This window comes from Megalops cyprinoides, chromosome 6 (genome assembly GCF_013368585.1).
Source record: "Megalops cyprinoides isolate fMegCyp1 chromosome 6, fMegCyp1.pri, whole genome shotgun sequence".
Classification (NCBI taxonomy): Eukaryota; Metazoa; Chordata; class Actinopteri; order Elopiformes; family Megalopidae; genus Megalops; species Megalops cyprinoides.
This window is the reverse complement of record NC_050588.1, coordinates 5,149,854-5,221,942: the sequence shown is the minus strand read 5'-3', so window position 1 is coordinate 5,221,942 and position 72,089 is coordinate 5,149,854. Positions and strand designations below refer to the sequence as shown.

The following is a 72,089-nucleotide window of genomic DNA, read 5'->3' as shown; positions in this document are numbered from 1 at the left end:
ATCTACGGCAAAAGGACGAACGGCCACAAATTTACAAAAATATCCGCTCGCCGCTCCTCGTCTGACTCGCGTCTTTTTCTCTCGCTATTCCCTGCTTCTCTCCTTCTGCACAGCAGCAGCACACATACACAGTTACTCATTTGGACTCCCCAACAACTCGCGAGTCCCCCTATAGGCAGATCGTCAAAAAATAATGATACTGTGTATTTTTGTACTTTTTGATGTACTTATTCACTAGACTCGATCATCGATTTTTTCAGGAGTGCTCCGGGACGGTTATGTTCAGTGCTTTGCCTTCCTCTGTTATTTTTTCCCCCGATTTTAAAAAGGAAATTAAAATCGTCCTGTGCCACCCGATCGTCGCTCGGTGCTGTTGCCCCTGTGTTGAGTTCGTTTACACAGTTTGTCCATTTTGGCGTTTTGATACTTTTCAATTCTTCTAAATAAAATTCCACTGAATAAACGGCGCTGTGGTTACCAATATATCATGGCTACAGTGTTATTAGGTCGGTGGGAAGACCCGAACGTGTGCGTTCTTGAAACGAGGAAACGAGAATGTCAAGGTTTAAATTAAGACAGGCCTAGCTGAATAGCACATTGGCACAACAGCAGTTTGTTACCGACGGGAATATCCTCTGTAATCCTGGGAATGCAGCAGCATAGCAAAACAAGACACAAGGTCTACACCATCCTACTCAGCTCATGATAAGTCATCTAAAAAATATCTCAGAGGAATTTACCCGATTGACTGAAAGGAGAGGTTTGTCATTCCTATACAACACTGACTTAAAGTACCTTTAGACTGAGTTGTAAGACTTTGAGTAGAACCTTAGAGTTCTATAGAGTAGCACAAAAGAAGGCTTTAAGAGAGTAGATATCAAAACCAAATCTTTCTTTTAGCCCAGGGATATTAAGGTTTTGCTCTCAAAAGACACTGACAAATTTGTTTGTAGCAGAGAATTACCGAATCAAATGAAGCTGGTTAGGTATTTGTAGTTGACGTCTAGTAGCTCTAGCGTCAATGCTGGGGACTGCCAATGTGATTTTCCACGCTGTGCAATTTCTCTCATTCCCCCTCTACACTGATGGAGTGGTGTTGAGCAAAGCCATGCTGGGACAAAGCTGAGGTTTTGTTTTGTTTTTTCCATCTTGTAGCTACCTGTTCCCCGCCATGAAAAATATGAGTAGAGGGATTTGTAAGCAGGATGGAAAAAATATATATAAATTTGCAGTGGTGTCAAGCTTTCAATTTGCTTAAGAACATTGAAAATGAGTGTTAGTAATTCCTCAGAGTTTTCAGTGGCTTCTGTGTTAAATGTAAAGCTAAGGTATCTATCAATAGCAAAAGCTTTCACACACCTACGTTGCCAGAGAGGGAAAGAATTAACATGTGTCAAAAACAAACATGTTATAGGTCATTTTAAACAAGCTTTCTATTGCTTCATTGATAACCTCAGCTTGGAATATTGACAAAAATTTCATATGTCACTATTCTTGGTCTGGGTCAGCTTGGAGGCCAGGCAGACACCAATAATGTGGATCCAAGGTGACATGATTAATTCCCGGTTAGACTCAACAACCACCACAACAACAAAATGGCGAAAGACCAAGAACCTGACCCCTAGCATGCCAGCCTGGTTCCAACTCTGCAGTGGGAAAGTGATGCCGGTTCCTAGTGCCCTGACCCGTGGCGTAGGAATCCGAAGCAACCAGTTCCACAACAGCGGGGGCAGCCTCACGCTCTGCTGGCTGTGAAAGGTCATGCAGAGAGCAGTCAGGTGCGTCGCTCCTGTGCCCGGTTCGAGCCGTTTATTTTTAGACGGTCATGTAAACTTGAAACCAGATTCCTTCACGCTCCCTGTTGAAACAAGTTGCAAATGTGCAGAGTCACAGGGAGCACACACAAAAATACTGCCACCCCCACCCCAATGACTACACCAGCTGATTTCATAGACAAGAGTATTCTCATTTGACTGTTGTTTGAACTCAGAAAATTGAAAGACAGCAAGCCCATATGTACAAATTTCCCTTGAGGACTTTTTTTCAGACCAATACACTGCTTTTAACATTGCATTTAAGACAATTAACGAGTTGAAATATCCACAGGAACACCACACATGATCAGGTATATAGTACACATTAAAAATCTTGTGGTTTTAAAGGGTTATTTGACAAATTTAAATTTCTTAGAGGTAAAATTGATAGGGACAGCTTTGTTGCATCAAAAGGTACAGTCATTCATTTCAACCCATTTTTTTCTTCACACCTACAGCTTGTCAGCTCAGAAGAAAATATGCAAAATGTCAAACTTTTGTCATTTCAAATGGAAAAAAAGTGTGAAAATCTATTCACCATTCATAATATGGCATCTAACGTGACTCAGACAACTGTGATTTACACATCCGATGCTTGTTATCTGAGAGAGGTGAGAGCCAAAATCTGAGCATCTGCAAGATACGGGGTTCCATGGTATTCTAAGCTAAATTCCTTTTTTGGTGCTCTGTATCTTTTCATCATATCATTGTGCAATTTTATCGCCCTTATCCACCTCAGCTGATGCATGGTGAACATTCTGGCACCAAATGTCTGCCAAGAATTTACCAGAAGTTGTGGGGGGGGGGGGGGTTTGTCAAGGTGAACCCCCCCCCCCCCCCCCCCCCCGGATTCACTGTAAAGCACTTTGAGATGAGAGGTGCCGTACAAATTCAATTATTTTCATTATTATATAATGTTGATAAGAAATGTCTTGAGGGAGCAAAAAGCATGCTTCACATTAGCTGTAAGGCCACCTAACAGTGTGACCAAACATACTGAAACATTGAAATGAAAAGATGGAGAGTTTAACAAATAGTTAAATGCACCACATACAAAATTCTTAGAACATGCAAGTTATAATGTAAGAGGAATTACCATTCTTATAGTGAAACATGTAAAGGGCACGGCACAGCTGTCATTTAAACTCAGGAAAAATCTCAGTGCAAAGTATATAATTTTAGACTTACCTTGGCATGTAAGTATGGAAAAATATTTATTTTCAGTGTTTGAGCAATAGGGAGTTAAAGATCATTCTTTCAAAGTTGATGTGCACTTGTACCACGGTTGTAGGCACAGCCTAATTAAAGTTTCGTGATGTTCACCCTGGGAGACTTCTTAGAATTCTTAGAAAAATGGCAAAAAACCTGGGTAGAGCATTCCAAAGGGTAAGCATTCCATTAACAACTTTATACCTAGCTTAAACTGCATGGCTTGTTTCATTTAGTGTTATAACCTAAAAGTGCTGGGTTCGAGAAAAAAGGTTTAAGACACGTTTAACATGAACAACAATATCCATTTTTACGATATCCATTTTTCTCTCATGAAACCATGGCAACAAAGTGTAATCATAATGCAATTTATTGGCAATAAAAAAATATGAGGTCAGGTCATGTGCATGTGATTGCCATGGTGATATGGCAGGACAGGCCTCTCTACCACTGTAGAGGAGAACATTAATGCTCCTGTAGTAATATGATAGCGGTGTTACGAAACTGCAGTAGGATGGCAAGGTGACAGCATGGTCGCAGCTAAATGCAGGGTGGAAAGGTCAAATGTTAGCATGGCGCATGACTGGCAGGTATCCCGGACCCTTACCTTTAGCATCCTACGTTGTTGTATTCGGGGAACCTGTTCTGACCCTCACCACCCCAAGTAACAGACTGATAGGAGGCAGGAGGGTTCTTCCTAATGCAACATTTTCCCAAAACCCTGCAGCTCTGTGCACTTCGTTAGGGTTACTCAAATTAACCTAAACATCAGGGGGAGAAACGAGAAAGCACAGAACGAGTTGAGGACGCTCACATCAGAGACTGATCTATGTTTCATGTCAATACTGCAAGTGTCAGCCCTTGATGATGTTTATGTTTTTAACATAAAACTGAAGGCTTGTTGCGTAATGAAGTACAAGATTTTGAAAGTAACATTTTAGTTTTGCTTGCTCCACATTGATTTAAAGATGTGATCACTCATATTATCTGCATTGCCAAAACTGCTATCGTAGATCTAACCCTGTTTTGCTTAGCTTTAAAATATGCATTTGTTTGCAAAATGCGTGGCACCAGCCTGTGTGGTGCTGACAGAATTACAGTTTTCAATGTTTTAACTGAGTTGTTGAAAACACTGTTTGCAGACATGCTTCCATTTGTTAATTCTTCTTTTTGGTACAGTTCACCAGAGGTATGGGTCAATTTGTTGATAACTGTACCTACTACAGTGAAACATGCTGTCTTTAAACCCTAACACCCCCCCCCCCCCCCCTCCAAACCCACGCACACACACACACACACACACACAGTATTTGCTGGAGAGATAGCTTGGTATGCTTTACATCGACAGTTCTGTCTTTGCTGATGCTGAAGCTGAAAGTGTTCAGATTCGCGGGCTCTTTATGAACACACCGCGAAGGGGTGTGGACAGCACAAAATTGGAACCTCCTGTTGCCAACCACAAAGTCCTAGACTGTGGCACCATGGGATGAGTCTACCTGAAGCATGTCTGGCCTGGGCAGCACACATTCTACAGTGCTTCCTTTCACTTGCATATTAAATAAGCAAAAACTCTGGTGGTATTGCTATCCTGTGGGTACCCACCTTAGCATCTTGTAATTATGCTACATTGTTGTGATGAGTATGCATTCACTGCATTTTTTCATTTACTGAGTGAAAATAACTGTGCAATCCACTCAGTTAGTTTTGTGTTTTCAAATAGTGTGATTGTGAAATTGTTCTGACAAAGATCCACTTTGAATTGAAACTCTGCCCTCAAACCTTTCTTTATGAAGAGACACGGTTTGTCGGCATTAAGTTTTTGTTTTTTTATGTGTTTTACCTTTTCAGCTGTGTGCATATGCTTTCTGTCAGTCTATATTCACAAGGAGGCCATGAAATGTAGAAGCTAAACCGTTCAGGACACCCAGACAGTGTATTAATTATGTGCTTCTCAAGGTGTTCTTTCATTGACGCGGCACAATATGTTCAACGAGAGCAGGGCAATTCAAGGAGGTGGCGCTGAATCATAAAGACAAATTAAAACTGAAGCGTGCTTCAGTTGGTCAGAACAGTCCGTGCCTCCCGGCGACGGAGCACAGCAATATGTTAAAAAGGCAGAGTAAATTGCGTGCTGTTTGTTTAGCACTGGGCACTAATGACTGCGCATTGTCAGCCGTTTGTACCATTTCGTAGGTTAACTGTTGCCTCAGGGCGGGGCTGTGTGCTTTAGGTCACTGTATAACTGCATGGGTGTTTCTGTTTCTGGGCTTTGTGAGAGTACAGTTACGCGCACACACACACACACACACACACACACACACACACACATACGCACACAAACAAACAAGCAAACCCTGCCTTTTCCACTCCCTGAGTACACAAACAAAGGAATGCAGTGAACCCCTCACCACGTTCTAGGAAACCAAGGTCACTTGCTGCATGCCATCGCACAGAGCGCTCCAGAAAGACCACTTTTATTAAATAAACTGAGAGCAGAGATAAAGGCAGTAATCAATTCAGCGCTTTCTGGGTCAAAGTCCTGCTGCGGCAATGGCAATGGAAGCCAAGGTTGTTCGCTTCTGGCTTTGTCGCAGACGCAGGCGCTGCCGTTCGCATGGCTAAAAGGCATCAGCAAGGCTCCTGTTTTGACAGTGGCAATAACCTTATTTCCATTTCCATTTGTTCCTTTCGCAGACGCTGTCATGTGGCGTGACTTTCAAAACATTATGTAGGTGTGCGCTCTAAGGCCACATGGGCAATGGTTCACAGAAGAACGAGCAGGAATACATCACACGGCATTACATTAATCAGTGCCATTCTGAAAATTGGGATGAAAGCGTTGCCTGCCTGGAAGGCAACCTCTGTCAATTGCCCCAGACATTTTGGAATTAGTGCATGCAGTTACTGGTAGACAGGGGTGTGATGTGGGACTACTTTGGGAGGCTGTTGCCCAGCCGAGTAGTAGCATTCTAGATGGCACTGGTAGGGACACCAGTGAAGGGGCAAATGTGGGTGTCCAGGCTGTAGAGGACCAGAACCTAAGCCAGAACTACAGGTGAGTAGGTGGTGAGGAAGGGACAGATGTAGGCTGTGAAGGTCAAGTTCCCACCCAGTGTCACCCCAAGGATCTTGGCAGCCTGGTAGGCAGATAATGTAGCATTCTCCAGGGTGGTTGAGAGGTCATCAGCGGGATAGGCGGACAAATAGCAGCTATGAAATACCAGTCCTGTGTACACTTGGAGTGAAGGCAGGCAGCGTTAGGAGGGGGTGCTTTAGACTACCTTAAGACAATATCATAGAGGCTTAATGAGGTGGTCAGCATTACCAAAGCAACCTGTGGGGTGGAGAAAAAGCATCAACAATAGCTAGCGTCCCTTCAGTGCATCTCTTCAACCCAAGCTTAATCAATACATTTTCCTCAGAAACAACTTCATCTCCTTGTTGTTTTGAAAGAACCATTATTCTCCCCCGGCCCGCCGGGGGTGTTTACCATGATGACATGTCACCGCCTACCAACGTTTTAAGCCATCACCCTGGAGACCTCTTTGCTTTGCGTGTGAAATCGACCTTCTCGCTGTCAGTTCCATATCATGGGTGCGTGCACTCGATCCATGGACCAGCTGGTTTCTTCATCTCACAATTAGCAGGAGCCATGATCACTTATCATCAAAACATCATCTATCTTTTTTGTCTTGATAAGCTGGTTGCCACTGATAGGACACCCCCGGGACACTTAGATGTCACATGTCACATAAACTCCAAGTAACTAAGTGTGACTGCTCTCTCTCCTGCTCTTTCACTCTCCTTCTTCCTGGGCATCATCAATATGCGGTATTTGCACATGTATATATTTATGATGACCCAAAAGTAGGAGAACGAAAGAGAGGGACAACTTCATGTCGGCCAAACTATTGACATTCATTTGGCAAATGCTTTTATCCAAAGCGACTTATAAGTGAGGCATAGTACAACACAAGCGAAAGCCATACATGGAGTCACAATATTAGAAGTACTGCATGACCAAGTTTTAAGAGTTGGCCAGACAAGGTCCGAGCTATTGAATAAGGTTCTAAGCCTGCGAAAAGATTGCTGTACTAATATCATTTTTTGGGGGAAGTGAATGAGAAAAAAATTCAAGTGCATTGTATTTATGTGTGTTTGTTAGTTTCAATGTAGGCATGTTCACATGCAGAACAAATTCTTATATCCTCATGCGAAGCAGAGTTTTCTGTACAATTAAATAGGTAAATATGTGATGCATACAATGTGCATTGTTATTTCACACTCTAGAGTCCAGAATGTCTAACAACAGAAACAAATCTACAGTATATGAATAACTTTTTACCTACCTGTTCATGCACACACACATTCATAGCAAATACAAGCTATTTAGTGCTTTGAGACTTGTCATTTTGAATATTGAATAACATGCAGATAAGCACCTACAATGTAAGCTCTGATATCAACCCAAAACACCATTACCCATGAGCTGAATGTTCCAGACAATATGAGGGATTGATTTACAGGTATGTGTGTGACATCTCAGAGAGCCATTCAGAAGTCACCTTAGTCTCAGGACCAGATCAAGGCGTGGCATAGCCCCGTGGAGGCCATGTGACTCTGAGAAAAGAAACAACAGGCTTTCTTGTTTTTTGACATGTAGTCTTTATTCACTCCAGATCCTTTGTGAATGGTTGAAATCATCCTAGCCTAGCCTGGCCCTGCTATCATCTCTGCATTCACTATCACTATTACAGCTCAACAATGATGCTGAAAAGCTTCTCAAAATGGAGCTCCCACTTGTGCCACAAGTCTAATAATGGGAATACTAAGAGATCCACAGATACAACAGCGTGCTGTTTTTTGAGGAATTCAACGAGAATTCACAGTGTCCAGTAACAGGCATAACTTAAAACTCATAGCACGTTTAACTCAAACTTTTCCAGAAGAACCACATTTGTGGTCAGTCACTGCAAACTTTCAGCATACATACAGTACCCTTTGTATTCATCTATACATATGACTCAATTTTTTAAACAATACTCTGCATGTGGAGTAGAATATGGAATGGTTTTGGGGTAGCAGATAAATATCAGGACTGAAATGATTGGTCAGAATATTTTGGGGAAGAAACGATACTAATAAAAAAATGATACAATGAGAATAAAAAGACATATTCTGGTGAAGAATGGTCAAATAAAACAAATAATTAAACAAAAAAATTGCTTTGTACTATTGTGACTGTGGATGATCTGTAGGCAAAGCATTACCACTACTGCTGTTTACGTGTCGACAAATGATTTCACAGTGTGATCCTGTATGAGAACTGATCTAACGGTAGAACGAGCAGCATAAGACCAAATAAGTCCAAATCAGTCAGACAACCAAAGGTTGATGGGCACAGCCTTGATGCAGGGATGTAAGGACTGGTGGGGAGCAGAAGGTTGGAAAGGGACTGTGCTCTTTATAATTGATGGGCAGGTGTTCTACCAATCTGAGCTACCTACACAATGTGTGCATGTGTTGTGCATTTTTTGTTGTCTCTGCCCTTTATAGAAGACATGCCCCTAAATCGGAGCAGCAATGTTTCCTCAAGGAAAGATTGCTGGGGAAAAGTAAGTCAAATTATTTTGATCATCATTATCATTATTACATTGATTTTTTTAACTGATAACCAAGACTAACAAGAAACATTGTAGTCTACTGTCAATGGACATGTTATGTTGGCCAGAGTATAGGTACCTAAAATACTATATTTAAACTAAAGGAAGTGCACCCTGATGGGTAGGAATAACCTATTAGTGTGTGCTTCCACCTAAGTAACCATATTTAAACTAAGAGTAGCTCATCCTGACAGGTATATTTAACTTATTGGTTATTTAACTGTCAGGATGATCTACCCTTAGTTATGCATTGCTTTTTAGGTTTTAGCTTATTTTGATCAATATTAACATAGGTAGCTCATCCTGAGTGCATAGGTCATTTTGTCAGACGGGGCTGGACTATGGGGTAGCCTATCCTGAGGATAGGCACCAGCGTCTTGAATCTGATGCGGGCAGTGATCAGAAACAAGGGAAGGGAGGCAACGAGAGGTGAGATGTGGACATACTTTGGAAGGCTGAACACCATCCCAGCAGCATCATATTTGACAAGCTGCAGCAGCCAGTGGCAAACACAAGGAACTGCAGTAGTCAGAGTGAGATGGACCAATGGACAGCACAACTCCTGGACCAGAATCCAATTAGAGCAAGCAGCATGAAACTGATACATTATTCTGGGAGACTGAGACCCTGCAGTACCATGCCCGTGAAGCAACATGGCCTGTGACAGGAGAGCTGTCATTAACAGTAACACTGAGTTTCTTTGCAGTCTGGGAGGGGGACAGTGTAGAAGCCATCCAGACATATTGGAAGACCTTACGGATGAAGCAGTGAACAGAAGACATCTGTCTCGCAAGCAAAGAGGAGCTTCTTTTGCTTGAACACTCTTCCTGCAGTACATACCACATGAATTGTCTCAAATGCCTTAGCACTGTTTTACACTGAAGTTAGTGGTGGACCCATATGTAAAGATTTTGAACCAAATGGACCATCTGTTTGATAAATCCTATTGAAATATCACTAGAGGGCAGAGCAGCTCCAAAAAATAACTGTCAGTGCACTTGAACAAAAAGGTGAATTAAGTGTCAGAATACACCTATTTAATATTGCTTTTGCATACTATAAGTAGGACAGAATGTTTAAAGTCATGTAGAATACAATATTGGGGGCAATTAAAAGTGCAAAAATGTTTTTGGTGCTCTACTTTTTTCTTCAGTAAATTCTATAAGCCAGGGACTGGAGTCCTGATGTTTGTGCTGTTAGGCATTGAATGTATTGAATTTAAGTAACCTTAAAAAAGCTCCTGTTGTTCCTTTGAATTACATTTGCATTCACTTATTTGGCATGTGCTCTTATCTGGAGCCATTTACGAGAACTGAATTCAATAGGGTCAGGAAATTAGTAGCACTGAATCATTACTGCCATCCTTGAAATATAGTGCCATTGTTGGAAACATTGCCACAATGGGAGTAAGTGCTGTCATAGGACCCACAACCTTAAACTATTATGGCAAATTTCCAGCCAAGAGGTGAGCATTGCCACAGCTTTGTACCGCCGCAACATGTTTACCACTGAGCTCATGCTGCTGCTAAAGCTTGAAGTGCCACCAGGCCTTTATCTTGCGTGCTTAAATTGTGGTTCATTTTACAACTACCAGCCTTTGTCATTGTGTTAGGAGTGGGTGGGATCAGAGTTAGGAGAGGCCAGGTGTAGTTTAAGTAAGTGGGTTTTGAGTCTATCCAAGAAAATGGACAGTGATTCAACTGTTCTGACTGTATAGACAGCTCATTTCAGCACATAGGGGGACAAGGGTAGAGACATGGATGAGATGAGTGACCGTTCCAGGAGGGGACTAGGCAACCAGAGGTGGCATAGCAAAGTGTTCAGTGAGAGTGTATATGATGATAGATTGTAAGTATGAGAGTGTCATGCTCATAACTGCGCAGTAGGTTAGAATCAGAGTTTGGACTTGTGTCTGAGCTATAACAGGTGGCCAGAGAAATGAGGAGAGGTGTGACATGTGACACATAGTGGCATGCAGAAAAAAAACTGATGGCAGATGCTGGGAGGCCAGCCAGGAGAGTTGCAGGATTTTAGTCAAACCATTCTTTGCTGTGGTAGACCGTACACTATAGTGTGCTTCTCCCCAGGTCAAACTCATTCACTACTACATTAGCACCCTCTAGTGTTTGGTAAATATACCTTGTATGTGAACATGGCAGTGTTCATTTTTTTCTTTTGGAAAGAAATTCCTGACTGGTACTGTACATGTTAGCAACATAGTTATACAGTGACAATAACAACAATCCATTCAATTATTCAAATATGTGGTGGACAGCAGTTCTGATTCTGAGCAAAAGTTTTGGTCAGTATTGTTACCTATTGTGAATGAGCCCTCCTGATAGTGAGCCCTGGGTATGTAAGCCATCTGGAACTGAAACCTCACATAGAAATACAGTGGATGCAGAGAAGTCTTATAGAATCAACAAGGAGAAACATGCTTCCTATGCATTAAAGGTTTCATTCACTAAAAAAAGTATTATAATGCATGGTATTTGATATAGTATGGGTTAGCAAACTTTGATTATTGGGATTATTATATGGTTATTAACATAACATTACGTATAAAAATATGCAATTTTATGGTACTTCAATTCCATGCAATGTCCGAGTCAACACTGGTGTGATTCATTTATTGTGCAGTATGACAAATGGTATCACTATTATCAATATAGAAATAGTATTATGATTGAGTGATCATAGATTGTAGGTCTTAAATCGTATTAGACTGATTTTATTCTTGACGTTATTATTAGGAGTCAAAATACAAACTGGGGTGACAAAACTCCTTTTATCTCCTTGTTGTTCTTGTGTAAGAGCAACCTTACTGCAAAACCACCCGTCCGGATTTGGGTGCCTTGTTTTAAAATGACCGTTTGTCTATCACTGTGCATAGAGATAAGACTGGACCATAGTAACCCTAGGAAGGGGGTCGGTATGCAGTTGTTTCACGTACTAAGGTGGAGGCCTGAAATGTGGTTCGAATTTTGTCAGAATCAGTGAAATGAAATTATTTCAGATGTCATGGTAGCGCGAATCTTTGTTGTGAACAGATATATGTACATGTAAAAACTGACTGTAAGATTTATGAGTAGGTAGAACGCACACTGCTGAGAGAGAAAGAGAGAGAGAGGGAGAGAGGAAGAGAGAGAGAGAGAGAGAGAGAGAGAGAGAGAGGCACCATTGCTGGATACCGATTCCATGATGGGAACTACGGGTATTAACGCGACCACGCAGGCTATGGCATGAGCCACGGCTGAAACGGAATGCAGCTTTTTTCGCGACCGTTGATCGCATCTTAACTGATTCTCACTTGGATGTTAATTTATTTATTTTTTACAGGGACCAGTGTACCTCCCCTTATGCATTTTCTAGCTGTACTGATACACTACAGTGAACCCTTCCTTCTGCTGTGTATATCAATGCATTTCGTATCACCGTTTCTTCCAATAACCCATGCCTCTGAGCAACCCGCCTCCCTCCGCTTTAAAATAGATGGTGCAAGTGAAAATGTCCAAATCTTCCGCAGGTCCCCTGTCTGGCGCTGAAACCGGCTCACAGGCGCATTATTTCCAGGTAAGGACGCGACTCTAATTCCGTTTGATACATCACGACAAAGAAATTGTTAATCTCCTGCTACTTGTTGTTGAAACGTAAAGCGTACGGTTTCTCTCTGTAGTAGCACAGCGCCTGGTAACTGCAGTGCCTAGCGCTGACACAGTGGGAAAGCGACACGGATACAATCGCTGTCTTCATCCGTGTACCTTTACTATTAGATTATCCGAACTACATTGGCGAGAGCGGTGTAGGGACATTTACGTCGCCGATGAATGTCTGTTCAAAGGCTATTATACTAATTGATTTACCGCCGCAGTTAAGGCCTCTATACCGATTGCCTCTCATTGTGCTACTGTGATTCATTATTTATTTCATGCACCTTGCTACATAGCTACATCTATGTAAAACGCATGCCGACAACGGTATTTTGTTTCATAAAACTAAATTAGGTAAATATTGCCCTGAGGCTTCTTTTTCATATATTCTCGATGCCATCCAGCTAATATAAAATACCTTGCTAGTGTCAGGTGTATGATGCAGGCTCACCTGTAACCTACAGTATGTCTGCAAGCTATGTAGACCGCCATTCGGTGCCTACTCCTTGGCACAGAAGGATTAAGGATGAGTTATGGAAGAACTATCTCATGAAATCTTACCTGTGTTCTCCTTCTTAAAAAAATCAACCTGAAATATTGTTGATGTGAGTGCATGCGTGTAGTCTGATTGTTGCTCTGAGATTCAGTGTGTATCCACTTTCCTGCCTTTCCACTTCTAGGCCATTTATCCAATACAACTTATCTATGCATCCATACATCTATTTATTATTTATTATGTTCAACTGAGCATAAAGAGTACTGACAGTAAGTAAAAAGTGCTCTTAATTTTTATGTTCAGGTGTTTCACTGTGTGACAGGTTACTGTGTATCAAAATGTGACAGCCAAAGGTTTAGGTCATGATCTTTTTGTTCTTTTCTTTTTCTTTTTTTTTTTGCATTAATCTGCTAACTAATGAGTCCACCACTGATAACAGGTTACTACTGATGGTTCTGCATGGTTTATGTGATGTAACGATAATGTTCTTATTTGTATACAGTCTCTAATACGTATACATTTTAATGATATTTCTAACATCAGGTCAAGCTGTCACATTCACAGCATTATTGCTTAATACTACCCCATCTGATGTAGTCTGGCATTTTAAGCTCCTAATATAAAATCATATGTATTAATATAATTGTGTTATGCCAGTGAAATATTTATTTCAAAAACCTGCCTGTTCACAGCTGCCCAGAAAGCTTCCCAAACGCAAAAGCCGCTTCAAACGTTCAGATGGCAGCACCTCTTCGGACACCACGTCCAGTTTCATCAAGAGACAGGTAAGGTCCTACCGTTCTGAATCTCCCCGAGGGCTTCCCTGCTGCGACCCCCCTCACTCCCCCACTCCATCCACTTGTGACTGCTACTCTTTCACTGGACCTAAGCCTAGGAATGGTTTCAAAGAGGCTTCTTATGTCTGTATTGCAAACACACATTGGAGTCATTGGTGCGGCGGGTGTCCCACATAGACTCCCCCAGGACGAAGAGCACAGTGTAGGAAGGCACAGCAGGGCAGGATCTGTGAATCCCTGGTTTGCTGAGGGAGACCATGTTCCCAGAACACCGAGAGGTGATGAGTGTGTTTGTTAGACTTGCCAGCTAGGCCATTCCAGCTTGATGGGCACCCCAGCGCATCAGAGTGAAAACTAGTTTTGAATGTTACTTTTCAAGTTCCTTGTGAGTGTTACCGGTACTTTTTAAGTTTCTTTTATGTTTGCATTCCTCAGTTCAATGAAAATAACACTTTTGTAAGTAATGTGGGAGTGGGACACCTGCCATACATCAGTCATATGTTTGCAAACTTTTTGTTATATTTTTCTGTCTGAATGAACTGCAAAAGTACTTTTCTTGATATGCTTTTGGTCACAGTAAAGGTTAGTCAACAGAGGTAATTAATGTAGCTAACTAAGTTCTGAAAGTAGACAGTTTTCAGGTTTTGACTGTGGCCCTAATAATGTCCAATTTTGTGTCACGAATTAGGGTTGCATATGTGTCTGTGAATGTACCACTACCTCTCATGTTGTGAACCTGCATAAATTGTCATTCTTGTGTGTGGTTGTACTCTGAGCATCCAGCAGAGGGCATTGTTAGTATTTGAAACCCCAGCTTGGTATGTGAAAATCCCAGCCCACCCGAGATCTTGTTTTTTAATTAACATTTTCAGGTCAGGCCAGCAAGAGAAGCAGCAGGAGAGATTCTGTGTTACTTAAGACAGCACTGCATCCGAAGAAGACTTGTAATAGACTTTGACTTTACAACTATACTCATTCATATAGTCTTTTTATCTGTGTAGTACTACTATGCTATAAATTCAGTGTTTTTAATCTCTTTGGATCAGTTTTTGTTGTTAAAAATCTTGAAATACTGTGATTGTTGATAGCTTTTTGTCTGTACAGCGGTGTCTGCATCTGGTATTACTCACCTTGCTGCTATTTGCAGCATTGACCAGAAGGGGGAAATGCTGAGCACAGGACAGCACCAAGAGACAACAGGACATCTTGTAGAGTTTTTTCTGTGGATGTACAGAGAACAGTTAGGAATTGAAGAAAATTATTATGTCTTTAATGGGATTTATTTGTAAATCAGATTTAGCTGTAAGGGTATTAATAAAAAAAACAATGAAGTAGCTACATTGATGTTGTGCCATAAGAGATATGTTCCAGCTTAAACATCGATGAGCACTTTGTACTCTTTTTAAGTTGCTCAGGACCAGAGCGTCTCCTAATTAACAAAAATGTAAATGTAAGTTAGATGAATATGTGTCTTAAATGAAATGAAACTAAAAATACATAATTAATCAGACGTTTAATGCAAATCAACTTGATTCAACTTAAAATGACATGACATTTATTCAATGCTGAAGATGACAGATTATATATCTTTTGAGAATTGAAGATATGTTATATACACAATATATGGGAATATATTGCTTGTTATGTTTACATATTTCATGTTATTAAATAAATTAGTTAATAGACAACAGGAAGTGTGCCAAATTATTGATGAATTGTCCTTGTCATATATATCATTAATTATCATCTCAAAGTATGTTAAATAGCTGAAACATAAGCTATTAATAAGCAATCAAGCTAATTTGAAAAGGTTTATTGAAACGGGACCGTACCAATGGAATGTTAAGTAACAGAATACCAAATCAGTTGGCTCCCCTTTGTGAGTGACAGAAGATTAGACAAAACAAAATGTTTCTTGAGAAAATGAAAGGGAAGTTCATACAGCTTGGCAGTTCCTGCAGTGATTGGTTGGTTTCTCCCCTGAAGTGTGAATGAAATCAGCCCACTGTAATGCACAGAGAGGCTGTGTTTCAGATCATACTGTCATTCCTCGCAACCTGCGGCCTGTGGGAGGGAGGGCTTTGTAGGTGCCCTCTGTGTGTGTGCGCGCGTATACTTGTACATGGGGGGGTGCTAAAAGCTTTCTGTCTGGAATGCACTTCTGTGCCATTGGCCAGAGGCATGTGCAATGTCATTGTCCGTTAGCCTGACATGTGGTGGGTCTGGATTGCAATCCAGTAGCATATCTTGAAAAATCGTTGAGGCTCCTAAACTAACTTTCTCTGGTTGCTATTTTTCCTCATTGGCTGTGAGCAGCCCTGCTGGTAGGGCTGCTCACACCTGCACTGTAGGTGGCGCCTTTTCCTTCTTATCTGCATGCTGTGTTGTATCAGCGAGCTACTTGGTGAGCAGTGTGAAGAGGAAGATCTCATCACTTGTAACCTCACTGTGCTGCTGAGCTAGACTCAGTGGCCGTTTGGGAGATTATCTCACAACAAATTGGGCACAGATGATGACTTGTGACACAACCATCGCATCATTGGGACGCAGGCAGTGGGACAAATACTCTTTTTAAAGGGGATCTCCAAATTAAAGCCTATAACCCAGCCGTCCTCCTTCAGGCAGTGACACAAGCCAGCCTTACGCAGGCCCGGTGCTATGGGGGTGCTTAGGGGTGCATTTCACCCCCAGATTGACCTCAGTGCACCCCAAATTGTCTCCTTATATCCCAATGTCTACATAGTATTTATGACTTTTTGTGCCCCCACCCCCCCATGGATTGTAATTGCAACCCTCTGTATTTTCTCCTGGTGCCGGGCCTGGCCTTACTACCCAGCAGAACAGAACCTTTCATCATGGTGAATAGAGAAATAGCAATCCATGCAAACACTGCTTATTATGTGGATGACTGCCTGATCCCTCCAAGGTGCAAAAAATTGTGTGAGTGGGTCATTGTGTAGTTTGTACGTGGCAACAACATGTCATTGTATGGCTGTAGTGTAGTGTAAGGAGCAGGACTTGTGACCAGAAGGTTGCTGGGTCGATTCCCTGCTGGGGTACTGCTGTTGTACCCTTCGGCAAGGTACTCACCTCCAAATTTCCTCAGTGAATATCCAGCTGTATAAATGCTGTATAAATGGGTAACATTGTAACTGAAGTTGCTCTGGGTAAGAGCGTCTGCTAAATGCCAATAATGTAATACTGTAATGTAATGTACAGAAATTGAGCAAAAACTATAACTACTATGGAACTGAAAGGAAGGATAGGCATTCACAAATCCTTCTAATGGAAGAGCCTTGCCTTTCAATCAACCTCTAAACAATGCATCTACAACATAATACTGATATTATGCACTATGTGCAGTTATATCTCTAGCATTTCCATAGGCATTTCACCAAGCTAACAGCAGCTGTCAATAGAAGGAGGGATTTCCTCTGAAATTCCATGGGGCACACAGCATCTGTAGTGACTGGTGAATTAGCTTAGTGACAGGTAATTGAGACATATCGGTATGTGGTACAAAATTACCTCTGTGTGTTCGGAAAAGAGTGAGACTGTTTGCTGTGAATGAAAATTCAATGGATTCTGGATCATAAAGGCTTTGGTTAAAGGGTTAGCTCCAGCACAGCACATTATTAAAGAAAACAAGTAATTTTTGTGATTCTAATGTTTTACAAACTAAATTTTAGGTATGTTTTTTTCAGCTGTATCTTGTGAAATTTATGCTTAACAATGAAGTTCATTGGTCTGAGGAAAACCCAGGTCCTTTAATAAGATTTAAAGCAGTATTCCTGGCAAAGTAAAAAAAAAAATTAATCTCTGGGCTGGAGGCACAAATTACATTTCACTTGTTTATATTTCCAGACAGAAAATGTAGGAGGTGAAATGGCCAGTTCTATAATTTTCTTCTGTTTGCTTGCACACTGTAAGCAAGTTTAACACACACAATGGAATGTCTAACATAAAAGTAAATTATTTATTATTTATGGAATATAACTAACGAAATGTCCAAATTTAAACAAAACATGTTATAATTCATAGTTACTGTAATGCTACTGTATCACACTAACAAGGTTATTTGAAGTTGTGCATTACTGAAGGACCCACAGCATTGTGCTTTACCATACAGGGAAATGGTTATCTTGCGGCAACATGCAACTTTGCAGGCTTGGAGAGAGAAATAAAATCCCAAATAACGTTGAGCTACAGTTATACAGGACATCACTGAAGGCTGGTGCAATGACAATACAACAGCTGACACAGGCTCAAGCTCAAGAAATTCTAGGAAGGCTAACAAAGGGGAGAGTCACCTCAAAAGATACTGTTACGGGTTCATGCATTTCAGCTAAAGACAAGCTATTACAGGAGAGCACAGATTCCCAGAGAGCCACCTGACAGAACAAATATCAAAAAATGCAACAATTGAGGAGACAGTTTTCCCCCATGGATGAGGACAAGCCAGAGAAAAGCACTGCAGCCGTGCCTGTGTTACCATGGGACTCTTTAGTATGATATTGTCATCATCTGCTGGTTTGTATGCATTTATGCAGATTACTGAGAGGAAGCTTGCTGTTTAAAGTTCAAGGCTAACATTAGCTGGTCTCTTTGAAGGTCTGAACCTATTTTTTGCAGAGGTATAGGAAATGACCAGATCCCTGGAATTCCAATTACTTACAACCCTGGAAACTGTATCGGCACCAGAATTGTAGTTATAAGCTTCAGAAATATAACCAACTGGTACAATGTGATTCCAGGGGTCAGAGGACTGTATACCCCATTATTATTACATAGACATAAATACACACCTGTACTTTCTGTACTTGCCACAGTATGATTTGTTGGTAGTGTGAACATCAGTGTTTGACTTGGAAACGATCCAATCAGGGTCATTTGCTTCATTTTAATTGGAAAATGTGTGAACATTAAGTAGCAGTGACATTATGGTTTTCTTTGATCATGCAATTGTGTTGCATTCCCATGATGATGATGTGGAGGTTTGATGATAACAGGGCATTTGCATTTAAATAATGAAGTTTACCTAATGGCTTCATTTGTTTCATGTACTAAAAGAGTATATTCATTTATGGTCATAGCTTAAAACTGGCGATACATGAATGTTAAAGAAGGCAGCAAGAATGTTAATGTCCATCGCAATGTGTACAACCAAATGTAGCTGCATTTTTGTTGCTTGAGCTCACTGGACCATACACAGACCTACTCCTTAATCACAGCACTGAGTGACCACCTGAAATATTGGTTAATGCCACTAAACTTCACTTCTATAACCATCAGTAATCATTTGATCAACTTGGTAGTTACTGCTCTAATAATGCATTTACAGTGTAAAAATTAATGTGACCATTTTCTGAGAAAAAAAGACAAGACAAAGAGAGAGAGAGACAGACAGACAGAGAGAGAGAAAGAGAGAGAGAGAGATACATTCATTATCAGATTCCAGCTCCTCCCTCCCTCCTGTGACATTAATACTAAATCCCCACCCCCCCATTTAGAAACGGGGATCAATAGTTCCAATAAAAGCTGGGCTGCATGGTCCGGGTATTCTAGGAGTTGCACACAAAGTGCCAGATCATTGAAAATGATCCTCTTTCTACCCTCCTGTTACAGAAACCTGAAACGTGCTTCTTCTCCTTCTCCCCCTGGACAAATAGAAGATCCATTTAATGCTCTTGTCCTTCTCTTTTCTGCCCCCCTTGTATCTTGTCCCTTGTCGTTTCTTATCTGATCTTACATGTTTTCTAACCACATGATGAAAAAAACAGCCAATCTTTTCACATGTTCCTATAGCATTGTTTTGCACTTTTAAAGGTGCCTCTTTAAATCAGGTGTTTGTAACCATATTGCCACAGGGTGCACCAAAAATATTAATAAAGTGAAAAGTAATAAAAGAATATTCTTAAAATTAATTACATTTGATAACTTACATTTCGATAAAACAGACCAATGAATATATTCTTGAAAGACTGTATTTCTCATGTGAAGATAGTTAATGACATTTTCAATATTTCTTCAGAAAATTGCAGATTCTAAATCATTCATGTTTCTCATTTGCTACAGTATTTAATGTATTGGCCTGTCATCTCTGGGAAGTTTGTTGTGGGATTAGACTAACCATGGAGTTTATAAGAAACATTAACATAGGACTCAGTTGCAAAAACACTGGTTTTGCTATATATTGCTATACTGAGATTGTTTACATACTCCACTTTTAAGAATCAAGAAGTCCACTTATGAGAATCATTTTTGGCTCACTCCCAACATGTACTATATATTCATTCAAGTGGAATGGTGCATAATAAATGAAATAAGCCATTGGACTTCCAATACAGATAATCTGACTGCACAAATTACCAATGCATGTAAAAAATATTTTGCAGAAAATGTTGACCAGTACCTGTATGCCAGCTGACATGGCAGGAAGAAGACAGACACTTTCTACAGATGAAAACCCCTATCTTCTCAAGTATAACAATAGTCTGAAGTCAAATCAACTGGGCATTCCGCAATTCATGTTGCCTAAGTAAGATTCTAACTGGCAAGGCACCTTGTAGCCTACACAGTGCCAGTAGTCAGGGAAGCACTGAAAACATTGATATTGGTGATAGTCAAATGATTATTTTATGTTTGACTTTAGCTAAGGACATTAATTGTTCTGTATGGAGATATGTACTGCAGTGAAACTGTGGTACAAACATCATAAATTCACGATTAACATTCAAATAAGGAATTATTGTTAGGTTTACATGATTTCACAAACAATTGTATGAATGTAGTGTACATTCAAATGCATTTTGTTCCCTGTTTGAAGAGACATGAAGGAAAACAAAATTGTATTCATTTCAAATTATGCCTTTAACACCCAGCTGCTTATGTATGTGCTGAACGGATATGATTTTTAAACATATATTACGGTATACATTACATAAATATCATTAAACAAGGGTTATGAAGCGTGATATATGTGTGCATGTGTATGTTTATGTATGTTAAGTCACGCTGATAGCATTCATGAGTATTAATTGGTAGGTCATTGGGTTGCGTTACATTAAGATTATGCCTGAGGGTATTGAAGTTTGGGATGTGCATTCTATTTTCTGCTGTTGCACAATTACCCCAGTCTGTAGACCTCCATGCTTGCCTGAGGGTGGTCTCCTAACAAGCTAACTGTGTGCAAAATGGAGAGAAGTGTGGGACCGCATGTACAAAATGGGACTGGAGACTTTAAATAAGTAGCATCAAACTGTAAAATAAAAACATAAGAGGTTTAATGATGAGAAAAGGCCATTCAACCCAGCTAGGCTCGTCAAGTTGCCTGAAGTCTAGAGATTATCTAGGATTGTGTCAAGGCTGGTCTTGAGTAATCCTCAAGTCCCTGCTTCCCCTAAAAATTCTGGTAGACAATTCTATGCATTAATCATTCTGAATGAAAAAATACTCTACCTTTATCTTATTTCCATCCATATTTTCTTGTTCTGCAGGAAGAACACAAAACTTGAAACAGAACATGAACTTTAAATAGCTTTTGTTGTCCAATTTATATCCCTTTTAAATGACCTCACCATTTAGCTATCTTGCTAATTTGTTGACAAATTTATAGCGAGCATATTTATACAGTTTATAGTGTAAAGTTAAAGAAAGAGTTACAGTTGGTCATTATTAATAGTGTTACCTGGGCTATGCACACTAAGATAGCTTGTGAGATGATAGGGAGAAGGAAGTGACCTAATGATACAAACTCCATGAATGTTGGAGGTCTCCGCGTAAAGAATAGTTAGAAACCGGTTTCTGTTTAGTCCCAGCAAGCTGATGTTAACAGTAAGTCACACATTATAGTGTGCAGTTTTCTTCTTGAAACTAGGAAATGACAAAACCTTGACAATCATCATAACTGGGTCCTGAACAGTACTCTGTTGTGCACCTTGAATAAGTTATTACATTGCAGAGAATGAAATAAGGAAAAAAATCTGATTGGTCAGCAGACAGCCTAATTGTATACTTTAGTTGTCCTCAGTAAATTCAGGTTATCCACTATCCACAATAACCATAAATCACATCATTATATATTTTTGAAACATTAACATCCATTATGGGACCAACATATATATTTGTTACATAAACAGCATATTATTCCCTATCACAGTTAATTTGGTATTACTGCAGTGTGGAGATATACCTTTATGCTCATAATATGAACTTCATTGCCTATATACTGAATGTAGTCAAACATGGAAATACTTAAATAGAAGAGAAGATATTTTAGAATAAAGGACATGCTGTTCAAACCCATGCTGAGACAGGATTAATTTAAATAGGAGTAACATTCAAATGCTGTACTTTTTTTCCAAGTAACACAGATGAAGGAGATTTGAAAATACATAACATCATTCTTAGTATCATTCTGGTGATGATGATGTTATGCATAATACATCAAATGTAATGTAATATGAAATATAATAAATGACTATTTCTGGTCACATTCGCTTTACTTCCTGTTGAGCAGTTCTGATCAGAGTCTGAAAATGGCCAGCACAGAAAAAGCACAGCTTCCCTGATCTGCGGTCAGAATGACTAATGAACTGTAGTTGAAATACAATCAAAACGACTTCCTGAGTTTCGACCGCTGCTCAATAGCTCTGCACGCAGATGAAGCAGTTTCTCCTGTCACAGCATAAATACAAAACCTGGACTCCAAGCCTGTCCATGACATTGGAAGTGAACAAAGCTCACCATCTAATGCCAAACAGCAAGGGTTTTCATTCAAGCAACTGTCCACTTTAACTCTCAAATGAGACACAGGGGCTTTGCACAAAATGGCTGGAGCTGGTTCATTTTTAGATACACCTGAAAGCCTGAAAGTAAATGTATTACATATCCTTCAGAGTATATTTGTTGTGTATCCCTAAATATCTAAGATTTCTTTGGGTGGAAGGAAAGGAAGTGCTTCTTGGTTCCCACTTGTAGGTTAAATCTTATGTTTTGTTAAACATTGTTGCTAAAATAAAAAAGTAATTATTAGTGCATCTACAATGTTTATTGTCAATACTACGTAAGCTGCACAAAACTTTGGGAAGCATACAAAAAGCATACAAAAGACAAATTACACACAATTTTTAAAAAGATTTGAATGATAAATCATATTGAATCTGTGTTTCAATCAAATATATGAATATATGAATATGATAAATCAGACTGCTCTGGTTCATCAAGGCCATCTTAAAGTATGTTTTTTTCTGGTTCTATATTTGAAAATTGATGGAAAAAGGTCACTCAGGATTTCAGTATGAAATCTTATGATGCATTTCCTGAAGTTTCAAGGGTTTACGTGTAATGTTGAATAATGTGTCTTGTGATCTTTTTCAAAAGTCAAGTTCACAGCTTGTTCAAATCACAATACTAACTAATATGATATGATACAATACCATATGATATACCTATACTTATACCTATATATATATACTTATACTTATCAATTATTTTTGTGAGTGATTTTGTTTTTTTTTTTTGTCAAAAAGCTTCAGACAGTGATTATTAGGTGGTGATTGGAGTTGTCAATATATCATTAGCTTGAAACAGTGAATTGAGACTCACCAGTGCCTGGTCGCTCCCTGCTGTACCATACACTTTACCACATCTGGCCCTTAGTTTTGATGCCAAAGCACTGTAACATGTTACGGGTATGCCACATGACGTCAGGTAAAGGGTGCACGGAAGTAGGGGTTATGGGTCACGTAACGTCAGGGTCACAGGTGTACGAAGGTGTGAACCTCAGGTAATTTAAACGTTGATGGCGGCAAGCACAGTCGTTGGGGAATTTGAGTGAGTACCAGCGTGGTATATTGTGCGAATTTAGTTGTTTTCTCACTTAGTGTTTAAGTGCAGCTTTATGTGTAAAGTTCGTGTTAGATGGTGGTGCATTTTTTGTCAAGTTTATTTTCTAGTTTTGTTTTGTTGTTTTGGGTAGGACGGTGGAGCCGGTCCGACGGTCTATTGCAGACTGACCGGTCCCCGCTGTTTTATTTCATTCTTTTGCACACCGATCTCCAGATCGTCACTTTTCTTTACTCCACATTACCTTCTTCCCTCTCTCAAACCACTCTTTCTAAAACTCCTATGCACTGGTATCTCTCCAACTATCTTTTCTCTGATCCGTATAAATACTGTTCAGCCAGTTAAAACTACGAAGCACTCGCCACTGCGTCTTCTGCCCGGCTGGACCAAACACGGAAGAGTGAGTAGCCGGGTTGTTGTACTTTTATGTGCGGAGTATTTATCCTGCCAACTGCCCTGTGACTGCCTGTAGTCACCTTTGGCAGGAGTCCGGCCGTAACAAACAGGTATAGCACTCTCAGGACTGACTCACATTGTGACATATACTTGAGGATTCTCTGCTTTATGCCATGAAAGACACATGGCGGTGAGACTGCATACCATCTCAGAGTCAGACTTCAGTCACAGGCCCGGGCCAGGGCCACAGATGAGATGAGTGTGAGTAAAACTGGCATTAGACTGACCTGTGTATGACGGCACATCACTTACATCATATAAATCAGGGAGGACCGTAGTTTGAAACCCAGAGCAGATCTGCTCCTGTTCCATGTGGAACAGGCAAGCCAGGGAGGGGGTTACAGGAGATGGCATTCAGGTAAGAGTGCAAAGAAAAACAATAGAGGGAAGAGTGAAAGCTGGAACGCACACCCGTCACGGAGCGCGCCTGCTGCCTCCCTCCCTGTCAGGCAATGGACGCTCCCGTGAGCTGCACTGACGAGGAAGACCACGTCAGCTGTCGGCCGGTCTGTAACACCCTCCGTTCGGGCAGGGGTGTCAGGTGTGTTATGGTAGCCATGGAGCTCTGTGTACCATAAATGATGACTTTGAGTCCAGAACTTCAGATGATCGAGGAATTTTCGATTACGTGTGTACATATATTCAGTATAAATGTCATTCTATTGATACAGTAGGCAGAAGGATGGTGTAGTGCAAGAGAAAAAAACAGGTAATCTGAATTTGATAACTATAATAAATATGTATGGACTTCAGTGTCAGAGCTAACTGATGGTCACTGCCCGTTTGACAGCGAGAGTGTGTCTAAACAGATGTACAATGTACAATGTACTCTGAACATATTCGAGCAGTTCTAATGAGATGGATAGGGGTGGGCGGTTGGGGAGGGGTAGTCCGTCATGCATGTCCAATTACCTTTCGATCCGTAATTGCTAAATCTGACCATTCGTTTTCAACTGGGAGCAAACATTGTGCACTCTGTTGCTTGTCCATCCCCTTCAATGTGTTCATCAAAAATGTGTGTGTGAGAAATGATCAAAAGCACTGAGGCTCGGGGAATTATGGCAGTTCAAAATGCCAGCATGTAAAGGGACAGCGAAGCAACACAAAGCAACAGAGTTGCTCATCTGTGGGAATACTGTCACGAGTGATATAAAAAATCCATTCAGCCCGTGTTTTAGCTTATCCTTCATTATAAATGATTCATTGACAAAAAGCAAACCTTTTAGTATAAAAAGACCACTAACTATGGATGATGCCTTCCTCTGGTGTGCAGGAATTACCTCCATATTCATGCTAACTTCACAAAACTATTTACAGTATTCAGTAATATTTACCCCATTTGATCATATAGGTCATCCAAACCCCGTCAGATGAAAAACAAAACCCTCAGTTCTATCTATACAAATTGGCTAACTATTAGCCAAGTTGAACTGGAAAGGATTGTCTCAAATTACGAAACATCTTAGAGCTTTCCAACTAGCTAGCTGAATATTGCGGTGCGATCTTATGCTGTCATCAAATTTTCTTACAGAATTACAAGCCCTCTAAATGAACACTCAGCAACCCCAGGGTGAGATTGCACAGTTTTACTTTTATTTTGTTTCATCAATGTCTGTACATACAAGCAAAGAAAGCTTCCAGCACTCCACGAAATATAAGGCCAGCTTCTCCCTGTTGACTGTTTGTAATGAAAAATAATTACAATTTATCCCAGGTTCCCTGAGGCAGAGTTCAGGAGGGAGGCGAGGTCTGTTCTGTGGTCTCTGCCCAGTGTCTCCATTTTGGTTCTTTTTAACAGGGAATTGCCCTGAGGGAGAGTCTGCAAATGCACGTTATTTCACTTCATTTCACTTCATTATACAGGGGGGTGCAAAGAAAGCTTGATGTATCAATTCGGTTTCGCTGCGTTACGTGTGCCATTTCCTCTGCAGCGATGAGTCATGTTCTAACCATGAGAACCCCGCCCACGTTACTGTGGAGTTGTCCCTTTAAATCATTGTGATTGGTGATAAAGTGCACTGTGAGCGTATAAATGGGCCGAGCACTCAGAGGAGCACAGCAGACAGAGCACAAGAACAACGCACACAGCAAGGCTGCTGGAAAAAATTTGTTGACAGCAGGAATTAAGGCCCATTGTGAGATCATATTATTAAAAGAAACAACATTGCACAAATGCAGGAGGAGAAGATGTGTTAGCAAAATACATACAGTATCACCTCATATGTCTGTCTAAAAAATCCATCCACAAGCAAAATATTCCCACATCAAGGAAAGCCCTTGCCACAACATACAGAATTATGGTAGGGTTATTGGAGTAAAATCCACCAAGGGAGTGTCATTAGCAGAGTGGGTCTGAGGGGAGGTTTCCAGTGAAAATGCTGCTGGGTAAGAGAATATAGCAGCACTCCAGCGAGCTCCGAGCCCTGTCAAGAACAGCTCTGTGTCTGCTCTTGAAAGCCAAGATTTAAAACACACCGATGGCTGCTCTGTGAGAAAATGGAACCTAGGTGAAACGATTGGTTGGAGAAACCTGGCATGACTGGTAAACATTTTTGAAAATGACCCTGAGTGCCCCTTAAAACAGGAAACAAAAGAACTGTACAGATTTAAATTAAGGCTTGTTTTATAATGTGTGTTGAATCCTAGCATGTTTGTTTTGGGTTCCTCCAACCTGGAAAATGCAGGTGTTTTCCTTTTGTCTCGAAAACCCCATCTCACTATTTCCTCCATGTTTTCCTCTGACCTTAAACTGTGCTAGGCCGTTGAAGTTGAAGCAGGTAAAGGTCTGCCATGTATTGGAAAAGCTGCAGAAAATCCTGTCTATGGCAGTACTCAGGACATTGCTCACACTCTTTCTCCTTCACACTATTGCATGCTGCATACCAAACCAATCATTTTTGCCTACAACATACAACATGCCAGGTCCACAAACATCCTGCCATATTGTATAGCAGCAGTATTCTGTATAAACACGGTGAAAATTTTCACATGTAGACCACAGTAATAGCAGTATGAGACTGGCATTGAAGAATGTTACATAAGACATTAAACAATATATCTCAAAGCAGGGGACAAAGCAAGTTGCAGTTAAGAGGTAAAAAAGTCTGATCTGGACCTTTGTGTTTAAAAAAAAGTACTGAGAAGAGCAAAAAGGTTCCAGGTATTAAATGTATTTAATATTAGCAGAGACTTCAAACATTTAAACTCTTTTGTCTCAGCAAAAGGAGAGCTGTGGGGGATTTCATTTCGGCTTTTATATTTTTAACAACTTTAGCTAGCTAACTATGGCAGTTAAACAAACATTAGACTAAATAGTTAAACAAACTCATCATTCCCACTTGATGACAGACCTTCCAGATAAAAGTCTTTATATGTATAATACAGCAACCTTGGTGTAGGGATTGTACGCATGTAACCCCATCATTATATCTGTTTATCTTTAAAAATATACATTTTAAATAAATCTTTGCTTGCTCTTCTATATTATATTTGGTCCCTATTTGTAACAGGACACAGTATACCTATAACGTGCTTAATGTTGTACATTCAGCTCATTATGAATCTAGCTGAAAATGATGTGTTCAATTAATCATGAAAAAGCCATATAGTGTATTCATTACTTAATGTTTTGCGGTATGTACTGTATGTAGGTTTGTCAGATTTGGTTTTGAATGCTGACACAAAATGATTTCTTTCTCCTTTTGCTGCTTGAGTAAAGGACTGACTGATTAGGGCATGCTTGTAAGGATTAGGATATGCTTTTTTTGCATCTGTGAGTAGTCATGCTAGACCGAGAGCTCACTTGGAGCTGTGCTCAGAGGCCCGTCCGGATGAGAGGCACTGTGGGATTGATGGAGCTTGTCCGGTGTCGGGCGGCAGGGGCCGGGACGGGTCCAAGGGTCTGCTCTCCCTGGCGGTCTATCGGAAGAACAGGAGCGGAGCGCCTGTCAGGCCGCAGCCAGCCGTGACCGCAGGGGGGAGACGCCGGGGGGCCGTTACCAAAATCTGACAGAAGGAGAAGGGGGAGGAGGCTAAGGCCGAACGCTCACCCCTCTGCTGTCACGGCTCAGAATTTGTCAGCCTATCCCCCCCCCCCTTCCAGTGTCAGCATCAGCGGTGAAGAGGGGGAAAACGGTGCATGGCAACCCGCAGCAGCCGTGTAGTGCATGTGATAGGAGTGTAAAACAGCGCCTTTTGGGAGAGGAGGGCTGCTCCGCTGGCTGCGCTGACACTTGAGTCTCTGTCAGCGTCCAACTGGCACCAGGGGTGTGTCTGCTGCAAGATCTGTGGCGCCTTGGGGTGGAGAAATGGGACGGGCAGGGGGCCTGGAGCAGGGGCCGGTGGTCTCTGTCAGGTGATGCTGAACTATCGTTAACCTTGAGGAATGGAAGTCATGCCGAGGGAGAGCAGACTTCCGCCCCGGTTTTTGGTATGTGAAGGCCTCTGGAGTTTTAGTTTCCTTGATAACACTGCCTGCAGTTATCCCCAAAACCTTACCTTGCTAGCCTGTACAATCCTCGTCCATATACAGGGATTCCGAGAACACCAGGACCTACTGAATGCCCTAGTGCATTTCCTAAGACCATCAACAATGGTACATTCTTCCCAAAAAGCGTACCTTTGCATAGGGTGTATTTCCTGTGTTTCTTGTGGGGAAGTCTTAAAAATTGGCCCAAGCATCAACATCTGGAGGACACCCACTTAAATGCCAGGAGAAGCTAATGATGATGAGCCTAGCATGTAAAAATACATGATGAAAGCTTCATGTGTCACATCAGCTTAATGAGTAGTGTCAGCCCTCGTGATCATCATTTTGTATGTTAGACATTAGTATCCATTATTAATATACTATAGCTTACTAAAAATACACATCATATCACCTCAAGAGAATGTTGCCAGATTTTTTTACTATTCAGAAAACTTTATTGAAAGACCACATTGTATTGATTGATACTATTTCAAGGAGAAAAAAACTCCCAGTTTTAGCAAAAAAAAAAAAAAATAGAAAGAAATGAGAAATATTTTTGGCAAGTGTGGTGATGTGTTATCCTTAGAGGATGAAATCCTGTCAGATTGGAAAGGGGTCATCATCTTACCATGCACTCACTCAGACCATACCACATACCACTTTGGCACACTACCAATATGGATCATACCATTTGGAAGGAAATGAGGGGTGCTTGGGCCACTTTCACAATGTAATGTTATTTCACTGAAAGTATTTTTGCTCACTATTAGCTATGAATATAAATATATGGCTTTGGTCAAAGTCAGGCCTTGAAATGTAATGTAAAATATTCCAAACATATTTTACATTTTAAATATTGAATCCCAGCTCCACTCTTTTCTTGTGTAGTGATGAGGTCCCAATATCGACCCGCAAGCTTTGCCCCAGAGTAACCCTGGAATAACAGATTTTGTGTTCCCATTGAAATCACAGCTATTTATTTGATGAAGGAGTAGCTGTCCAGATGAGATTACATTTTATGTAGACTTGCAATAAGATGTATTCAAAATGTACTCAAACACAAAATGTATTGAAAATGTATTCTAAATTCCTCCATTGAAGTAAGGCTTACATGGATCTGTAGGGTTCAGGGTTAATTTTAAATTGGAATAGATTGAGATGGATTGCTGAGTGCACAAAGGAAATGACTAGATTAAGACCTGGAACTTTTCTCTGGTACAACCCTCTCAGCAGAGAGAAAAAGAGAGAGAGAGAGGAGAAAAAGGGCAGGATGGATTTGTCCAGGCAATGCAGCTCCCAGCAAACTGTGTGTGTCTGTGTGTGTGTGTGTAAAAGACAGAGAGAGAGAGAGAGAGAGACAGACAGAGAGAGAGAGAGAGGGAGAGAGAGAGAGAGAGAGAGAGAGAGAGAGAGAGAGAGTGAGTCTTGGTCCATAAGAATGCCACAGTGCACTTCATCCCAAACCAGGAGATGGAACACGCCATGACTGACTAGCCAAGCAAGCGAGAAGCCCACTGCACTCTCCAGCTAAGTAAGTACAGAGGTTCCAGGAGCTGTCTCTCTCCCAACCTCCCTCTCTGGGCGCTGTCCTGCTGCTGCACATTAAAAGTGTAGATGAATTGAGAGTAGAATACTAGCAAAATTTGTTTCACCACCTCTACTTCCTCTGCATCAACCCCTGCAACTATAGACTTTGGAGGGGTGTCCTCCCTGTCACTGGATTATTACAGATTAAATGTGTGGGGAGATTTTTATGTTTTTACAGTACTGCATAACTGTTGAATGCACAGCTGCGGGTTTGAGATAAAGGTGTACTTCTTGTGTTAAGTTCTTTGTTTTAAAGCTGGCTGTTCCACCTTAAATGTGAACACACACATTTAAAAAAAAAAAAAAAAACACTTGCTCCATTCTTCAGGGGCTCCCAGTATGGTCATGGTCACATAATGTCTGAATGTCTTTGCAGCATCACATCTCTGGAATAAAAATTCAGGAAACTTTATAATAGGAGTTTGCACAAATGGTAAAAATGGAGAACGGGGGGAATCAGGTTTATTTGTGCTGGAGAATGTGCTTTTTGAATTGTGGTGGGAGGTCACTCGCTTCCAGTGATGGTGATGAAGGTCTCAGTACTGGGGCCAGTGGTGACTGTTTTCCATGCTGTCTCAGTGAGGTGTTTTCAGCCCCATTTTCCTGAAGCAGCAGCAGCCTCGGTGTTTCTCTCCTACCAGTGGGGGCATAAGGAGTGCAGCTGGTACCAGTGGGCTTGCTGCATCGGCCGGATTAAATACTACATGAGTCTGAGCACTAAAAGCCTGTCCCATGAGGAGGGATCACAGAATATTTGTGTGCGCGTGTGTGCGCGCGTGGCTGTGTGTGTGTGCTTGCGTGTGTGTATGTGTGTGTGTGTGTGAGTGTGTGTGTGCGTGTCTGGGTGTGTATGCATTTGTGGGGGTGTACGCATGTATATCTCTGTGTCTGCCTGTGTGGGCATGTGTGTATTTATGTATGTGCGTGGACCCAGAAGGAGGACAGTCTTACTCAACTCTGAGTGACCGCGGATGATGTGTGTGTGTGTGTGTGCTCGTGTGTGTGAGTATGCAGGGCATGTGTGTCTGCGGGGATTTGAATGTATTCATGTGTTTGTGTGCCTGTGAATATCAGGGATTCTATCACAGATGTAGTGAACAGACAAACAATAAACAACTACTGGAGTTGTTCCTGTTTGCCTCACCACCCATGTTCTTTTATGTCCTTCTTTCTTTCTATCTATCCATCTACCTGTCTTTTCATTCATCTGTCTGTCCTTTGTTCCTCCTCTGTCCTTCTCTCCCCTTTGTCACTCTGTTTGGCGCTCGGTATAACTTGCGCAGTTAGCCAGAGTTGCTGACACAACAGTTATTAATCTGTGTATCTCCGCTATTTGCTATATCAATGTGAAGCACATCCTAAATCCAGTTGCCCTGGAGTGGTGACCTACCTCAATTAGCTTCGTTGCTGCTGTTGTTCTAATGCAGTATGTGATGTGCTGTATGTGATTGCAGAAAAGCAGCACTCAGGTACAGTCTGAATGCCTTTTAGGCTGAGAGACTATTGACAGCTTGGTAATACTGTGAAGTCAGCAGTCTGGGGGTAACATTAGTAGAGGCTCTGGGAAGGGGTGGAAGTGCCTATCCCAGTGGTGTTTGCCACTCAGGAAGACATATCCGTCTGTCCATCTCATTGATTGACCCAGGGATCTGTAAGGCATCTCAGAGCTGGAACCGTCCTCTCTGCAGGCGAGATGACTGCGCTGCATTATGTGGAACGTTTAACATGACCATGTGACAGCAGGAGTCCAGTATTATGAGAAGAGTGGCCTGTCGTCAGGTGTGGCTAGGGGTGGCAGATACATCAGCAACTATGTTGAGAAATGTCTTATCGTAATCTGAATATGGTTTTTTATTTCTGAGCTCTGACTTTTCATAGAGTGCGACCGCTGGCATTAGTTTCACACCCCTGAAGAATGTGTTCGTTAGGTACAGAGAAAGCAGCAATGTGTGTTTATGTGTTATGAGAATGGGAGGAAGAAATGGGTCCAGTTATGAACTTGTGGAATGACAGATGCCACCCTTGGGTTAGAGTAGGTAGTCACAAACTTGATTTTTTTTTGCAACCAATGGGTCCACACCCTTTTAGAAAGACATTGGACAAGAAGGAAAGATACTACTCAAAGTTTTTTGTTTTTCCATCTGGATGGTATTATAAAGCCCTGTTAAAAGGGTTAAGATACACAGTACAGGATAATGGTCCTAGAGTGAAACGATTTTTTTTGTTCCTTCGCTTTTGAACTGAGCAAATCCTTTGTGAACACATCCCCCCCCCCCCCCCCCCCCACACACACACACACACACACACACACACACACACCCTTCCCGGAATTGTCGCGGGCCATGAGAAGTCTTGTGTGAAGAATGATCGCCAGGCAGAGCAGAGGAGAATGAAGAGAGGCTAAATTTAGATGGAGCCGCTCTGAGTCGCGAAACGCTCCGTTTTCCGTCTCTGAACCTCGGGACCGGCGTCCTGTTTGCATGTGTTCCTCTCTGTCCGTCCACGACTTCTCTGTCTTCCCCTTCCCCTCTTTTTTTCCTCTTTCTGTCTATTTCTCTCTTTCTCACTTTCTCTGTCCCATGCTGCCCAGTTATCATTCCAAAAAGATTAATAATCACCATGAAACCACTAATAATCACCATCTAATGGTGAAATCTAATGATGAAAATAACGCCCTCCTCCCCCACCTCCTTCAGCTCAGAAGCAGAGCATCGAGGAGCCAGGCAGCTCCTTCAGTGTGTGCGCTTGTCTCAAACAGGAAAAAAAGCAAAGGTGAACTCCAGCCTGAAGATATTATTACAGAAAGCCATTAGAACAAAGTGCACTTAGTACCAGTCCTTAAGCAGGCAGAGTGGAGTGGGGAGTGGAACAGGCTGCGAATGCAGTGGATTCCATTGCTGGGACCAAGGAGCCTGAGGGCCACCATAAAGCCATGCAGACGGTGGGGTTCAACTGACCCCAGATCAGTCGGTGTGGGGAAGGGGCTTTGGGCAAGAGGCCAATGCCATGCAATCTTATGGTGCACATTGGCCTTAAAATGAAAATGGCATCCAATGACATAGTGAAAATGTGTAATATAGCACAACAAACACTTTAACATGGGGAAGGCATACTTTTAAAAAGCAAATACATGCCCTCAACCACTGTTATATCTGAGAATGTACATGGAATGTAATGGAAGCTTATGTAGCTTATGCACTGTACTGAAGATCTTGCCCTCAGACTGGGGAGGGAAAGGAGTGAACAACGAGGACAAGGGGTACAGAGGCAATAATCACTACTTAACTGTGGGGGGTGGTAGTGTGTAGAGAGGGTGCTGGCCAGGAGACTGGGCTCTGCAAGCACTGTGCTGCAAGCACCATGGTCAGGGCATCAATTATGTATCGGAAATGGCAGTTAAGACAGCTTGCGGCTTGCAGTAACATCATTATGGAGCACTTAGGCTGAGCGCTTTTCTCGCGGTTGCCCCCCTGCACGGCCCATAAATACGGGCTGCAGGGAGCTTCCCTGGCTCTGTGAAATGGAGGGCTCCGAAAGGAAGCAGGGCTAGGGTCCCATGTCCACCTCCGACTCCAGCAACACGTTCCTCATCAGTGAGGTAGGGCTTCGGTGCTCTCCCTACATCCCTCCCTTCCTCTCTCACACTCTCTCTACTCTACCCAAGCTCTCGCTAGCCCTCTCTCCCGTTCCCTCTACCTCTCTCTCTATCTCTGTCTCTTCACTCCCCTTCTCTGGCATCTGCCACATCTGTAGATGGGTGTAGGCCTTTCTCAGCCCTCCCTCTTCCCAGCATGCCATTCCTGTTTTTTTTACCACCTCTCCTGCTCTTATCTGCTTGTCTTTGGCTAATGTGAATCTTTCTCTGAGTCTCTGACCTGTTCATCTTGTGTATTCTTCTTGAATTTCTGTAGTGCACTGCTGTATTTAGGCTGGTGGGGATAAAATCTGTGGAGACCCTCACAGAGGCAAAACTATCTCAGAGGCTAAATGTTAGCTTGAAGAGCAGTGAAGATCTGAAAATCTGCTCAAAGTGTACTGAGGGGAATGGCGAGCTTTTGGTAACACTCGCTGCAGCTCCAGCCCCCTCTGCTGGCTTGACTGTGTCACTGTTTGCAATCTCGGACATTGTGGTTAAGGCTGTGCTCTTCAGTTAGCGCCAAGTTGTTTTGGTATATTTCACTGTGATGTTCTGCACAGTATGAATACATATTAGTGCTGCAACCAATACAATGAAATTTACTGAGCAGCTGACAGCCCTTGTCTTTGTGATTCCCTATTGAACAACCATCCTTAATATGATACCGTACACCCTGAACCAAGAGGTTAAAGGATTCTGAGCATTTTGATCTTCTTATTGATAGTAAGAGTTGGAAGGAATTCAAATTTTGTTGCACATTAATTTGATTATGTATATATTTTTTATCTTTGGAAGGATAAGCAATGTCAGGCAAGGTTCAGTGTTTTCAGACTTCCATCCAATATTGTAAATTGTAGGCATAAACAATTGAGCAAATCAGGTAATTCATGTCATAATTTCTGTCTAAAAGTGTGAAGAAGAGCCTTCACCTCTACCCCAAAAACTGAGTGTTTGATAGTTTAATTGTTGAATTAATTAACTGTTAAATGCCTATTTAGCTGAAGATCATGATTTCACCATTAATAATAATGGTACTCTTCAACTTCATTTAAAATCAATATTTATTGTATGTGTAGGTGTTTAACTGAATTATGGCAGCTGCACCTAAGCTACACCTAAGGAACATTGGCTAACTCCTTTACAGATATTAAAACTATGGTCGATGAAAAATGGATAAATATGTTTCTTTTTTTTTTTCAAAATTGCATGGGCTTTTTGAACATGAGCATTTAGTTTCTTATTGCAGTGACATCACTTTTTAGCAGATTGATCCTCAGCATGCACCATTAAGCTTACCTTGGCGTCCTCTCCTTCTCCTCCCAGGAGAGAGTTCTCACTGCAGGCAGGTGTGTCAAAGTCAATTTACCTGAGGGCAAACGGCAAACCTTCAACCTACCTGGAGGGCTAATGGCATTAGCAGGCAGTGGGGTTAGGAAAATATACATCCACAAACACAAAATTAGAACTCTGTGTACACACCACCACTGAAGCTGCACAGTACTGCTGAAACTAAAGGTGATGAGCGCCCTACTGCTAACGCCTTTGTCCATAGAATTTCTGTCAGCAAACACTGTGCGTCAAACTGTCATTTCAGAAATCTGGACGATACTTGAGAACTGACCCTGAAAGGCAAACGAGCACTAAGAATTGACTGAACATTGACCCAGGAATGATGAATGAGAACTGAGCCACAGGGACATCTTCGAATGGATTAGGTTTAGTGTGCACAGCTTCAGGCCTCCTTTTACTTGCAGTGGTGAATTTGATCCTGTAAATAGGGAGCTCATAGGGATGGATTGCACAGATAGTCCTGTCTATAGATGATTCATTAATAAGAATAAGTTAACTGGGCACATGGAGGCTCACGAGATACTCCACGTTGGCCAGGTATTGGTGGCTTAGCTTAGTATTTCCTTGCATCTAAAAATGTTTATTTTTTTCTTTTTCCAAAAAATGCTTTCAGGGACAGATGGCCAAACGCATAAACCTTTTGAGCAGCAGTCACTTTCTCAAGCAGGTCTGTGACAGAATGTTGTTGTTCATAGATAATGACCCCCATCCGCTTACTCAAGTGACCCAGTCAGTGATGTCAGCAATTTATCACATTGAGAGGGGGCCCCTAGTGAAAGGGACAGGGGGAAGGGGGAAGAGGAGGATTGGAAGTTGCCCGAGGTGAAGACATATCAACGCTGGTCTCTGTTAAGACTGAGCTGCTATGGTGATATTCCAGTGACTATGGCTGAATGGCCGGAGAGGACACTGTGTTGATGTTAGGCAGAAAGTGGGTGGGAGTCTTCCTCCATGTTTTTACAAAGAATGGGGCTATAAAGTGATTCGGCCCAGTACATACACTCACAGCATTCCTCTGTACTCCAGGACATGAATCACCGCGGTAATGTGACTCCTGTGTGATCACAGGCATTTGATTGGCAGCCCTCTCCCAAGGAGGTGGATTTGCATGATCAAGCAGAATTGCACTAGTTGAGTCACACACTGCTATAAAATGAAATCTTGTCGAGTATTATAATATCGTTTTTTAATTGTCTAACAATCTGATAATTCTTTAAATGAGATAAAGTTACTCAAGTCCTGTGCATGTAATACTTAATGAGTTGTTTTGAGGAAGTTTTACTTGCTTCATAAATAACTGCCAGTGCAGTAAAACAGTTGAATTTGTAACAATTTTAATGCATGTTCGCTATTTTTTTTTCTCTAAAAAACATGCCTTAAAATTATGTTACTTGAATTTTCTTACATATATTCTTACAGTGTTCATATCGGGATGCATACAAAAACAGTGATGTTGGCTGTGATTCCTCTGTGTTGCATATGTGCATCCATATGTGCGGAGTAGAGGGTCATCTTCAGCTGTGGGAATGGGGACACCAGGAGCTGGGACGGGGTTAGCATGAGTGACCCTAATGGCTCTCGTGGAGGAGGAAGTAGGATGGGATGTGTAATCCAATCAGCATGTGACTGGCGACTAACATCAGTGAATCAGAGGCCAACTGGTGAACAAAAACACATGAAATGCTGATGGCACAGCAAACATGCAAGCTTACACCCCCTTCTTAGCATGGACTGTGTATGTGGAGGCATGACCAAGGATTTCGGCCACTGACAGCTACCCAGGAGACCCAGAGTAAAGACTTCAACAAGGGAGGGTGAAGGAATTAATGGTAGTTGGAAGTGCAAGAAAGAGCAAAAAAGGGGAAGAGAGGGCGTGGAGGTTGGAGTTGTTTATTGCAAGATACTGGAAGCTGGAGCTGGATTTGGGAAAGGCAGTGAAATTCCAAGAGTCTATATTGCAATCTGAGAACAGCTATAAACAGCTGCATTTGAAATGGGCTAGTTCTTAATTTCATCATTAACACAGCATTAACATGAGACCAAGATGATATTTTCATATCATATTTTAACAAGCAGCTTCTGCGACAGGCATGGGTGTAGAGCAGAGAGGAAATATGGTGAGAGAGATGGGGGGGCGAGTTATGACTTAATAGGAATGGAGCAAGTCAGTGTCCCCCAGCAGAACCTGGTCCACTCAGCTCTTTCATGCCCAAGACGGTACTGAAAACAGAATGGAGGGAAAGCCAATGACAACAAAACCTTTGGTGGCTAGTTGAGGAGGGGGAGTGCAGAGGAAATCAAAGTGACATTTAGGAACATTCTGTGTAACAAAATCTGCAATGGCTAAGGTTCTTGGGAGGAAGTGACACCATTGATTGTGGCTTAAGAGTCATCAAGTGTTTGTTGAAACGCACAATCGTTGCGTGGTGTAGCCAGTGCCACAAACATCACAAAAAAGGACTGAAAATCACAGAGATGTGAGGAAATATGCAGAATAAAATTTAATAAACAGAGGAAAAACAGGAAGCTCCACGATTCCTCCCTGTAAAATGGTAAAATTTCAGGAAGTTTGATGTGTACTTTTGAATATGTGATACTTTAACCTCTTTAAAGTCTCCAGAAGCAATGTTAAAAAGTGCAGCATCTGTATCATGTCAAACCCAAATGGGCGTGGTGAAAAAAGGCTCCAAATCAAGATTTGAGTGTTATGGTCACAAAGCACATAGCATCACATAGAATAGCATTAGCACAAAACATTTTGCATAGCATAGCATCAGATTAAAATGGCTCATGCAATCACATTGGCTGTTTATTGATCAATACACTGAAAAGACCACAACTAAAAGTGCACATGCAATGAGACCTGTAATCCTTACGGATTGTTGAGCAATGTTAAGAGGATTTCATATTGATGATGCCTATATGACATGTTATGTTGACATGTTATTGCATGAGTTTAAGGATACATTTGTAAATCACTTGAGCTGGTTTCTATAATATACACTGAGAGACAAAAAAATCATAGTCATATATTTTTATAGAGTCTACACAGACTAAGGATGAATAATAAAGGGTTTTAATGACCTGCAGAGTGTTTATCAGTTTGAAGTTATTCACTTCCTGTGTTGGTCAGTCATTCAGATATTACAATCTAAATTTTATACCTCCTACATTCTGTTCCACAGCACCTAAGTCATTTTTGTCAACTGTAACCTTTAAAATTTTATTTGTCTCTTACGAAAAATGAGTTTTTCATTCAAAAAACACTTTTTATGCTTTCTAAGAGGCAAATATTAAAATGTCTTTTACAATTTAACATTCATTTTTGATTTGGTGTCATCATCCCATTCCAACAAGGGAAACAATTTCAGAATTATCACAATGAAAACATTATCTTTCATATATTGTCACAGTTAATAATATATCCCTGTTACAACCATCACATTCTTGGCTTTGTTTTGAAAGCTTTAAAATAAAAGGACAATAGTGCTTTTTGGTTACCCCAGCTATTTTTATGCTATAAGACCCTGGTAAAAAAAGTGTGACTGGTTTGTCTAGGTTCGGTTAATGAAAATTCCTCTGCTGAATCTTTGTTTGGAATATAAGTTAAGTGTGTATAAGTAGAGGTACATATTTATTTGCAATTTGACAGAGGTACTGCAGCATTTCTGTTGGTGAGCGGTGGCAGCGTCTGAATTGTTGTTTAGCTTTGTTTCATTTTGCTAGAGCCCACCACTAGTTATTTTAAGGTAAATGTGCTGCAGTTTACATTCTGTTTTCACAGGTAATGCAAACTGATTTGGGGAGGGGGGGTCTTGAAATTGAATATTTTTTTATCTGTTTGAAAGAGCTGCTGCACTTAAGTGCTTTCAGCATAGTTCAGCACTTACCTATAATAGTCTGTGTTGCCACTGTATGTAGTAAAAGTCACCCTTGGCATTTGGTATGTGGAAACATTTTGAATCTTTTTTGTGTGCCTAGTCTTGTGCCCCTACATTCTTCCTGTCTGATCATTTGCTCTCTTAACATTTACCAGCATTTAGCAACACTCTGGCACCTTCAGAATAGCACAAGTGTTTCTGTGTGCTAACGATACGCTAACCCATAGAATAACACAACTTAAACATGCTCAAAGGCAAATAAATAATTAAAGGGAAAATAAATAGTTATAACAGCTTAAAATTCAAAGTGTATGTAAACAGTATTTAACTAATATTAGAACTTAATACAACACATTTTTGGTTCAATTTGATCAACTTTTGCATTGCATGGTAAATTTTGCTGCATGTACAGCAGCTTCAGATCCTGCACTACACAACATGTTTGGGAAACACTTCTTACCAAAACAGTGGTCATTTTCACCATGGATACAGTGGAGTACAGGCCATTTTAAAGCTTTCCTTGCATGGTGTTCTTAGGGGCTCAACGCAGCCAGGCAAACAATTACTGAATACAGTTGAGTGATTATAGAGCTGAACTAGTGAAATCATCTCTAAACATCTACAGAACATGCTCAGCGTGATTCATAAACCCGCCTGTCAAGTCAGTCATTGAGGAATGAAGCAAAGTAGCCTGCAGTATTCCCAGTGACTCATTTGCATACAGTCAGACCCCTCTCTTCCCCATAACCATAGTTGTCTCCTCTCACTGTAGTGTGTGTGTGTGTGTGTGTGTAATTCTATTCCTCAGAGCCTAACTTGGAATGGAGCCTCTCCACCTATCAACAGACAGCACTGCACTGACTCACTGAGAATCCAGGGAAGAGGAGGTTGAGGGGAGGGGTGTGTGTGTGTGTTTGTGTGTGTGTGTGTTTGTGTGTGAGTGTGTATGTGAGTTTGTGTGTGTGTGTGTGTGTGTGTGAGAGAGAGAGTGTGTATGTGAGTGTGTGTGTGTGTGTGTGCGTGTGTGCGTGTGTGTGTACGTGTGTGTGTGTGTGTGCTCACGTGCGCCCGTGTGATAAATGAGCATTGGGCTTGTAAGGAGGGGGAGGTTGGGGTGGTTGGGGGGGAGGTAAGGGGGGGTGTTGAGGGAGGAGAGATGCTTTTGTTCTCAGCTTCTTGATGGCACTGTAGAATGGAGAGAAAATCTATACACCACTGTCTATTTCTGTGTTCTGCTGTTTATTGTGTTCCTGCTCCACATGAGCAAATCTTTCCCCTTAAACAGTTAAGACTGAAGCAGGGGGTAAAAGTAAACCTTGGCTACTCTCGCCCACTGTTCCTCTAAATTCTTTATATAGAGGCAAGGGGTGGGGTGTGCAAACTCCTGTGTGTGTGTGTATGTGTGTGTGTGTGTGTGTGTGTGTGTGTGTGTGTGTAAGCGTGCATGCATGTGTGTTAGCCTTTTTGTAAGTGTGATTGAAACTGCTATAAACACACACACGCACACACACACACGCACACACAGGAGCGCACACGCCCCGCCCCTTCCCTCTCTGATACGGGATCCCTATGTATAATCATTTGTACCTCCATGGAGCTGAGGACGTGGAGCTGGTGAGTTGCATGTTGCGCTCTTTCTGCGGTGCGGGGCTGGCTTGGCGGCAGAGGAGAGGAGAGGAGAGGGAGAGGAGAGGGAGAGGGAGAGGGCGTGGGTTCGGCGCGCGCTGGCACGCAGCGCCCCCTCCCTCCTCTCCTCGCCTCGCGCCGCCGGAGCCGTTAGCGGCGATGCGCTCTGGTCTGCGGCAGGCTCTCTCCGCTGTGTGTGGGTGTGTTTAATGCAACAGAACGAGGCGCAGTCCAGGGAAGCGGCAGGGAGTGGGAGTTATTGTGATCCAGGCTGAGTCGGATTGCCTCTTAGGAGGCTGTGTCTTTCTGCACCGCTGCATTATATAATGCCTCGCTGTTTGCTGTAGCAAAGAGAGGGGGAGATGCCGTTCCAATGATTTGATTGTGAGAGCCGTACTGTCAGTGCATACTGCGAGGGGTCATGTCATCTGTCAGAGGGACTCAATCTCGTGTATTTTGATCTAGAGTTGCATGGCCGATTTGCAGTTCACATTTGCACACATAACATCATGCATGGACCACTACTGTAACATAGTGTAATGCTACTGTAACGTATTGTCACACATGTAGTACTACTGTAACATAATGGACTGTAATGCCACTGTGACGTGTTGTAATACTATTGTAAGGAAATGTCACAAGCAAACACCAGTGTGGCATAATGTGACACTGCTGTCTACATTTACATCTGTAAAATGGCAGAAAAATGGAAAATATGACAACATATCTTCAATATGTCAGCGATAAACTGCATGCAAAGCATGGGCAAGCTACTAGCAACCAATCAAGTTTATAGAGGAAAGGGCAATACTTATCAATGGAGGCTTCTATAATGTGACCAAAAAAAAAATGGAGCTCAGAAAAGCTCAAAGGTTCATTATGAGTTGCATGTTTGGAAGCAGGCTCCCAGGTACCAGTTCCAGTCAGGTAAGGACACATCTCCAGGTGAGAGAGGGGGAGAGGTTAAGAGGCATTGACAGGGGCCTTAAAGAGTGAAAGCAGCCCTTCCCTCTCAGGTTCTTTCCCCTCTCTCACCATGCGGCACGCTTTGTCTCAGGCTGTGTTATTTAGAGCTGACAGAATCAGGGCTGAGCTTCCTGTAAAGAGCCAAAGATAGGCTAGCAGCATCCCCTACTGCACCAAGAACAAGACCTCTCTGTGTCTGTATCTGTCTTAAGATGCACGCACGGAGCACCAAGAGCAAGATTTCTCTCTTTCTCTATCTTAATCTACATACACTGAGCATAAAATACAAGACCTCTACCTGTGTCTCTATCTGTCTTAAGATGCACACACAGAGCACCAAAAACAAGATTTCTCTTTGTCTCTGTCTGTCTTACGATACACACTGAACACTAATAACAAGACCGCTCTCTGTCTCTGTCTGTCTTAAGATACACACTGAACATCAACAGTAAGACCTCACTCTGTGTCTATCTGTCTTAATCTATACACAGAGATCATAAAGAACAAGGCCTCTCTCTGTCTCTGTGTATGCACATTTTTTAATAATACACATACATTATTAACATGTAAGGATTTTGTGTATTGGTCAAATGCTATCGCCATCAGTTTGATTAAGTGACTTAGATTTTTCACATCAGCGCTATATCACCTCATTGGACAAAGGGGACTGGGCAGAGGTGATGAAGTCATTTTACCTGTTGAATATCAAGTGCAATGAAAATCAAGAAGGCAAACCAGTGAGGAAGATGCTCTGCTTATCAGGAGAGCATCAACCTTGTGCCACCGGTTGGACCCAGTCCTCTCACTTCTATTTTTCACCTTGGGGGTTCACAGCTGGCAACCTCTGACTTTGCAAGGCATTGCAGCTAAATTCAGCCCCATAAGTAATGGGGCAGTGGTCTGGTTGACATCAGAAAGTGGGGGGCATAATGGTTCCTTTCTGTACTTCTCCTTCTTGATTTTCACCCAGTGAAGTCACCTTGTCACCTGTGCTCAATCACCTCTCCCACCAAGGTAACATGGTTCTCGTGCTACAGCTGGAGTCACAGTGTCACAGTCTGTCAGGAAGGATCAATTACTCAAGCTGACACCGCAAAATATTTAACTGACATCCAAATCCCATATACTTTATGTATCTAAAATATGCATGCCTAAAAAGTTAATGTTGAGAAGTATGTTTATAGCTACATTAGTATCTGTAACTGTTTGAAGGTGCATTGGAATATGCAATGAAAATGGAGGAAATGTACGATTCACTTGAATGGTGACATCCCTCATAAGGTTACCAGGAAGTGGAAAATAGGCAGCATATTCCCCAGCCAGTGTTACAGGGCAGCTCTCTTTCTCATTTGTGAGTTCTGTGTTTTGTTTCTTCTCTTTTTTTGTCTGGAAACTCCAGGCATGTCAGGCATGCTTTGATATTAAAATTATATCTATGGCATATATTCTAAACAAGGGGTTCAACTGAAAATGATGGGAGGAGACAGAAGATATGGGGGATTGGGGTGTGTGTGCATGTGTGTGCATGTTGGGGGTGTGGGGGGAGGATGGGAGGCACAGAGGAGGAAGGAGAGGCGAGAGGAAAATGATGCCGTTGCTGTTGTGCTATATTTGGCTCGCCCGAGCACTCGTGTGGGTGTGAACCGAGCTCTGTCTGCCACGTGAGGCGTCTCCAGCATCTGCAAACAGCTGTGCCAGCACGGGACGGGGCGCCTCAGGGAGGAGAGGAGAGCCGGAACCCTGCGGAGAGGCCAGCGACTTCCCCGGGGTCCACATTTAGGGACGTGCGCTAGGGTCAAAGAGAGGAGAGAGGGGTCAAGCGTGGAATAGTGGGTATTGTTTGTCGGGCCATCAACAGCTGTGCCTGATTTAAGCACCTGTCATACACCTGCTGCTAATTGCCAGGCTCTTGTGACTACTTTTCTAGGGCATATTCACTTTGTAGTCTCCACGTGCATCCCCAATGCCTTGGCAATGCTGCTGTTCAGATACCTGCAGCGTGAAGGCTGATGTGTTCGAAATACAGTACACGTGAGGGAGCAATGTTGCATTTCTCTGGCGAGAAAAGTCCAGGAAGTGTGTACTCTTTGCAAAACACACAGTACTGCGGGGCCTCCAGAGCACGGCAGTTATATCTGCGTATTTCAACACGGGCTCCACATAGTCCCTAAGACACAACAATAAAGTTGTGCTAACGAGCTGTTGAGGAGAACCGAACGGTCTTTGTTTTTGTGGGTAACTATCCCAGCGGATAACGATGCTGTTTCCTAAGCACCACCCGGCTTTGGAATTCAGCCTTTACTGCTTTTCTTTGCCAGGTCACCCGTGGCTGTTTGCCCTGTGTTTGATTAATTATGTCTGGGAGAGGTGTACAGTGTTTCCAGTCTGCTGGGCAGACAGAGAGAGGTGAGGGGAGAGGACGGGGGGGTGCTCAGGCAGGTAATTATCAGCAGTGGCCAGCAGGGAAACGCATCATCTCCCTCAAATAGCCAGAGGGTATCGAGGGGCACGGCCCTGTGTCACAGAGGAGCTCTTTATAATTACAGTTACAGCACTGGCAGCTATCATTGCAGAGGAACAGCCTAATGGCCCAAAACATCTGTGCAATTAACCTCGCTGCTACGCTTGCCCCGCACAGGGGGCTTCTGGGATAGTGCGCTGGGAACCAGATGGAGGCTTAATTGTTGTTGTGCTGGGACTTGCTGAAACTCACAGGGGTTGGGCAATGGTACAGTAAAGCTTACGACAGCCTCTAATTCCACCATCAGCATGTTCCACTGGCTGAGGGGACAAATTTGTCCATGTGCCAAGCTCTTAAACACTGGGCAGTGGTGGCAAGGCTTGCTGTAAAAGGGCCAGGCTGAGCCTCCTCCAGAAGGACATGGATCCCGTACATCAGTGCACTTGTGCGTTACCACAGAGCAGGCACGTGTGTAATTGAAAGGAGTCGCTGCAGGTGTAAGGCCCAGTCGCACTGATCATACAAGGCATGTGTTGCTTCTGTTGGTAGCTGGCAGCTGGCAGTGAGCAGGGATGGAAAATCTGGCTTTGGTTGGTCATGAGAGCAGACTCAAACCAATCAGTGTGTCTCTCAGGGCTGGCTGGTTTTATCGCCATTCATAAGGACCCGTTTGCCCATTAGCACAGGAATGGAGAGACCTGCTCTGTTTTTTTTCCTATTTAAAAATGAACAGTGCAACAAGGCCAGGATGAAGCACCAAAACACATTCAAAGGAAATAAGGAGAAAACTAAAACCAATACAAGTACGGACTTAGTAATGAGCTGAGAAGTGCTTAATCAGTAGAAATACAAAGCACTGTATCAGCTTAGTTTAACTGCCTGGGAGAGCTAAATATGCTAATGTTGGCACTTTCCCTTCTCTTCCTTTCTGTTGAATACTGTTAATAATAGATTGCAATGTGAGTGTTTACCCACCTCCTCCTCACTGCTCCAGCTGTGCTGCTGAGCTGAAGGTGGGGCGGAGCTGATGGCAGCTTGGGGGCGTGGCCAAGCAGTCCATGCACATAGTAGTGCTGAAGGCGGGGCTCAGAGGCCCCTCCCACTTTCCCACTCCTGCCACAGGGTTCATGAGCTTCTGAGGGAATATTTTCAAAAGACGCCGTCTAACAAATAAATAATCTGACGCTGAACACATTCAACTTTGTGGTTGATGCGTTGTTTGAAAGGACACATAATGCTGTTTGCCGGCCGGCCACTGGCTAAAACTGCTGTATGTGTGTGCCATTTGAGTTATGACAAACACAGACGAATAGAATGCAATGTAGTTCATGCAAATTATGATTCTTATTGTGCTACTTACAACTCGAATCAGCTATCTGTTGAAGACTGCAGACAGTCCACACTAAGTGGATGTGATGTCTGATCCAGAGGCTACTGAGTACTGACAGAAACAGAACTTCATTTTAGTTTCAAAGAAAATAGCAAAGCTATGCATGACTGAAAATTAAACATGACCATAAAGATATATTCATTTATGAATACAAGAGCTGAAAGACAGATCCACAAACTAATCAAATTATTGAGTGACTTTGAGCTCTTGAGCTCAAAAGTTAAATGCTGCATAATCCATGGATATGTGTATGTAACTGAGCCACTGAGAAGGGGAATATTGGCATGGCATGCTTCAGGCAATTTTTTGTGAAATTTGTATTTGCAGTGTATAGTGTAGAACTTGTAGTGCAGTAGTTTTATATGGGTGGGCCATCATGCTCTACCAGCATGAACATTGTTAACGCTAATAAACTGAATTCCAGAACTATTGCCAGCAATTGCTTCCATGTAAGATAAAGCTGTTCTTGCCATATGATGTTATTGTTTTATATTTTCCTTACATTTCTGTTTCCAGTTCACAGTGGTTTGCTTCAGCTTTACCTATAAGGACGCTGTATTGCTGATAGCTGTATTAGAAGTCATGACAAGTCCTAGTCATGGAGACTTGCAGTGACAGCAGGCTTTCAATCCAGGCCACACTTAACCCCCCTGGAACAACAAATGATTACCTTTGAATGAACCAGCTTTGTGCCCCTGCCCAGCTGAGCTGAAGTGATGTGACATTAGGTTATGTTAATGGAGACAAGCACTGAGCTGGCTCAAACTGCCATCATTTTGAAGGGGCCAGCAGAGGAGCAGCCCATCCATCCATCCCTGTACAATTAGACCTGTAGGAATTTATTCATACTGTTGAAATGTGCACAGCATACATACATACATATTTACACATGGAAACAAAAGACAAAAGGAAGAGTCTCAAAATGAAGAAGCAGTTGCCACAAGGATATCCTTCAGTTAATGCAGAGCTAGAGCTTAACTGTATAAATGGATCTACAAGTTACAATTTTAAGAGGATTATGTAACAGATGTGTGATCAAGTGGATCACATCCTGTGCCCTGCTGATGTGCCTGTGTGTGTGTGTGTAAGGGGAGAACATTTGGTGTGTTGTGTGTTAAAACCACGCGGTGACTGGAGAAATGGGAAAAGGAGACAAACACCAGATTTGGGGAAATAGTAGTCTGCAAAGATCGCATTTGCATGACACGATTCTGTTGCTTTTTCAGCTAATTTTTTATAGTTCAGCACTGAGGCAAAAAACTGAAAATAAACAGAGTCCTCCCCTTGGTTGAAGTCAGACCGCGCTTCTGTTTTCGTTCGCTCTTTCCTCTCCTGTTTATAATGTTGTTCGGCATTGCACGGCGGTCTATTGACATGAGCGAAATACGAGAGGGCGTTTAGCCCGTGTTCGGCTCCTGCTCCGACTTGCTCTATTACGGTCAACCTTCGGCTGAGCTCCCCGCGTTTCAACAGCGATCGGCGAGGCAAGGCTTGCGATCCTGGGAGCACAGGGATGGAATGAGAAGCAGGCGTTTCCAGATCAGCGCGCCGACACTCAGAAGAAAGCAGGGACCTCGAGAGCAGACACACGAGCAGGCTGAGCTGGGTATCCGCAACTTAAGGTAGGGAACAGAGGGGCTTCGGCGTGCCGTTTTTACTGTGGGTGACGAAAGGGTTAACTGGCAGGCTGCAGGTCTGCATTACTGACTCGCCCACTGAAGAAGACCACAGTCAAATTAGCTGGAGGAGCAATATTAATTTTATTGATAATGATGTTTATTTTTCAAAGGCTCCAAGGTGCTTTGCAACCAATAACAAGAAAAAAAACATGTTTTGTAATGATAATTGTGAACACTAACAACGGTATGACCTATTTATACATTTGACGCACGTGTCAGTCGCAGTATGTTGGAAACGTGTTTGCCAATAGTAAATGCTCCGATCAACACAACTGCTGTCGAAAGTTTCAAATGAACCATTTCAAAGCCTTATCTACACAGTTAAAAACATTTGAACACATTAAGTCATTTAAAAGCATGTACAAATGGTCAGTTTCGTGCCAAAAGGTAAACACATACAAATGCCTGTGTGTCAATAAATACTGCCTACAAAAGAGTTAATAATAAGGTGCGTGCATACACAAAATTCAACATAGGCAAAGAACAGACCCCAGAAACCCACAAATGTATTAGTAGTGGCAGATAGCCGTGTATGCAACAAACTCGTTCATCTTTGAAGATCATGTTTGTAAGCATGTCAGTATATGGACAATTTAGAGTAAAAATCCAAAACAGTGAAACATACCCAGTTCATCAATTAAATCCTTAGTTTGGAACATGTTGGATGAAATATCCATGTCCATTCGTGCTGCAGAAGTTTCTGTGTTGTCAGATTAATGGGACATTGCTTGATTACTCCATCGAAGAAATTTCTACGTTGTCAAAGTAGCAGGACATTGCTGCTTGCTCCATCCACAGTTCACCCCATTTTACATATTTATCATGTGTAACTGATTAACTGCTGATGTCTCCTCAACGTAGACAACGTAAACGTGAGCTGGAAAGGACTACAGGTGGCCAAGTGTGGGGGCATTGTCCAAGATATGGATGAGAAAGTGGAGAAAGTGATCCAACACAGAGCTTTAGAAAGAAAAGGAGATGTTGTCGTTTTGACCGAGGTTTGAGGACTGATATCTGAAACTGGAGAGTACCCTAAAATTGATTTTGTACCTGGAGTTGTCTGTGCCGAGGCAAATGGGGGAATGTATGTCTATCCCCGAGGCTGGGTTCACAAAATAACTGAAAAACAATATTCCTAAAAAGTGCTGATGGTAATTTTTGAAACTGAACCCTGAATACTTTGACCCAATTCTAGAAGTCTGTCTAAATATCTCAGAACTTGATTTGCATCGGTGTAGGGGAAAATGTAACCAGCTTTGTAACAACTGGATTTCGCAACAGATATCACAACTTTGCTGATCCTCCTCCAGCTTTACATCCTCCTCCAGCTAATCATCAGATGATTAGCTGGAGGAGGATGTACTGCAATTTCCTGTCATCACCTGCCAATAGTGGTAGAATGCAGATGTGATGTATTGATGTGAAGATGTGAAGCATGCAGTTTATTAGATATGATTTTTATTTTAGTTTCAGGATAGGACATCCCACCCTGAATCTCCCTTGCAAATCCTTTTTTTAAATTAGATTGAATGTTTACAATGGTCAGCATTATGTATCAAGAGGAAATCAAGTTATTTTTTAGTCATTTACACACAGCCCCTGCTTTCACAAAACAATGTGTTCCTGGAAACCCTGTCATAAACCAGATTTTCAGGAATTGAATTTTATCCCGCTGGCTTATGTTCCTGAACATAAGCCAACATAAGCATAGAAGTAAATTTTTCTCAACAAAAGGCTAGACATACTTAGGCTTAAGTCAAAACTTTATAAGATACTAATAAATATTTCTAGGTAAGAAATATACATATGAAGTACAGTATAAATGTTCAGTATTGTGGTATGCATGTGCAACAGAGCAGGTACACAGCAGGAAATGGAAAACAGCAAAACACAGTTCATGGTCTCTGGGCTGGCATTTGGCAAGGCAGGCAAAACTATGCACACATGCACAAAGGATAAAATACACCATCTTCAGCTCCAAAAAACTGAAGCAGAGGCATTTCTATATATTCTATGGAACAATGGTTTGCCCCCATTTGACTTATAGGCTAAGTCAGCTTATGTTAGCTGCTGATAAAATTAATCAGTTGTTAAAAAGATAAAATGCAATTTCATTGGTTTCTTGGGTTCGTCATTCTTTCCCTAACCCAAGCTAGCCTTTGTGTGTGTGTGTGTGCATTGTGTTAATTTAAATATAGTTTAACTGTTTAACAGTAAAGTACAGATCTCCTGGGGTGCTTGTTAAACATTTGTTTTGTAATGCTTTAGTGTGCTATAGTTTACTTTTCTAAATAACATGATTACAATAACATTCCTTTGTAGTGCAGAGAGTATCCAAAGTTGGCCTCAGTGCCCCGAGGACAGGCAATGATAACTGTGAGAAGCAATAGCTGAAATTTATATATATTTTAAACTTTTTTTGCTGTTGTTATTTTTATTTATTTTGGTCATTTTGCCATTTTTTTTTTACATTTTCATTTAATATGTTTTATCCCCATCATTTTATGAAACTTTCCTATGATAATTTGTCAAAATAAATATGCGTTTCATGATTTGTAACTTGTAACTAACATGTAACATGACTAATATCCTTGGAACAACCAGAAAACTGGACCAACAAAATTCTGTAAACCTTCAGATTGAATTCACATTGAATATTAATGCAACCAAAAAACCATTCTGGGAATGTCCTCCAAAAGCTGAAATGAACATTCTGGGAAGATTGAAAAAAAAATAAAAAGAAAAAAAAAAAAAAACACACACACACACACACACACACACACACACACACACACACACACACACACACACACACACACACACACACAACACTGTAGGGAATAACTTCCTGAACTTTCTGGCCAGGATAACTCACCAGCCAGTTATTTCATTAATGAAGCAGAAGTACACCAGACCATAAAAGGAAACAGCAATAAATCTATTCACTAGGGCCAGTTGTGCTGGGAAAGATTTCTAAAACAATGTCCAAATCAAGTCCAAATGAAGCGCACATGTACAGTAATGGTCATTTCTCAATTAAGTGCCACAGCCAGAAGGGTCATTTCTCAGAATAAGGGTTCATGGCCAGTGAAGATTTGGGTTGTTTCCCTTCAAATGTCCCTCTGAGCAATCTCCTACATGCCCCCCCCCCCCCCCCCTTCAGGCATTGCACTAGACCTTGTTGCATTCCCTGTCTTTATGGGAGGCTGATGAGGGAAGTGATACTAATTTCCATTTAGTTTATTCTCAGTGAGTGTTGTACAGCCATCTTGCCAGTATATATGTATATATATATATATATCCCCAGCAGGATCGCTACCCTCGAAGGCTGGTGCTACCATCAACTAGCCACTAGCAAGAAAGTAGAATCGCTACAAAACACAACTGTTTTCCAATGCTCATTAATAAAAGAATGGAAATATTATTGAAACCACTGATGTAATCTGCTAGCAACTCTGTAAATTCTCACCAAGTCCCACTTCCTTAGACTTATAATGAATTTTTGGAAGCAGAGCGATTGTCTCTGTAAGTTGATTGTATGCAGAATGCAGACTAAATAGTTAGAATGTACTTTTCTGTGGTGTATATTAAGTGATTATTCTAGGGTGTCCTATTAGCACTCTGTCTAAATGTCTGAGATATATTTTTATTCACTTAAAAGAATTAATTCCATGATAAACTTTAAAATGTATTTGACAATTTTAGGATGTCTTATTTTGGACTTGTATATGAACATCAGTGATATTTACTTTTTAATTACATTGTGATATTGTTATAAACTGTATGGATATGATAAAGCCTCTTGAAAGAAGGAGTCTTATTTTTGAAGGGGTCCTCTAAGGATGAGACAAACACAATTAAAATCCAGTAGGAAAAGTGCTTAGCAATGCAAATGATTGTCATGTAATTAATCAAAGGAATGCACAGGCTGTGCTATGATTAGTATGTCATGCTGATTATGGTCAGTATGTCATCAATATGCTGCTTTCATATTAAAAATTATTTTGCACATTTTGCACTGAACATGTGCACAGTGAGCAAGTCTCCTTACTGTTTTGAAATTTTAAATATTTATATTTATATTTAAAGGCCACACCCTTAGCCTGTCACAACATTCATGATTCCCATCATTCCTGAGAAAGAGGAATAAGGTGTTAATGATTCACATACCGAGTTTACTTGAGGTATTTTTAAATGACATGATGTGTCTGGCTCCAACATTTGTATAAATGCCTTCACTGGATGGAGGGATGTTAGAGTGGCTTATAGTATGACTACTGTCAGAGCTCTCTGGCTGTAAGTACATAGTGGGTTGCCTGCAATGACCTTTGACCTGAGGCCTGTTGGGGGATACCCCTGCCTGGCAACTTGGTCCCAGTGCAGAACTAATCACAAACTTTTCTTCTTTTCTCTTGCCTCTCATCCTCATCCTCCATCAATCCCATGTCTTAATTGGCCATATAATGTCAGTGAAAGTTTATAGGTAGTTAGTGGTGGGAATAGTTTTGAGGACTATAAACTTTGGCCAACTTGCTGCTAGATAAATCATTTCTCAGCCGAGTCAAGGAGATTTCCTACCTCAGGGGTCTGTGCTATGATGAAACCAAAGAAAGGAGACATGTTACAGCACTTGTGTGTCTGTGAGAAGTGCTTGCCTGACCTCATTTAGTACCAATCCACATCTATCAGCATTTTATGGATTCATAGAATGCCCTTTACCTGCAAATGTAAATCTTAAAGGGTAACTTTGCAATACATTTAAAGTGTGATGTTGTTCATTCCTGTCTCTGTTGAAAAGCTCTTCATTTTGTTTTTAATGACCAAGAAGCTATGCTCATTTGAAGTCCCTCTGTGGTTTCATAATGTACTTCAGGCTATAAAACCCTCACAGAAAGCCCAGAATACAGTCCTCCATCTGTCCTCTCTGTGGCTTGTTGCAAATTGTATTGAAAAATTGTGTTGTTACTCAATTTATTAAAGCTGTTCTGTCGATACTGGCTTACTTTTTGTACACTAAGTTGTGACAATCTGCAGTATTTGGATCTATATCAGTTTTAACTTCGTTCTAGTGTGTTGTGTTTACAGGCATGAGGCTCCAACCTCACAGTGCATTCTGCGAACATGACATGGACAGAAACAGATTCATATGGAGCAGCACACACTTGAGTGTTCGTGTAGAAAAAAAATGGAACTGGGAGGTATAAATCAAGTGTTAATATATTATCCATTCACTAGAAATGGCAACATCGGGTGCTTCGGTCAGAGCGTGAAAAACAAAATCGAGGAAAGATTACTCAGAGAATTCAGTTCTTTGCTTGTCAGACTTAATATCTAGCAAACTCTAAGGTACAGGTTAACATACATTTTAGCCTTACATTTTAGCCTTCCAGTGCAGTTCACGTCGATGGGACAGAAAGCCTTAAAAAGCTGCACTGTGGTGATTATATGTAAGGACCCTAAACATTGGTAGTATTTGTACCTTCTCTGGTCCATTTTAAGTATCCATGGGAACATGAGAGGATTTAAACTTTGTAACTACATTTTTCTTTTTGATATATAAATAAACTGATGAAATGTTGCTTAAAACCAATGCAATGCAGACTAATTACCCCCGGAAAACATCTGAAGTCCCCCTAAGGCTACATGTACCACAGTTTTGGTTCCGGTGCAGGTCTAGTTATCTATTTCAGAAGGCACAACATTTCCATAAAAGTGCAGTAGGAGTGATATTAGTACTGTTCAAGTGGATAATACACAATGCTGTCTGTGATCCCCTGCATGTTCATGCTAAATGGATGGGACTTTGATGTCCAGTAGTGAGATACTTATGGTTGTCTTCACTGTGAATGCCTGTTTGCATACAAATGGGTGAAGGCAGAAGTCATCATGCATCATGCCTTATGTCTATACTAGCTGTGTTTTGTTCCTCTCAGTGAAATAATTTGAAGAAGCCTGTGCTGCCTACGGAAAGAGACTCTTTGGAGCATTTTGTAGGAGTGACAGATCCTCTGGTGATTTCTCTATTGAGGGAGACTGGATTTGACCAGTGTATCAGAACACTAACACAGAGACACGGAGAGAGAGGACTCTTTTGACTGTAACTATAAATGGTCTTTGGTGCAAGTATCAAGTTTCTTGAGTGCTCGGGAATCCATTAAAAAGCTATTTGCTGCTTGTTTACTGTAATAGGTTGTGGCAAAGGGGAAATTAAGGAATCAGACTGGAGAAGAGAGCATTAACCCTCTCTCTCTGTCTCTCTCTTTCTCTCCATTTCCCCCTCCCCATATCTTTCCATTAGCCCATATATAAAGGGTACTTGGGGCACAATACTGTACCACAGGAAAAAAGCAATTTACTATTTTTCCTGTGCTAGTCTTCCTTGCTTCAAAAATCTGTGACTGTTGCAACAGGCCATGTCTTCAAGACACAGTATACTGTAGGAGAAGTGAAATGCATGGTTCAAAAAAATGACCACACACAGTAGGTCTTTATTGTTGGACTCCCAGGAGGTCTTGATAGAGTAGGTGGTGTGAGTGACTGTGTGGCTGTATAGCAGGACACAGAGGAATGTTAGGCAGGCAGGAAGACTGTCATGTGTGGCTAGGTGGTGTGTGTGTGCATGTGTGCCATGCATGTGTACGTGGTAGGGTGCTGCCTTTACTCCAGCAGGGTGTGTTTGTTGGAGCAGGAGGGAGGGAGTGTATCCCTGTGTGAAGACAGTCACCTCTGCCTGTGACTTATCAATAATAAATGTCCCCAGGGCCACTCTAGTCCTTTCCTGATGCACACAAATCTGCACGGCAGGGCTGCCTAGCCTTCTCTAGGCAGTAGGGCATGTTGCTAATGCTAGTTTCATGTTTGTTCTGGTGTGGAGACACACTACAAGGCATCAAAAACTCAACAAACGATCATGACTACAGTTTTTACTAACCGACAGCGCCATTCTGGCGATGTTTTCATCGGCATGAAAAATGGACCGCACAAAATGCTGGGGCACGTCTGGCATATATAAACTTTGTATCCCATTATCAAATCAGAGGAGGTGAAATACCAATATGGCCCATTTTATCAGTGAACAAGTTCAGTATCACACGTGTTCTCCGTTATCTCCCAACAAAGCTCACACTCCAAGCTGGCATCGACATTATGAGGGTGTTTATTTCTCTCCTTGAGGATGTATCCCTCAGCAGGCGTATACGCAGTGGATTATGGTAATGGGCAATCCGGGGCGTCATGGAGGTGCTTCAGTCAGGAGGTGCTGAGGTGGGTTCACGTCAGGTGAACCAAGCGGCTGGTCAGTCGCTCGGACATTGTTCTATAACAGGAATGTTATGATGAAGGCGTGCAGTGTGCTGTGGGACCAATAAGAATATTGCTTCTATAGGGCTGAGTCAGTGAGCCATTCATGCTGCACAAGGGAGCATGTGTGTGCCGTAACACAGGTTGGTAAATCAGGTTCATTCCGGGGGAGTGTTGCACATATAATGCAATGCATACAAACGACTTCAGTTTTATCCTTGAGATCAATAATTTTAAAGATTAATAAACTTGCTAGTGAGTTAGATTTAGCTAGTGAGGCTGTACAGTGTGATGCTGTTATTCCGTGGGATTATTGTAATTATGAAATGTGTTTTATAAATGTAGATTTGCTGCCTGTAGAGATAATATAAGTATATTAGCATTATCATTAGATAGATTTTGGGTTGTTGTTAGTTAACTAGCAGCTAGCTAGCAAACTGCTACATACTACAAAGATGGTATCTGCCTAGGTTTTGTTTAGGCTGTCTAGTGTCTGCCTGTTGGCTCAAGCAGCATTACATGGACACATTCTTTTTAGTTTTAGGCGTGGAAGTACAGTCTACAATAGTAAGCCAAGGCTTGTTGTGTTGCAGTTGTTTATGATGAATAGATGTTACGACTATATAGGCAGAATATGGTAAAGGCTATAGGAAGGAACACTGAAGAAAAGAAGAAGCAGCATATATTTGAGCATGCATGACCCTATGGAGTTATGTCCAAATACTGTATGTTCAAAAGAGCTTAGATGGCGTGAAAGGAAATGATGGCGAGGACCTCTGAGGAAACAGGCAGTGCTACACAGTTATGGGGTATAACTGCCATCCTGGTTTGACAGCTGCAGAGATCTTGTGTGACATCTTCTCACCGTGCTCCCTCTCACTCCTGCAGGGTTCAGCCGATTCGTACACAAGTAGACCCTCGGATTCCGACCTGTCCGCGGAGGAGGACCGCGAGGCGTATCGGCGTGAAGCCGAGCGCCAGGCCCAGCTGCAGCTCGAGAGAGCCAAGGTGAGCGCCTCCTAGCTGCAGGCCACAGCACAGCACAGCATAGCACCACACAGCACAGTATAGTACTGCACAGCACCATGCAGCACATTGTAGTACTGCACAGCACAGCACAGTATAGCACAGCACAGCACCACGCAGTACAGTATAGTACTCCACAGCACAGCACAGCACAGTATAGCACAGCATAGCACCACACAGTACAGTATAGTACTGCACAGCGCAGCACAGCACAGTATAGCACAGCACAGCACCACACAGCATAGCATGGCATAAGTTCTGCATCTGCTGTGTGTGATTGTCAGTTTATTTGTATATGATATATGGCAAATTTACAACATTTTACATACTCTATCTGCTTAGCAGACACTCTTATCTAGGGCGATTTATGAAGCTTACAATCTTAAGTACACTGTAACCTATTTATAGTGCTCAAGTGTTACTGGAGCGGGGTTGGTAAAGTACCTTGCTCAAATGTAATACATCAGTATCTCAGCTGGGGCTCAGTTCCAGTACCCAAAGGATTACAAAAGGTCAGTGGTCCAAGTGATACTTCAGCACATGGTGCCCAGGATATCCACATATGTCCAAACAGCATGAGTACCCCACATCCCATCAATATCACGAGTCAAACAGGGCACCCATACAAAAGGGCTTAGCCATTGATGACTCAGGGCCAAAAGCACAGAGTTGTGTGATGATGAAAGACATGCTGCATGCTGTATCTAAAATGACTTCTGGCTTTTATGTGGAAACAGAAACAACTTGGGCTTCGGTACCAAGTTGATGCCAAAATTCTGAAAACGTCACAGCACTCGTTTTTCTACAATAGCCTACCGTAGATGCAGCTGCAGTGACAGCTTCACCTCAACTCGTCGAAAAGAAAAACAGTATGAGTCGTGTATGGAAGTACTTCGCGTACGAGGCGGATCACCAGAGATTAATAATAAATTCGCAAAAACCAGTATGCACGGTGCATAACGGTGCCATCAAACTTTTCAGATGAAAGGAGGAAACACCTCCAACTTAGCAAAGCACCACAAAGACAGACATCCAGATTTATTCAAAGAATTCAATGTGATCACAGTATCAGCCAGAGGAGGATGGTGACCAGGAGAGTCAGCAAACAGACAGCCAACCATATCAGAAGCATATCAGAGGCACATATTACATTATAATATAATATAATACAATGTAATAATTATAATATAATATAATAATTATAATATAATATAATATAATATAATATAATATTACTGCAGTGCTGCAATTGGAATGCTGTGCCTTCATAAAAAATTTGTTATTAAGCACAGTATTGTTTGTTTTAAATACTTGAAGGCTACGTGCCACTGTTATTGTTTTTTTGTAATATAAAAATGTTTTTACTAAAGGACTGTATGTTGAAGTACATGGGATATATTGTTTTGTTTTTGTTTTTTACCGTGGTATCAAATTGGGTATCGAGAATCGTGGAATTTCGCTGGTATTGGTATCAACTACTAAATTTCTGGTATCGTGACATGCATAGTGTGCCATGTGTGTTTACTCATGGTGATTATACTATGGCTACTGCAACAGGAGTGTGTAAGTATTTTGGAGTAATAGTGTAATTTAGGAGCTGTATTAATTACACTGAAAGCCCAATTAATTCATATGTCATGCATTTTTAACTGTGATAGATGGTTTTGTTTTTCAGGAAGACAGGCAATATGTTTGAGTATCATTGAAAAAGTTCTTAATGCACAAGTTGTTTTCAGATGAGGGTTTACTGGGTAGGTTATATGGCTGCAGTGTGATGTGAAATGATGTCACTGCCCACATGACAAGACAATATTGTAATTTTGAAAGCTGGGGTATTTGACTTCGATTGATGTTTGCTCTTATTGGCCAAATCAGTTCTTATTTCAACACACAAAATTTCAACTGAGGTTTGTGCCTGAAAGGGCCAGCATACTTTTTGGCTTGGTGACAAAAGACATAATACTCAAATGACTATTTGTAGCCACAGGCCAGTGAGTATGTTCTGGGCATTGTCACTCCAAAAGCACCAAGTATTGCATGAACATTAGGTACTGTTTTGTCTGAACCAGACTGGTTACATTTGCTTTTGTAACATGGAGTCAACCAGCACAAACATGTTTGAAGATCACATTCACTTTGTGCTGAAGATCATTTTTAATCTGTGTCTCCCTTGCAGACCAAACCAGTAGCATTTGCCGTGAAAACAAATGTGAGTTACTGTGGGGCACTAGATGAAGATTGTCCTGTCCAAGGTGCTGCTATTAACTTCGAAGCCAAAGACTTTCTACACATTAAAGAGGTGAGAGATGTGCAGTTTCTAAATGTGCGCTAAAAAGGCATTAAAATGAAACATAAATGTGCATGTTATTACGGTACACTAATCTCTGGAGCTGTACGTGTGTTCATTTGTGGGCCTGTGAGATGTGTGAGATGCAGCAGTGTGCCTACATCATGACTGTAGTGTGACCGAAGTGTTACTGCAGTGTGACCGTCGTTTTGCCTTGTCTTCCAGAAATACAACAATGACTGGTGGATCGGGAGGCTAGTTAAGGAGGGGGCGGACATCACGTTCATTCCCAGCCCCCTCCGCCTGGAAGCCATGAGGCTCAAACAGGAACAGAAACAGCAGAGGTGAGGCTGTCCCTGCCCCTGCTGCACCCCCCCCCCCCCCCCCCCCCACTGTGTGAACTGAGTCAGTTCACTCAGTTCACACAGTGAGTGAACTGAAATTCAGTCAATGGGCTGACGTTTAGTCATCGTTTTGTATAGATTTTTCAATTACAGAACTGAATTTCAAATCATTACCTTATTTGGCTGAATCAAAATGGAATTGACCCCAGCTCTGGGAGCGTGTGTTGACCGTGTTGTGTACGTTGGTTTTGATTTTAACATGGCAGCCACCCAGGTGACTTCTTTGGTGTTTCCCGTCCCACAGGAAAACTGGAGGAAACTCTTCTTCCAGTCTGGGTGACATGGTTGGAGGTTGGAGGCCCACCCCCCCTCCTGTGGGTGAGTGTGTCTGGGGATGTGGGTCCCCATTGGTGCCACCTCTCATTCTCTCCACAGTATCAGTGCCAATTTAATCAGGGGACCCTGGCTGTTTTTAAGCATTTCCTGTGGTGTTCACGTCCACACCTCGTCCACACCTGCTTAGCAGAGAATTTGAAATGTATGAAATGAAATATTGGTAACATTGTGACTGAAGCACATGGTAAGGAATGACACAGGGAAGACCTGAGTGGAGGGGGGTCACAAAATATCTTTCCCTCTGTTAAAAAAGTCTCAGAATCTTTGGAAAGCCTCAGTTTCTACATTCAAGTTTTCATTTCACTGATCTCTGTTCTCTTGTTTTCAAAAGCCAAACAGAAGCAAAAGCAGGTAGGTTTGCGATGCAGTTTGTGCTGTTTCAGAGCATGAAGTGGATGTACAGTGAGCTTGTTCAAAAACTGACGTAATCCTTGTCCATTCTGTGGAAATCCTTACAAGGAATCGCACTGACAAAGGGTTTTTTCAATTTTATTAATTCATGTATTTAAACTTATTCCTGTAGATGGCACACAGATGTTGAGTTTGCCTTGTGATCTTTAAAATGTGTGAATAGATTTTTTACAGTCTTTGGATTTAATGCATTGGTCAGTCAGTGTGACCACCGGTACATGAAGTGACTGCCTGTGTCTCGCTCGCAGATGGAACACGTTCCGCCCTATGATGTAGTGCCCTCCATGAGGCCTGTGGTTCTGGTTGGCCCTTCGCTGAAAGGCTACGAGGTGAGAACCATACTGGTGAAAGAATGAAAGTCTTCCCTGTGAGTCAAATGGTTCAACCTGCCGACAGGGGGCAATCTTTGCAACTTAGATTCTCACCGGAGAATGCACACACCTCACAGCTGCTCCACATATATCTCCATTACTGTCTGTGGGTGGAAGTACCTGATAACTGTGCCTTAATGCAGTGAACAGGATTCCAAACAAAACTGTAAACCGCTTAGGTAATTGCAGCATTAATCAGCAATTTGGACCAATCAAAGTGCTTCACTGGGGAGAACAAAGAGTTTCGATTAGTTTAAATCGAATCGCCTTGCTCACCGAGCTGTTCTTAGGTGTAGCTCCTGAACTGACCACATAGGTGCAATAAACATTTGTAGTTGGAAGCTGCATTGTGCTTGTTGGTGACTGAGTTGTAGCTCTCTGGACTTGGACCTTTGTATTCATCCCAACTTTGCTTTCCCCCTTAGCAACTCTGGTTGCACTAAGACAAAGCACTCCTTAGACAAATCACCCTCACTTTTTATTACTTTTTCTGAAATATGTACAGATTGTTCTGGTAATGCTGTCTGGAGGCTTATATCAACCTGTACTGAAGGATAGCTGGGAACTGCTACGAGGCTGTTCTTAAATCATACGTTTTTCTGTGTATGCCTACTTTCATAATAGAGAATTTTTTTTGTCCTAAATCAACATGGTGGCCCCACTCCACAGTCCCTCCTGTACCCCTTGTTGTGTTTCTTGTCTCTGTTTTACTATCACAATGTATAAAATCCAATTTGCTTTACACAGTTCTGAGGATCAGAAGTTAGTTGATCTGTTCTAGGGGAAGATGTAGTAAATATCTCCCAGCACTGAGTTTCAAGACCAAATGGCAGCAAATCTAGCTCCTTAGTAGAAAGGCTTACGAAAGTAATCCTGTTTATTCTGTGCCACCGTGCCTAAATACCCAGTTCTGTTTGGACAGACCATGTGAGGAGAAAAGATTACAGCTCAAATGCTGTCTTAGACTGGGAAGGAACCCACTGAACTAGGTGCAGTTTTGAAGTCTTACTGAGTCGTTGTACCTCTCTCCTTTACAGGTGACTGATATGATGCAGAAGGCGCTCTTTGACTTCCTCAAGCACAGGTTTGAAGGCAGGTGAGTCAAGCTTCTAGGATGCAGCACCTGTAAGCAAAGAGAGCTTAAAAGTGTGTCCTATGAGTAAGAGCTTTTTTCCGCTGGCATCTACACAGACGCACTTAAATATGTTCAAGGCAGTTTCCACCACATAGCCAGCTGCAGATGAGCTGGACTTGAAACCATGGGCTGCATGATGTAGCCAGGGTGTGGTTAGACTACCTTTAATGGAAGTAAGCTTTTTATGGAGCATTCTCATATGATTAAGGATGGAGTAGCCTAGCTAAATGTCATATTAATAGTGTGATCTCCCACATGCCGAAATTATTTTCCAGTCAAGATCGGAAGAGAACATCAGACTCTGTATTGGCCAGAGTGAGAGAGTGATTACTGTGTAGCAGTGTCCGCTGAGGCCATCAAGCTGGAGTTGAGCAGGGTTAATGGAAACGAGCCCTTGTCTTAGTGGTCAGATGGATAACACCTTCAAGTGCAGTTGTCAGTTACCTGGATCTCTCAGTAGTTTGACTGCCAGTAGGCTTGTGGCATTGATTGAACTTCATCTGCCCATGGAGGAGTGCACGTTTGTGACATCACAGAAAAGCAGCTCCCGGGGGTGTCTCAGTGCAGTGATGCAATAATACATGTCATGTATCTGGTTCTGCAGGATCTCCATCACGCGGGTAACTGCTGACCTTTCTCTGGCCAAGAGATCCGTCCTCAACAAGAGAGCCATCATGGACCGGTCCAAACCTGGTTTGGGTGAGTGGGAACCTTGAGTGATTGCCATGCATGATTGGGTTTTGATCTTGTAGCTCTCTGCTTCCACCAATCTCATCTTCCCGCTGTCCTGCGCCCCACCCCCAGCTCATAGCAAGTAGTGAAAAGCAATGCTCAACGTACATAAGGGCCTGCCTGAGGCAACATACTCCAGATAGGCTGAAAACATCTGCCAGCCTGACAGGGATATCACTGGCTTCCGAATTCTCATCAGTAAGAATTTTAATAGGTCACTGTGCCCTGTAAAGGGAGATGCAGGGAGTGTTTGCCCCCTAACTGCTCAAACACTGGTCATGGTATCACTGTCAGTGACATTTATTGGATGATTCATTTGTTTTCTGCAGCTAAAAACCATTCTGTTTGAGTTATGCTGTGACTGATGCACAAGTCCTTCTGGGAGTGGTGCTAGTGTGCCTTTAGCTGATGCCCTGTGGAGACAGCTGAAAGACTGGGCTTTCTGTATCCGTCTCTCTGGCAGCTGAGGTCCAGAGTGAGATTGAAAGGATATTCGAACTGGCTAAGACCCTGCAGCTGGTGGTGCTGGATGCTGACACCATTAACCACCCCGCCCAGCTTGCCAAGACCTCCCTGGCCCCCATCATTGTCTACGTCAAGGTTTCCTCGCCAAAGGTAGGGCCTGCCACAGCTGGCTGGTAGCAGTGTTTGGATGTTAGCTGTGAGAATGTTTGGTGAATTGGTGTTGTGGATCTCTGGAGGCTGTTGGAGAGGATACTTTCTGTCAGAGGGATCAGGAAATGGATGGAAAAAATAACTATCCAATGATGCCAGAGCCATGGAAGAGCTAAGAGTCCTAGTATTGCCCAGCTGTTTCAGTCGTTGTTTTCTCTCTCTCCCCTTTTGCCCTTTATGAACTTCTGCATATCTGGATTTCTCTTGCTACTGTGTGTGTGGGTATGTGCAGGTGATATGAACTCAGTGAACTATGAACTAAGTTGAACTCCTTCAGCATCGACAAAGGTTTCCAATATAGATAATGAACTCCTCAGGGACAGGTTATATTTATATTACATTTTTATGCATTACATACTATTGTGCCACCTTTTCCTTGCAGGTCCTGCAAAGGCTGATAAAATCTCGGGGGAAGTCTCAGAGCAAACACCTCAACGTGCAGATGATGGCAGGGGACAAGCTGGCACAGTGCCCTCCCGTGAGTTGATTGGTCGGCGGGGGCCATGGTGGCCCCTCCCACACCCCTCCTTCCACCTCAGCTGTAAATATGTTCTCACGCCTCCGGCCTGGGGCCCGAGTCTGAGTCATCGTGGGCCAAATCCAAACTCACCAGTTTAGGAAGGAACTGTTTGTGCTGCGGATTCTGTATTCCTCACATGATTCATAACACACAAACATAACTGTGCTCTCAGCACAATAGGTAATAGAATCATAGCAGAAGTGCCTTGGATTGGTAGATGCCTTAAAATTGCTTTCAATGTTATAGAGGACATTTACTAGTTCAAGACCCGCTTATGGACCTGACTGTTACTGTTAGATCAACTGGATTGTTAAATGTCCGTGCGAGCCCATGGCACAGGTGAAAAGCAGTTACATCAGTTGCCATCTAAAAAAAAGAGTAAAGTTAGAGGACGCCATGATGCGTGAGCCCCTTCTGAGGCCTGAGCCGCAAAAGGCAGAACTTGAGTTTGACTGACTCTTACATTCTTACATCAGTTGTTCTTACATCACTGCCTGTACACCTACAAAGCGAGCCACCCCCACACTGTCAAATGGCTCTTTTATCGAGTGTCACGTAAGGTACACACTCTCCCATTCAACACACTAGGCCTTTTGGAACAGAACATCAGTGGTGCAGCGTGAATTTTCAAGCAAATGAACCAGCTACCTGAAGCAGGATTAAAATAATGCAATATATTATTTTTAAGGTTTTATTACAAGCAATTATAATGCATTTTCAGAGAAAAAAATCAAAAATTTCCAGGTGATTATCAAGGCTGTACAGACCACAATGCCTCTCTTCCATCTTCTTTGCCTGTTTTCAGTCAGAGGAAGCGTGTTTCCCTCCCACATTCTTTGGAAACAAGTAGCACTGGATTGGCTGAGGTAAAAATGGGCGGGGTTTTAAACTGCTGCCTGCCAGGCAAGTGTAGTTTAGAAGCTGCTGTTCAGGACAAAAGAGGTTCTTCCTTCCAAGGTGAAGCTTTGAACTGACTTACTATTCTCCCTCCATGCCCCACCATCAGGAGATGTTTGATGTCATTCTGGATGAGAACCAGCTTGAAGATGCCTGCGAACACCTGGCTGAATACCTGGAGGTCTACTGGCGTGCTACTCACCTGCCTGGCTCCGCCCCTTTGAACCCCCTGTTGGAGCAAAACCTGATGACCCCGCCCTCAGCTATCTCCAGCTTACAGGTGAGGCCCTCTGTGAGAAAGGGTAAGTGACAGAGGTCACACTAATGATCTTCAGGGTCAGAGGGCTGTCAATTTTTAAACCCAAGGCCACACTGGTCATGTTGAACAAATCATGACTTCCAGAGGGAAATGGGGACTGCACCTGCACCTGTTTGGAAACTTGGGCCTTTGTGCCAGCAGTTGTCATGGTTTTCCAGTACTGTCTTCTACACGAAATCAGTAATGGAATTACCCCCAGCTCTTGAGATAACTGTTGTAAGTGTATGTCTGAATAGGGCTGTTTAAAAACGAAAATGTGGGTTTCACCTTAGTTGAGGACATCCCACAAATGATAAACCATTTGGCATTTGGCATGAGGGCATTAGCTGAGACTTTTTTAAATGTTTATGCCTGGAGACAAACACAACATGAGTATCACAAGTAGAAACATGTATGTTTTCATAAGCAACAAATATAGCAAAAAATAGCATATTAGCTCAAGTTTACATGTTTCAGGGCTTCTAAGTGGCTCGGTCAGCAAGGCGCTCATCTTGAGTGCGGGCCGAACCCTACAGCCAGACATTGAATGCTGACCAGGTCATCGGCTGACAATGACTAGGATCCCACAGCAGCGTAAAAAAAGGCTAAAATTGGTTACGTTCTGCCATGGGCTGGTCAGCCAGGGTGTGCTAGTCTCACCGTTGTCAGGCACCCTGAGAGCCAACTTGCACCCGCATCACTACGGTGCGTGACCTAGCCGTTGGCTGTGTGCAGGTGTGCTGGAGGATTGCATTCGGCTCTCATTAGCACTCCTGTGAACAGCTTGTTGCGGTGAGACAAGCCTAATGCACAGCTGGAGACTCCAAACAGGTTAGCATAAAGGGGGAAAAAAGTTCAAGAAAAGTTTACATGTTTCTTCTTCACAATCTATAGTAGCTAAGACAGGTGACATTTTTACTGGAGATTTACTCAATGTATTGTAATAGGGTATACAGTCTAAAAGCAGTTTGAGTTAGAAACACTTAGTGAATACGAGGCTGGGAAACCTGTGGACATAAACCTGGGGGTCTGGTCACCCCTGTTCAGACAGGACAGGGGGATCAGAATCATGGGCTTGGGGGGGTTTTGTCTCCTTAAAAGTTTCAAAATTCATGTGTACTTACACTGAGCTGGGTGGAGGCCCTTGGCAGTATCTCTGTGTATTTCCCCGACATCCCTTCCCTCCCTCCCCCTTAACCCTCCCACCCTGTTGTCACATCTCTACAGCGCCCCCAGTGTTGACATCTTGTAAGTGTCAAGATTGTAAGTGTCTTCTCACTCCCTCCCTGCTTAACGTTTTTGCAGTTCTCTGAGACACAGGAATTAATTGAATGATCGCTTTACAAAACGGGGTGAGTAAGCGGGATAATTTATATGCATTCCTCCCCCCCTTCCCCCACCCCAGACCAGCCCTCGCACCCTCCGCCCCCGCCTCCCCAGCCCGATTCAGTGAGGCGGAATAAGGTCAATTGCAATGCGAACTTATTTCCCTCTTGCCCTCTGACCCCCCTCCCACTCCCCTCTCACAAAATGACGCCGAAAGGGTTTTTCGGTCACCGCCCGCACTCCCTCCAGCGCCTTCCCCCTCTCACCCATAAAGGAAGTTAACGGCAACTGCACTGCCATCTCCTTCCTAACCGCACCTTCTTTGCATCTGTCCAGTAGGTGCTGCAAGCCGCATAGACATTCATGAGGAAATTCACAAAGCAGCTGCACGGTATTGCTTTTGGAACAGCAATTCAAAAAAACAAAACAAAAACCAACCAAAAAAACAGCAAACAGCAGTTAGCAGTTTCAATTATGGTGTAAAAGGAAACCAGAATCTGGTGCCATTAGCTGCAAATCACTTGGTTGTTTGTTGACTCTGTAAAGATGGACTCTTTGTGAATGTGATACCCACCCCGTCTCCCCCAGTACGAAACCCCAACTTGCACACGCTTGATTTTCAGGCATTTTGCTCCAGAGGAAAATGCACCCTGTTATTTTTAGTCAGTGTGAAACTGAGGTAGGCAGCTTTTTCAAGGACCGTAGAAGGTGTAGGCAATAACTGAATGCCCTGAATGAGCTGACAGATCCATCTCTTTGCCCTTTTTTCACTTTTGCCAACTAACTACAAATGGTTGTTGCTGTCAGTGTTGGACTTTTGTTTCTGAAACAGAATGGGATGTCTTCCATCCGAAACAAAACCAACACTGGTCGCCATTGGCCCAACATGTTATGTCAGTGTGCAGTTACACACATATACATATGGTATACATATGTCTGGTGTCTGTATTTCAGCACAACAAGGCCAAGCCATTTTTCTTTGGAGTGAAAGGTCATCCGTGGTCTAGGCTGGGTCGCTTACCGTTTTTGTCCTCTGTCCCCTCCCGGGCAGGACCAACAGCTGCTTTCGGGTGGGGGGGTCAGGGGGGCGGAGGAGGAAGAGGAGGAGGAGGAAGAGGACCTGGGGGACCCTCACTCCCCCGTGGAGCAGGACAGCCTCATGCCCTCCGACGAGGCCAGCGATTCCCTGTCTCAGGGGGGGAGGGGGGGCTCGCGGCGCCGTCGCCCTGCCGAGGAAGAGGAGGAAGAGGAGGAGGAAGAGGAGGAGGAGGAAGAAGAGGAGGAGGAGTACGAGCCCCACCGCCACACCCACGCTTACCGCGACATGTACCCGCCGCTCCGCAGCCACCCCGCCAACGTTCACAGCGCCAACGGGCACGAGTCCCAGGACCGGCTGCTGCAGCGGGACACCCAGCAGAGCCACAACCAGCGCAATAACCGCCAGCGTACACGCCCCTGGCCACGGGACAACTACTGAGACTGGCGGGGGGGTGGGGTGGCTGGGGGGGGCGGGGGGCGGGGTAAGCGGTACAGGTGGGTCTGGGGTGCAGCCGAACCCTCCGGCCCATTTCAGAGATCTTTGGCTCAGGCAGCCCTCCTCCTGCAAAGAGGGGCCGTGGCTGCCTGGGACAAAGCTGCTCACCGATTTCGGCTGCGGAAGTCCCGCGCCGGACCGGCGTGCCGCTCTGAAGTCACCATTGAGACAGGGTTGTGAAACAGCTGGGGAGGGGAGGGGAGCGTTTCACTCCGTTAGGTCTGCGGGAACTTTGCCCCCCCTCCAAGGTGTGCTTCCTGATCCGGCTGTCGCGTCACATGTGATTAGAAATGAAACCGGGCCGAGCCGGAGCAAGCTCTGGAACCGGCAACACAAACGAACAAACGCACCTGCAGAGAGAGGTGGGCGGGGCTAGGAGTGTAGGGGCTGCCAGAGCAGCATGACGGATCGTTGACTCTTCCATTTTATTTAAAGTCTTCTCCAAAAAAAAAAAAAACTTCAGAAACAGGACAGCCCAATAAAGGGTATAATCGGGTGGGGGGGTCTCCTTGGATTGGAGCCACAAGTCACTGGTTACTGCCACCGAGAGGGTCAATCACATTCATCAGTGGGCCAAATCAAAGAGGTTTTATTGCCATTGAAATTATGGGGGATGTGTCACCCTTCCATTTAACCGATTAAATATATACGCCAGTTCCTATGTAGTAACGATCGAACTTGTGGCTCAAGCTGATTTAGAGATGTAGCAAAACACACAGGGCAGCAGTGGGAAGGACTGTGTGTGTGTGTGTGTGTGTGTGTGCGCACGTGCACTTGTGTGTGTGCGTGCGTGCATGCGTGTGTGTGCGTGTGTGGGGACAGCACAGGTTGTTCTGTAGCACTTGAACCAAGGCGTAACTGCTGCTGCTGATTGAAATGCTCTGGTAGAACATAACAGAAAGAAAGAGTTTGGGTGGGGTGGGCTTGGTGGGTGTGGGCAGCTTCTTGCACGTGCGCCCACCAGCTCCCGCCTCTGATGTTGCCACGGTGAGCAGAAATTCTTTCTCTTTCTGTCTCTCTATTTTTTCCCTTCTTCCCCGTTTCAGTGGCGTACATCTGAATTGCTTATTTATTATGAATGACGCCGTGTGTAGCCTATCTAGGTCATCGTCATCTTCCCGAGGAAGGGGGGGGGGGGTGCAAAGAAATCAGAGTGAAATTGGCTCGCTGCTCCAGCACGCACTGCTGATCCATGCTTTTTTTATTAACTCTCCATAAAGCAGCTGGCATGGTGTTGCCCGCCCTACCTCCCCCCCCCCCCCCCCCCCCACAAGCCAAATCGCAGCCCTGCGTGCCCCCCTCAACACAGAGTACCATTTTTCCACTTGTCACGTCGCTGAATGTAGATATGGCTGGCTCTGACCGGCGCACAGCTTCCATTCTTCCCCTTAATCCGCAGCTCTGAGTTGGGCCAGAAAGAGCGGGAAGCCTTGTTCGGTTCGCTCCAATGGGACGGTGCCAGGCCATGAAACCCCCCACCCCCCTGCTTGATGCCCATGAAGTCAGGCACCTGGGGCTGAGCTGAAAATGCAGAGCTCAAAAGAGGCCTCACTGAGCGACAGCGGATGGGGGGGGGGCATAACCGCCCCACCCCCTAACCGAGCCGTTACACCTTTCTCTAAATCAGCATGCCTTCATCAAAGCTGCCGCTTCGCTCATCTGAAGCAGGGAGAGTTGAGGGAAAAAAAAACGCTAAGAAGGCAGGCGAAACACAACGGCCGTCATTTCAAAACCATCAGATGTAACGCTCAGCCTTTCGGTTGCTCGGCCTTCTGGGGCTGTCACGTAGGACGCTTTGTTTGACCGGCCTTAACTCCCGTGACATTTGCGTATCGTTCACCACTGCATGGATAAATATCAACTCTAATTAATTTAGATCTATTTGCACACTAAGGTCAGGAAAGGAACTTTAGCAACTATATGAGTAAACAGAAGTAGGAATGCCTACTCTATCTATTAGGTGATTAGTAATGCATCTGAGGATATTGTACATAATAAATGGGCACTTGCTTATCATGATTTACTCATTTATTTTGTCAGTATGGAGTTGTGCTTTGTTTCAGAGAAATGTTATCATGTTTACACTGGATTGTTTCTATTTATGGTTTTATGAAGAAAAATACTGAGAGGGTTGTGAGTACATTGCAGGAGATATGGTTATATGCTCTCCACACAAAGCTGCAGTACACTGGATCTGTGTTTTCAGCATCTCTCGCTACATTCCCTGTCTCACCTGGCTCCCCCCGGTTGTAAGATTATGACACGTAAGACACGTGAAACCCTCGAGAATGAGGCTGAATTTGCTCACTAACAGACACTGGGCAGCCAATCAGCATGGGGAAAGCATGTGTCATCACACTGGAAGGAAATGCTTGCTTTTTGGGTGCTTGTGGCACTGCGGTCTGACACGGTGAATCGTGCACGTGAAGGGTTGAGGTCTGTGACGGTGCTTCTCGGCCTTGCATGATGCGTTCCCCATTTCCTTTAATTCGCCATCTGCTCCATTGCACCAGGAAGGTTTATCCAGCCAGACTGGGTCTGAAGCAGGTGTGGATTTCAACTCACTGCGTGTGTTGTAAATACTTGCATGTTAAAGGCGGTTGACAGTCGGCGCTGCAGTGTTTGATTCAGGGAGATGGGGCGGTGGGGGAGGGGGGGGGTATCAGAGGAGAGAAACACCTGTCCCTATTGGAGTAAAGCATACAGACTCGCCACAATGATTTTGAACACCAACACTTCAACAGAGAGACCTGGGCATGCTGAAGGATAGCTGGATAATATTTGGAGTAGGATGTTCTCACACATACACACACACACACACACACACTCCTTCAGAGAATGTAATCTTGCATGCCTTACTGTCTCTGGTCTTTAGTCTGGGCCAGTGCCTGACTGAAGGTGCAGTGTGTTCAGTCTTTACTATTGATTGTCTGTAAGCTGATTGTTTTAAACACATCCAGTCCGGTCACTGCAGCACGCACAATCACACAAATCAGCCCTGAGACAATAGAGCTCCACACATGCAATCATTCATCACCTTCAGACAGACATACAGGATACATTTCAGTTGAGTAATGTGTTATAGACTATACTGTCTGCATAGCGCAAGAAGGCCCGATCTGCTGTGCAATGGAGAATAGCCTGTCGACATGGCTGCAGATGAAAAATGAAAACTAGATCCCTCCCTAACCATATTGTTCATCCAAGTGAGGCTCTGTTCAATTTGATTGGTGAAAGGTGCCCTCTGCTGGTGTATATTTGTCACTACACCTGCAGTGGCTCCCATTTCGTAATCTGCCTGAATTCATTCTGTTTTTTTTCAGCCATGCAATCAGATGCTTAAGCAGGTAGCTTCAAATTCAGTGTAACAGGAGACGTAATGTGTGGGCTGTAAAATCCAATAGGTAGCCTCCTTAGTCTATAATTTGGAATTCCCACAGTACGTAGCTGAGAAAATGAAAATTGTTGCCTTCTTATCTTCCCTTTGAAAACATACACATACTGTTTGTATGCAGAGGGTTTACAGTATGTGTAAATGTGTCTAAACTCTATTAAACATTTACACAGCTATTATGTCAGAATCATTATTGTCCTTACTTCGAAATTTCACCATGTAGCAAAAACATTGGAAAATGCTGCCACCCTCTGTAGGCCTTCTAAAAACTTCATGACCACACAAATTCCCCGGCTGTAGATTATCTGAAAAAAAGCTGTTTGTGCTGTTGTGGCATGCTGTTGTTTATGGTGGTACCGTAGCTTGCACAGAGCAGAGCCGTGCAGCAGTACAGCTCTGTGGCAGAGGGACGATTACCCTTTCGAGAGCAACATTGCATCATAGGCTCCCCACCGGCTCCCCGACTGGAGCTGCACTGTCAACTTCTCCAACTTTCTGCCCCGGTAACTTCAGCTGCACAAACAGCATGAAATATTGATCACAGAGTGTGCGTGGGACTGAAAAGAGGACGCTATCACAGAGAGGCGCAAAAGCTACAGCAGCCCTCTAAAGAGCCACTGTTCCCCGCTACTCTCTGTTGAGGGTTTTCCCCAGACTCCGCTGCACGGCTCCTCTTGACGTAGACACCAGAGTCCTCCTCTGCACCCCCATCATGCGGTCCTCTTCACCTGCGTAGCAGAGTAACATGAAGCAGCAATCCAGCTGCAGAGGACATTTTCAGGAGGATCCAAAGCTGTAGAGCAAGGGGGTAGGCCACCGTGGGCATGCCACGCTACAGTTGTCTTTGGTTTTTGTTCTATCCAGTGGCATAACTGTACCAATAAATACTGTAACTTGTTGCAGGTGACCATGTGCATTTAGTTACCCAGAAAAAATTGCATACTAATTAGTCCAGTTATGTGCATAGGAGCTCTGCTACAACAAAAAGCACAACCACCTGTGGCGGTCCATGACCAAGGTAGCCCACCCTGGCTCTACAAGGTGGATTCCAGCTTAGAGCGCCACACTGCTGCCTGTTGCTTTCAACAGGAGTGGCCAGGCCAGGTCGTTTTGTGTCTGAACTTATGAACGGGGGGACTCGGTTTCATATATCAGCACTTTTGTAACTCCCCCCTCACCCCTGCTCTGCCCCATCAGAGGTGATGGCCCAGCGAGTAGCTTTTGTTACAGCTCTAGTCAGAGAGGTGTCACCAAGCTGCCTAGCTCTGCCCAGCTCCATCCAGATCAGGGGCTTTGTAGCTCCACCCCCCTTACTCAGTGCACTGCAGCTTTGCCTCCTTCCACTTCTTACAGGTATCTTTATCTATTGTTCTGTACTTTGGAGAAAAAAAATCACAGCATGACTGAAAAAAAATCCTATGCAAGTGTTGCATGATATCTGATTGTTTCTTTATACATTTCTGATATACTTTACTAACTGATTATTCTTCTTATTATTATAATTATTATCATTGTAAGTTCAAGTAATCCTGTTTTATACACAGATATAAAAAGTGCACATTCAAGTCAACTTCACCAACTCCCTTGAAGCGGGAGTGGTCTGATCACAGATCATGTAAATGCATGGAAACATGGATCTCCCAGGATGAGAAGACAGAACGGAACATATAGTGCATTCCAAAACAATGTGTACCAAACAATTTCTGCTTTAGGAATTACTTTCAAATATATTAGGAATATTATATTGCTCCACATAACGAAATGAGTATAGGTAGAGTTGATATCTTAAGTTCTATCATGAATGCATTTCTCTTGCAGGATAAAAGGACTTTAAATAAAAAAATACTTTTTTATACATATTACTTTCATTTTAAAAATCTGATAAGATGCAGGCTGTAAGGACTAATAGGTACCATTGTAACAGACTTACTGCAGAACCCGGATTATAAACTGAGGAAACCAGTGTGACTATTGACCAGGGTTCCAGCTCCAACTGACTGAGCATTGTGGGACAGTTGACACAGCTTTACACATTTAAATCATCCAGATGTAACTCTCAGTAGGTAATTTCATTGGAACATAACAAAATATAGACAGCACTGCTTTTAAGTTTTCATTTTAGTATTGACAATGCCAATTTGCTGTACTTCCTTCCTCTGCAAAAAAGAAGAGAAAAAACATTTTAATAAAGAGTCAATAAAGAATATGGGCATCACCCACAAAAAATTCTGTTAAAAATGATCTTGCACTAAGAAAATACTTTAATTTGTGACAAAGCTTGAATCGGGACCTTCTAAAAGCATTCCAGTTTTCCAAGTTGATGAGTTTGGGATGGAATCTTACAGTGCTGTCCTTTCAGTGCTTCTGGAGCCCTGCAAAATCTGTTTCCATTCCCAACCATTCCTGTTTCGGAGCCGCACGACCAACACAAGCTACAGCAACAGCATATATGACCCTGATATTGCTAG

At 42.8% G+C, this 72,089-nt stretch overlaps 1 protein-coding gene across 3 annotated transcripts; it reads left to right on the top strand.

Moving 5' to 3' along the window:
• The first annotated feature begins 11,866 nt into the window (after positions 1-11,866).
• cacnb3a (calcium channel, voltage-dependent, beta 3a) lies at positions 11,867-66,170 on the top strand. 3 transcript variants are annotated; one of them, XM_036531365.1, is made up of 15 exons: positions 11,867-11,900; positions 12,213-12,259; positions 13,525-13,617; positions 55,164-55,283; positions 57,478-57,600; positions 57,814-57,932; positions 58,237-58,310; positions 58,660-58,679; positions 58,988-59,068; positions 60,148-60,206; positions 60,850-60,944; positions 61,441-61,592; positions 62,035-62,130; positions 63,179-63,349; positions 65,745-66,170. In XM_036531365.1, the coding sequence occupies exons 1-15, from the start codon at positions 11,885-11,887 to the stop codon at positions 66,168-66,170; spliced, it is 1,692 nt and encodes a 563-aa protein (XP_036387258.1). In that variant the 5' UTR covers positions 11,867-11,884. The 3 variants fall into 3 exon arrangements, with proteins under 3 accessions (XP_036387258.1, XP_036387256.1, XP_036387259.1); XM_036531363.1 differs by having other exon boundaries at positions 11,868-12,259; XM_036531366.1 differs by lacking the exons at positions 11,867-11,900; positions 12,213-12,259; positions 13,525-13,617 and adding an exon at positions 40,413-40,468.
• Positions 66,171-72,089: the final 5,919 nt, after the last annotated feature.

Bases quoted from the DNA above. Each gene is read 5' to 3' on its own strand.
- cacnb3a (XM_036531363.1), top strand. From the start codon at position 12,179: ATGGTGCAAGTGAAAATGTCCAAATCTTCCGCAGGTCCCCTGTCTGGC. The intron at 58,311-58,659 runs GTGAGTGTGTCT...TGTTTTCAAAAG, and splicing joins GCCCACCCCCCCTCCTGTGG to CCAAACAGAAGCAAAAGCAG. The intron at 61,593-62,034 runs GTAGGGCCTGCC...TTTTCCTTGCAG, and splicing joins TCAAGGTTTCCTCGCCAAAG to GTCCTGCAAAGGCTGATAAA.